This window comes from Lissotriton vulgaris, chromosome 8, assembly GCF_964263255.1.
Source record: "Lissotriton vulgaris chromosome 8, aLisVul1.2, whole genome shotgun sequence".
Lineage (NCBI taxonomy): Eukaryota > Metazoa > Chordata > Amphibia > Caudata > Salamandridae > Lissotriton > Lissotriton vulgaris.
This window is the reverse complement of record NC_141696.1, coordinates 1,310,561,028-1,310,633,116: the sequence shown is the minus strand read 5'-3', so window position 1 is coordinate 1,310,633,116 and position 72,089 is coordinate 1,310,561,028.

Sequence of the window (72,089 nt, the reverse complement as noted above, 5' to 3'; positions counted from 1 at the left end):
TTACAAAATTCTTACCTAGTATTCTTACAACCGAAATTTTAGGAAAGGTAATTGGCCTATGAAGATTGGAGCAGTTAATAAAACTTAGTTTGCTGTTCAAAATTACTTTGCGAGTGAGAGTGATCAAGATAATAAAAAACTTGTAGTTGTCATAGAGGTAGTGTAAGTGTATCACATAGTGAGTGATGTGAGTATTATAGGAAATGTTAATCATAAGTAAGCTAGAGGTGTAAATATAACTATTGTTTCATAATGTAAAAGATGTTGGAGCTTTTCTTTCAGAAACTCGGGTAAATGGAAGATTAAGAATACTATTGAGTAATTTCCAAAGAAAAGGACTTTCCATATACTATTTGGCCTCATGGAAAAGTATGTGGATCAAAAGTGAGTTAAGATATGTTTTTTCAAAATTTTACATTATTTATTGAAACGTTGTATGGGTTTTTTAACCCCTTCGCTGCGGCGGCAATTCCACCGCAGCGCTAGGGGGGAGGGGGGGCCGAGCGGCGCTCACATGCTCGTGACGGAACCGCTCCGTCACGAGCCTCAGTTGAGCTGTGCTCATGATGGAGCGGTTCCGTCATGGCCCCGCCCACTCAATGGAACGTCCAGCGCAGGCGCGGAATTCGCGCCGCGCAGGCGCGCCGAGCGGGCCATGACAGAACCGTTCCGTCATGAGCACAGCTCAACCGATGCTCGTGATGGAGCGGTTCGTCACAAGCATGGAAGGAGTTAAGCACAATCTTTTTGATTGTGGTTTTTTTTGCCCGCTGTCATATGTTGAGTAGTATTGAAGTCACTGTTTTAAGTGAAATTCAATATATTCTGAGAACAGCAAAAATAAACCATATAACATGTTGTACAAATTATTTTGTATTTTGTATTATGAAATCTATATTATTCTCCCCTTGTCTCACACTCACTCACCTTTTTCCACCCTCTATCACTCCTTTTAACTCACCCTCACTGCCCTTCTCTCACTCTCCCTCACCTCCCTTCCCTTATTCCACTTCCGTCACTTATCCTCATTCCCCATTCCTTCATTAACCTTTCCCTCTCCCCATCCACCACTTTCCAGCTGTCAGTCACTCTACTTCACTCCCCTTCCCCTTCTTTCCTTTCTTTGCTCCTTCACTAATTCCCCTTCCCTTACTCACCTTACTCCACTTCACTCACTCCTTCTTTCACTCCTTCCGTCCTCTCACATCCTCACTCCTCTTCCCTCACTCTCTCACTCTAAGCCTCGCTCTCTCCGTCCTCTCACTCTCTCACTCCTCTTCTGTCACGCTCACTCCCTATAACTCACCCACACTCCCTCACTTACCTTTCTTTGCTCCCTTACTCAGTCCTTTTCTCTCACTCTTTCCTTCACTCGCTCTAAGTCCTCACTCCCTCAGTCCCCTTGTCTTACAATCACTTGCCTTTATCCACCCTCTATCACTCCTCTTTCCTCAACCTCACTGCCCTTCTCTCACCCTCTCTCACCCCCGTTCCCTTACTCCACTTCCCTCAGTTATTCTCATTGCCCATGTTTACTCCCCTTTCCCTAACTCCCCTCCCACACTCAACTTCTTTCAGTCTCCCTTCTTCACTTCCCTTCCCCTCTCTTTCCTTCCTTCGCTCCCTCACTCATTCTTCTTCCTTTACTCACCTTACTCCAATTCTCTCACTCCTTATGTCACTCCCTTTGTCCTCTCACTTCCTCACTCCCCTTCCCTCACTCCCTCTCTCTTAACCTTACTTTCTCCGTCCCTTCACTCTCTCACTCCTCTTCTGTCTCGCTCACTCCCTATGACTTACCCATACTCCCTCACTTACCTTTCTTTTCTCTCTCACTCAGTCCCTTTCTGTCACGCTTTCCTTCACTACCTCTATGTCCTCACTCCCTCAGTCCGCTTGTCTTACACTCACTCACCTTTATCCACCCTCTATCATCCCTCCTTCCTCAACCTCACTGCCCTTCTCTCACCCTCCCTCACCCTTGTTCCCTTACTCCGGTTACCTCACTTTTCCTCATTCATCATCCTTAACTCCCCTTCCCCTTTCTCTCCTCACACACTCACCTTTTCCCAGTTCCTCTGCTTCACTCCCCTTTCCCTTCTTTCCTTCCTTTGCTCTCTCAGTCATTCCCCTTCCCTCACTCACCTTATTCCCCTTTACTCACTCCTTCTCTCACTCCCTCTGTTCTCTCATATTCTCACTCCCCTTCCCTTACTCCCTCTCTGTTACCCTCACTCCCATTGTCCCCTCACTGTCTTATGCCCCTATATTCACCCTCACTCACCTTCCATCCCTCATTGTCATGAATCCACCCACACTCACTCCTGCATCCCTGTCACTCACTTCCCTTTCTTTATTCCCCTTTCTTCCTTTAGTTTTCCTAACTCACATTCCTATAGTATCTTACTCACCTTCACTTCATTTCTCTCTCTTTCTCTTCCTCTCTGTCACTGAATGTATCCATCTGATTATCCTCTTAGTAATTTGCTCTCCCTCTATTTCTTTATCACTCTGTCTGACCTTCACCATTCCTTTGTTTTCCTTTCTGTGTCCTTCACTCCTACTTTATCTCTTACTACCCTTTTATGACTTTTAATCTCCTGCCTTGTCTCTTGTACTGTGAATATATATTGTAAATATTATAACTTACTTTTTGTTTCTCTTCCACAGATATTAAATTTAGTAAAAATATGTAATTAAGTTTTCATTACTTATAAGGTAAGTTTGACATACAAAATTTACTTTCTCATCACTCTTTTGCTTAACCTCACTACTCTTCTCTCACCCACCCACACCCCGTTCCCTTACTGCACTTCCCTCACTTATTCTCAATCCCCATGTTTACTCCCCTTTCCCTCACTCCCCTCTCACACTCACCTTCTTTCCGACCTCCTGCTTTACTTCCCTTCCTCTCTCTTCCCTTCCTTCGCTCCTTCACTCTTTTCCCTTTCCTCACTCTCCTTACTCCACTTCACTAACTCCTTCTCTCACTCCCTCTGTCCTCTTACTTCCTCACTCCCCTTCCCGCATTCTCTCTCTCTTAGCCTCATTTTCTCCGTCCTCTTAGTCTCTCACTCCGCTTTTGTCACGTGCACTCCCTATAAATCAGCCACACTCCCTCACTTATCTTTCTTTGCTCCCTCACTCAGTCCCTTTCTGTCACTCTTTCCTTCACTACCTCTATCCCCTCACTTCCTCACTCCCCTTGTCTTACCCTCACTCACTTTTATCCACCCTCTTTCATCCCTCTTTACTCTTGCTCTCTGCCGTTCTTTCACCCTCCTTCACCCCCGTTCCCTTAGTCTGGTTCCCTCACTACCCCTCATTCCCTATCTTTCTCTCCCTTTCCCTTTACTTTCATCCCCCACTCACCTTCTCTCAGTACCTAAGCTTCAGTCCTCTTACCCTCTATTCTCTTCACTCACTCATTCCCCTTCCCTCACTCACCTTACTCCATTTTAATCACTCTTTCTCTCACTCCCTCTATCCTGTCACATCCTCATTCTCCTTCCCTCACTCCCTCTCTTAGCTTTACTACCTCTGTCTCCTCACTCTCCCACTCCTCTTCCGTCACACTCACTCCTTATAACTCTCCTACACTCCCTCACTTAGCCTTCTATGCTCTGTCACTCAGTTCCCTTCTCTTACTCTTTCCTTCAGTCCCTCTGTCTCCTCACTCCCTCACTCCCCTTGTCTCACGCTCACTTGCCTTTATCCACCCTCTATCACCCCTCCTTACTCCACTTCCCTCACTACCTCTCATTCCCCATTCCTTCACTCCCTTTCCCCTCTCTTCACTCCACCACTTACCAGCTCTCAGTCACTCGACTTCAGTCCCCTTCCCCTTCTTTCTATCTTTTGCTCCCTCAGTAATTCCCCTTCCCTTACTCACCTTACTCCACTTCACTCACTCCTTCTCTCACTCTCTCTGTCCTTTCACTTCCTCACTCCCCTTCCCTCACTCCCTCTGTCTTACCCTCTCTCTCTCCATCCCCTCACTCTGTCACTCCCCCTTCACTCACCCTCACTCCCCTTGCATTCCTCACTGTCATCAACTCACCTTTACTCACTCCCCTTCTATCATTTGTTCCATGACTCACTTTCTCCTCTTCATTTAGTCATTTCATCCAAACAATTATGCAGTACACAATCATTGAAAAAAAGAACGACACAATATGTAAGGAATATAGGTATTTTTGGAGAATTGGAGGTAGTTCTGAAAAGAACTCTTTTTTTTCTTCTTTTTTTTAAGTTTTACATTTTTTTTGTACATTTTCTGAACGTTTTTATATATTTTTGGGGTTTTTATCAGAACAAAAACAAAACTAGGGAATGCAAAATTGCTCAACAGGAGCAAAAAAAGGGAAAAATTAGGGATGACGGACGCCGCGGTGATCCTTTTTCTTCCTAATAATTAATTCTATGCTTTGCTCGCCATAACTAAGCAATTCACCACAGTACTTGCACACGAATTTCAGGTCTGCAAAGTCCGGCTGCACAACAGGTATTAATCTTGCACCTTGACTTCCAGAAGGTGTTGGACCACCAGTTGAGGTACCGCCGCCATCTCTTGGGGGATTCCGTGCCAGGTCCCTGACACTCTCCCGGGCATAGTTCTGGGGGTGCCTTCTTTGTACATGTCGAATCATAGTGGAGTTGCCAAAACTGTATTTCTTTCTTGGGTCACCATGCAATAGAATTGTGAGACATATTTTGTATTCCACCTTTGGTGCATTGACTTTCTTCTCACCTTCTGGAATGGTGAAAAACTTCCAGATGAAGTGCTCCTTAATTTTTGGCTGAGGAGGGTCCTCATGTAGAAACTCATCAGAGTCACTGCTGCTTGGTGCTCTTCTAGCCATTCTTTTCAAAGAATTCAAGACCAGAAACAGGGAACGTGAAAGAGGTAGTGAAGGAAATGGGTGGGGTTTTCATTAGTTGTAAAAAAAACTGTTAACAACCAATGAAAAGTGTTATTTTAAGGTCACATGACTTGAGGCGCTTACGCTGAGCGCTCCGGAGCGCTTCCGGGGGCGCTTACATGGCACGTACGTAGGCGCTTCGGGGGGCGCGTACGCGGCGCGTCTGAATGAAGTTTTGCTAGATTTTCGGAAATGCGTTTAAAGTTAAAATAATGTTATTTAAAATCAAAAATACTACTTTTATAAGTATGCCACTAAATGTCTTGTATTATTATTTACTTTAAATACATACTTATATTTTTTTTCGCACGCGACAATAGCGCTCTCGATACGTGTACTGGTGCGTTTACGGGTGCGCAAACACTGAGCGCTCCAAGGTAAAATGATAAAAAAAACACAGGAAAAATACGTTGAAAAACTAATTTTAGAAAAATATATATTATATAAAAAAATGTATAAAAAATATAATAATTAATAGTTATAAAAAACAGCTTTTTAAAAAACTTAATAATTCACTTTAAAAATCATAGGTTACAAACTCATTATAGTAAGGAATTAGCTTTTAAAAAACTTTTGAAATTCACTGAAGAAAACATAGGTTTCACACTCGTTATAGTTAGGAATTAGCATTTAAAAAACCTTTGAAATTCACTGAAAAAACCATAGGTTTCACACCAGTTATAGTTAGCTGAACATTATACTCATACAAAACCATTGAAATTCCCACGTTATAGTTAGTTGGACTCACTATAACTCGCGTGCCCGCAATCCACAGCTGATGATGTCACATAATACATCATTCATGACATGGTCAGTGACATCACTGATGACATCACTGATGACATCTCAAATGACATCACTGCATTTATGGCATTGCGTATATGAAATGCTGTGACAATTAAAGGCCTTTTAAAGTTATAGTTGACAACATTGCTGTGACTTTGGCTGATCTGCCAAGGTGGTCTGTGATGGTAATCCTGCAAGCAATGTCTGAGTAGTCACTATTGTAACACTAATAATTTTGTTGTAGTTTGGGATGATTTGTATTGTTCATAAGTAGCTCTTATTATAGAAAAGGTCGGAGACTGGTGCTGTAGTCGTTATCCAGACAGGGTTGTGTCTCAGCATGATACAATGCCTGCTTCTGTGATTTTACTCTGTAGAAAAGTTCTCTCTTGGAAAGTGTCAGCAGCACTCTGAAGTCCTGAACTACTTAGGTATCTTTCGGGCTGGGTATGCATTTGCAGCGATAACCAAAGAGAAAATAAAATCTGTAACTTGGCTACAGAAATAACTTGCATTTATGGCATGTTTATCATCACATTGCACGTTTTAACTCCGTAAAAAATGTGTTTGCATGAACCAGTAGTATACAAAATATAAAAAAAAATTACAATAGTACATACATTAAAATAATAATAATATCAGGAAACAATCTATGAGAAAATAGGGGAAGAAAAAGGGAAAAAAAGGGGAAAGTAGGGAAAGGGGGAAAGGTGCTAAAAATTGTTAAAGTCTTAACACAACTATATTCTGGAAAGGAAAATAAAATAACACTTGGAATTGATTTCTGTAAGCATACAAGGAATTTTGAGAAATAAGAAACAACTATTATGTTAAGAAATTAAGGAAATAAAGTTTTGAACTAGGAAAGATAAGGCAACTAAGATATCAAGGAGGTTTCCGAACCTCATCTGAAACTTGGACTAATGGAGTACAATGTGAGGCAATATGAGTCAAGTACGAGAAGATAGGATCCCATAAAAGGTCTCTTTTAATGGACATTGAGAGAGGGGAAATATAACTTGTATCAAGTCTGTGATTGAAACATACGGCATTCTACCATGCTTTAAAAGTGACTTTGTCGGCCTGTTTCCAATTAGAGGTAATTAAGTGAAGAGCTATTGCCAATAATAAGTCCACTGTTTTGTAATTAGAGGGAGATTGGGGCCAGTTCGATGACAAAGATCCTAGAAAAATGTTAGAGGGAGAAAAGGGAATTTTTGTGTTAACAATTGTATTGATCTGAGTCCAAACCAATTGCCAGAAACGTTGAATAGGAGTACAATCAAATTACATGTGTTTGAGATTAGCATTGGTGCAAGGGCAGGACCAACAAAAAGGGGTAGAATTTGTAGAAAAGGAGGCTAATTTTGCGGAAGTAAATAAAACAAGTTGATAGACAAAATAAAGGGTTTGAGAAGTATTAGCAGCTCAGGTTTTATGAACTTTAAGCCATATCTTATCCCAGAAATGAATTGTCCAACATTCTGTAAGATCCTTTTCCCAAGCCAATTCAGCTTTTGTCTTGCTTCGATCAAAAGAAAGAGCTAGGGATTTGTAAAAAGATGAAGCTGAGGAAGAAGTAGAAAGTAAGGGAAATAACAAAGAGCAGCAGGAGGATGGAGAAGACAATGATGGTAATGAATGAAGGTACTGGGAAAGTGAGGGGAATAAAAGATCACATTGAGCTTTACAGGAAGATGGTAAAGCAAATTGTGCTTGAAGATCCAGAAAAGGTATAGGAATATTATTACGTGTTAGTTGTGAAATTTAAAGTAATCCCCTAGTCCTCCATGGTTTCCAGTAAACGGTACGGTTCTTAATGCATAGTAATCTATTGTGCCAAATGGGTTGTTGATCTAACGAAGAAAATGCTGATAAGTAGAGGGTAACAAGGGAGTAAGAATTTTACGAGTGCGAGAAATTATTGGAGTTTGAAAAGAAGACAGATTGTTAGTAAAAGCAAGAGATTCTTGAAAATTGAAAGGTGATATAAAGCACTTCTCTATAGTCAACCAGATTGGCGGGTATATATACTGATTGAGAGAAAGCCAATGAGAAGATTGTTTTAAAGAGAAAGCATAGTGATATTTTTTTAAGTCTGGAAACTTAAGACCGCCTGAGGATTTTTCTGCTTTCAAAGTGGATAAAGCTATTCTGGGAGATTTATTTTTCCAAAGAAATTTTGTTAAAAGAGAATCAATTTTTTTAAAGTATAGTTGAGGAATATTTACAGGGATCATGGAAAGGACGCATAAGATTAAAGGAGAAAGCATCATTTGGATACAGTCTAGTCGATCCAACTAGGAGAGAAAAAGTGGGTGCCAACAATCAATGGAGTCAGATAAATTTTTGGTTATGTGTGCAAAATTGATTTTTAGCGTTTCAGTAATATTAGAAGAGAACCATAGTCCAAGATATTTTATCTTAGAGGTGTTCCAAGAAAAACCTGTAGAAATGAAATCATGTTTGAGGCAAAGCACATCAAGAGGAAGAACTTCACACTTATCAGAATTGAGACGGTAACCGGATAGCTGGGAAAATATATCAACTTGTTTCATAAAAGCAGGAATGGATGTAGAAGGGTTAGAACAATATAAAACAATATCATCTGCATAAACAGACATTTTAACATGGGAAGAATCCAGTCGAAAACCAGTAATTTGAGCATCTTCCCTAATTTTAGTTAAAAAGGGGTTCCAATGCTATTATAAATAACAGAGGCGAAAGGGGGCATCCCTGACGCACTCCCCTTAAAAGCGGAAAGTAATCAGAAATCTTCTCATTAACAAAAATGGAAGCTTTAGGACCGGAGTACAATAGTGAAATAAGAGAAATTAATTTAGGAGGAAACCCTATCCAATGTAGCACCCGTATCATGAAATCCCAGCCAATTCTATCAAATGCCTTTTCAGTGTCCTGCGCTATAGCAGCAATAGGGTAATCAAGAGAGGACGTTTTACTGAGAATATTAAAAAAGACTATGGAATTATCGGAGGCTAGACGACCTTTAACAAAACCTGATTGCTGGGGACCAATACGATTAGGTAAAATAGGGTCAATTCGAAGGGCAAGGATTTTTGAAAAAATCCTATAATCAAGATTGACTAAGGAGATTGGACAATCATTTTTGCAGAGCGAAGGGTCCTTATTATCTTTGTGTATTAAACAGATCATAGCTTCTTGAAAGGCACCAGAAGAGGTACCAGCTGTAATAAATTAGTTGAAAAGCAATAGAAGGCGTGGGAGAAGGAGATTAGCAAAATCAGCATAAAATTCAACAGTAAACCCGTCAGGACCAGGAGCTTTCCCTCTCTTTAAAACAGAGACTGCTTGAGTGATTTCGGAAAGAGTGATATCCGTTTCTAAGGACAAAAAATCAGTATTATGAGATGGAGGTTGGTCATTTGATTTAAAGAAAGTAGAAAGGTCGGATAAAGATGTTATAGATTTGGGAGTGTATAAAGCTTTATAAAAGGAAACCAATTTGTTTAAAATATCATTATCTTTGATTAAAGAGATACCCGCAGAATTTCGTATAGACTCAATTTTGGTTCGATCACGGCGTATATTCATATAATTTGCTAATAATTTCCCCATTCTATTTTGACCTCCATAATAACGTGCACTGCTCTTTTAAAGATATGAAGAGGCAGCTTCAGTAGAAGATTTTTAAATTTGAATTTTGCATCGATAAGATTTTTAAAGAAGATTCCGAGTTTGAGTGGTAATAAGTGTATTCAAGTTGTTTGATTTCAGCAAAGAATTGGGAACTTTGGGCTTCAAAAGATTTCTTCTTTTGAGAAACAAAATTCATAATAAAGCCCCTAGCAGTAGCTTTAAAGGAGTCCCAGATCATAACAGGAGTAGAATCTGGAGTAGAGTTGACGGAAAAGAATTCGGAAGCAAAGGAGAAGAATTGGCTTGAGAATTTTGGATCAGCTAATAAGGAATTGTTGAAACACCATCTTCTCGGATGTGAAATAAAGGGTACCAAATCAAATTCAACATAAACTGGAGCATGATCCAGAATTAAAATGGATCCAAACTCGGAGTGGGAAACCTGTTGAGACAAGGATTTACTGAAAAAGAGATAATCTATTCGAATTTGTGAGTGATGGGAGGGGGATTAAAAGCTGTATTCAGGATTACAAAGTCTCCAAATATCAACTAGGGATTTACGGCTTATGGTAGAGGTAAATTGGAAATGCATCTTAGTGTTTGAAAATTTAACTGAAGAGCGTCTGTCCAGAATGGGGTCAAATATCTGGTTACAGTCGCCACCAAAAATAATATACTCATCTTCAAGCAAAAAGAGTTTCCCAGAAATATGAGTCCAAAAAACATCCACTGTAGCTGGAGCATAAACATTAAAAAGGACTAAGCGTATTTGATTTAAGAGGAGCCTAACTATTAACTAACGACCCTCTGAATCACATTCCTGATGGGAGACTGACACCTGGTATTTTTTATGACATAGAATAGAGACTCAATTTTTCTTACCTAAACCTTGGGAGGAAAAAACATTACCTATCCAACACCGCTTCAATTTAAACGCTTCAACATCAGATAAGTGTGTTTTTTTAATTAGTGCTATGTCAGACTTCAATTTAGCTAAATGGGATAATACCCGTTGCCTTTTTATACGATTATTAAATCGTTTAACATTCCATGTAACTACTCTAAAAGTAACCAATCAAAATTAATTTGAACAATTATTATGCAAACAATGAGTATACTAAAAACATTATCGAATAAGTCATACAAAGTAAAGTGAAGATATAACCAAATAACTGTAACATGAACCGTTGTTATGCAAGTAGTAAAAAAAGTAAGTTCATTACGTAAAGAGAGGTAAAGCGTAGGATGATAAAGAGAGAAATAGAAGAGAATCCAGATTGGGAAAAAGATAGAGAAAGAAGTGAAAAAACTATCACCAATTGTGAAGAGGAAAAGGGAAAAAAAGAAGAAGAGAGAAAAGAAAAGAAAGGAAAGAAGTATAGGGAGGAAGAACACACAGAACAGGAATATAAAACAAGTCAAACAACATATGATGATCAAGACAAATGTCAAAAAGACATACCACATGAAGGCAATGGAAATGGGGAAGGAGGAACAACATAGGGAAGGTAACACACCGGACGGAAGACTCCAAGAGGGCGCAGCAGAGGGAAAACCGTCTCCGGGCACTAAACGGAAAAAGTCATACAACAGAGGATCACAGGACCGCACCTGATAAAATAAAGGGAAAAACATTAGTAGGAGTTCTTATATCGCAACCAAATACATCAGGAGAAGGAGGTAGATTAAAACAATTAACAACACATAAGGGAGGAGCAAACAGGCTAATTATAAATGGGGAATGTCCATGGAATCATTTCTGCAAGAGTTCAGGAAGTGTCGACGAAGCGCAGGATCTTCATAGTTGGTCGTCTTATTATTGTAGGTTACTTTGAAGAAACAAGGATGGAAAAGTCTGTAACGTGCATTCAGGGAAAGGAGAGCATGTCTCATGTCCAAAAACTGTTTCTACGATCTGCAGTAGCTTTAGTATAATCTTGCGCAAAAAAGAGATTTGAACCATTCCGGGTACGTTTCCTCTTCTGTTTGGCTGCTTGGATAATTTTGAGCAAATGTGTGTATTCAAGAAAATAAAGGATAACACCTCTAGGCTTCGTTGACGCTGAAGAAAAGTTGGATGAACGTGAGGGTGGGCCCAAACGATGAGCCTGTTAAATATTCAACGGAGGAGAACTGGGTAAACCAAGGAGAGTTGGCAGGAATGATTGAAAGAAAGATATAGGATCAGGAGTCTCGAGACCTTCCACCAGACCGTAAATTCGTTGGTGGTTGCGTCTGTTGCCGTTCTCCAAATTTTCGACTTGTTGTTTAAGATTCTGTATTCCGTTATGAATGGCCGGAACCTGGTCCGAGATTACCTGCACTGAGGTTACCCTCCTCTCAAGATCTGCAACTTGTTGCTCAGTATGGGACCAATTATCTTCAAGACTTTGAAGGCGTGCATTTGTTTCGGCCAAGTATGGTTTAAGCGAGCGAATCTCTTCGAGCAGAAGTTCCATAGATATGGAAGAGGAGGAGTTAGTGGGGGAAGAAGGATTCACCTTAACGAGCTTTCCTGAAGTAAAAGATATTTTAGAATTAGGTTTGGAACCTGAACGCATGACGGTAGTGGAGGAGCCTTTTATCCCAGCTGAGTCGGTAGAAGTTTCATCCATGTTGTCCTGTAACACACTGAAGGGATTACTATCCTCAAGCGACATGCAGTTAGTATTCATTTGTTGCGCATTACTGCAGTTGGAGTGAGCCATTATATCAAAGAGTATGAGCAACGGAAAAAAAACTGGAGCTTATATGTCGGTCTGTGAACGGCAATCGAAAGAATTTAGAGTTATGTTCAGGAAATATAAATAGTCACCTAATATAAGCCAAGAAAAAATTCAGAGGCTGAGAAGAAGAATAAATACAATTATGTAAATCCAGTGAACATGGTATAGGAGAATGACTTGGCTCTTAACTCCATGGGGAAACTTAAAATGGCATTAAATAGAATAATTGACTATCTGAGGGATTATTTTGCTGCAGTCCATAAGTGCTTAAAACATGAGTATCAGTCCATAAGTGTATATAAAAGATGAAAAAACAGGGTATTTACTGGCATTTAGAGGAATGACGCTTCAATGCAGAGCCTCTGACAGAAATTTCAGCCAGAAGCGCAGAGAGCAGTAAATATTCATAAATGGCCACCGCGACTCGGGAGTGAGCCGCAGCCAATATCTATCGGTCAAAAAGCATCATAAATGCTCACCCCGTGCCGCGGCAAGCTTCAGAACTGGGCAGGCGAGGTTCCGCTGCTGGGGGAAGCAGTCCTGCGGACCGCACATCCACGCTGGGAGCCCGGAGGTGGCTCGTCGCTCTACGCTCTCCCGGAGCTCCCCAGAGCAGCTGCCATTCCCTCATGCTCCTAAGCCATACTACCACCCTTAATACTCTGCAGTGATTAAATGTTTAATTGCTGCAGAGTATGTAAGGGACAGGCTCTGAGTGATATGCAGTGGTTTCTAAAATTTAGAAACCACTGCATACCACTCAATATGTTTGGCTGAGCTATATTCTTAGTGCAAAATGCATCCTTGCATCCATTTTTGGACACTTGTGGGTGCATTTAGAGCTATGAAAATAGCACCAAGTGCCCACTTCACCCTGCAGCGGAATTCTGTTAAATCTTGTGGAATTTTAATGTAATTCCACGTGATTCCCCTGAATAAAACTCTGACAAATCTACCCACCCCTAGAATATATCATGTTCTCGGGCACTTGCTGAGTGTATTTACATTGCTGCATGGATGGAAAACAGAAGCCTCATGGCACCACTCTCCTACTGTTTGTCTGAACCCCAGAGATTCCGTTCAACACTTCCTGGGCAAGGTTTGCAGGTCGGGTTTGTGGTGGAAGTCAGGGTACACAGAACAAAAGGATTTATGTATTGTTTTTAGGCAGTGCATAATTAAAGAAAATAAGTGCCAGTACCCAGGATATTGCTTAGGATATAACTATAGCTCGCACTGTCAGACAGTTCATACAAATTTGGGGACTGAGTCCACTTATATCATCAGAATATGTTGGCCTATTTCCTAGCTAGCTCACAGTGCGCAATCTGAACCCCTAACCTTCCAGGGTATCAAATGGTATCTACAACCCCAGAACATGACCACTCTAATTCCCCAAGGAAATCGTGGAAACAGATCTTACCATTTCGTTGTTACTCAGGCATGCCCAAGGGAGACACAAAAATGATACAAATTGGCTTTTCAAACCCTTATTGAAACAATTGTATTCTTGTGTATGAGCTGCAGTTATTAGCAGGATAAAACAAAGCATTGTACCCATCATTACAAGAATGGTGAAAAAGAGAAACAGTTCAACCATTATAACGTTACAGTATGACTATGATTATATTTATACTCCTACATAATACTACCTACACTATTGAGAGCATAGTGGGAGTGCCTTCTACCAGATCTCTTCTACAATCTAAGATGGCCGCCAAGTAGGAGCTCTTCCCTGGAGCTCCTGGGTTGGGAATTACCAATTTGGTTGATATCCCCCTGTTAACTGTGCCATCTGCCTCGCATCCACCTCGCTTGAACCTACAGCTTACATTTACTACACCCGATGATTCTTGACCATCTATATGTGGAGTGGTGTGGCTCACTGGTTAGAGGCGGCAGACCTGGAAGCAGAGAACGGCCTGGGACCAGGGTCCAATTCCCAACGCTGCAGGGTCGTGGACCAGAGTCAACAGACTCGATAATTCTCGCCTCGGTGCCTACTCTAACCAGGGATCACACTCGGCAACTCTGGGCATTAAGCTTGCCTCATCTCTACAACGGCCCCCCACAGACGCCGGGGATGCCTGGTTTCACCTTGGAGATACCCAGAAGGGACCATCTCACAGGGAAAGCCAGGACGGGTTCCCCAGCGGTCTTCAGCGCCAGGACACCCCAAGATGGGGTAACAGTGCGCTTTACAAGTATCATCATTACATTACATTATGTACGTGGCTCACCTGCAGGGGCGATCACCTGGGATTCGATGTGCCTCACCTTGGGTGCTTCGCCGCTAGCCACCAGGATCGATCTCTACAGGATGCCCGTGCAACACCCCCTCCGCTTCCTGGTGGATCTGTGCTGTCTACACCCTGGAGCGTGCTGCTCTCCTGTGAAGCCGATCCCTGATGGGAGTGCAGCACCATCTCCGTTGCCGTCGGATCTGTGCTGTTTGTGCCCGGAGTCTTGCTGCTTTCCTGCCTTGAGTGGAGAGTCCACTGGTTTTGTCCGGTGGGGCTGCTGACCAGCGACCTGGATCCTGCTGCTCTCCTGCAGAACTGATCTCCCATGGGGTGGTTGTGCTCCGCCTCATCTCCTCCGATCACGGTTTCGCGGAGTCCGCCTTTTAATTGCGAGTGCCCCGGTTTTACAGTGAGGATATGGAGCGGGGGCCTGTGCAGGCCTGATTGCAGGTGTGTTTGTTTGGCGTAGTTGTCGATCGAGGGACCGTGCCGAGCCAATGCCGTAGGAGTTCTCGCTTCCACCTCGGCAGCCCCGGACCCCTCGGCCTCACAGGCCCGGATGATGGAGAGGCGAGGGAGATCTGCGACAGAAGGTCTACGCCGAACCGCCCCCCGGGCTTGGTACCATACCTGGGGCCTGCTTCTTGATCTGCTCTGGGTGGCGGTGGCAGACTTTGGGCCTCTCGCAGTGCGGACACTGCACCTGTAGCCCCTACTGCACTACTGCCTGAAGGTCTCTTTTGGTGCTGGCACAGCCCAAGGGTTATTTGTAGCCCTACTTTCGGCTGGAGTGTCAGCCCGCCTTTGTGCATGCAGCGCTGCTCCATTTTCATGTGTTTTTTTTCCCTTGGTCTTCACTTCCTCCACCCAACCCTGGTCCTTCCAAGCGGTAGCCCTTATTCTGTGCTTCCCCTTGAGAACGTTCATATTTTTGCACCCCTCTCGATGCGGCTGCCTAGCAGTTGTTGCTGCTCTCAGCCCTACTCCAGCTGATGGGAGCGTGTCTGCTCGATTGCGGCTGTCTCGAACTCCCGGTCTCCACTGCTGGGTTCTCTCTTTGCCCTTGGTAGGCCCTAACACCTTGTTGCTTTGTGCTTCTGGGTCCTCCCTCCCTTCTGGGTAGCGCCTGATCTCAGCATTGGACCCCTTACTTTGCCCCTGGTGTGGACGCGTTTACTCTTGGGCCTTTTGCCTCCCCTCCATTTTGTGTGCCTCACTCCCCACCTACCATCGACGTCTCTCAAGATGGGGACTCGTGTCCCTCACTGAAACCTCTTAGCTCTGGGTTTTTCCCGATTTAATCCATTCCTCCTTTTTGTTCCCTATGGTAGTAGATATTTCCAATTTGCGGACATTTCATTTGCGGACATTACATGTTTCCTAGTATGCTGTGTGGACACTCTCCATTTCGAATTTTTGATGTTCTGGTTTATGATATTTGATGTTTTTTCTGTTGCTTACTAGTATTTTGGCATGTTCTTGTTTTTCCATTACTCTATGCAGATGCTCTCCATTTCATATATCTGATGTTTTTTGTTTTTTTTGAGATTCAATGTTTTTATATTGTTGTTTTTTAGTATTTTTTCCTGACATTATCTGTTTTTTGCCATCATTCTGTGTGGTTGCCCTCCATCTCTAATCTTAGTTTGTTGACATTACCTGTTTCACATTGCTCTGTGTGGATCACCTCCATTTCGAATATTTGATGTTTTTGTCTTTTGATGTGGATGTTGTTGTCATTATTTTGGACATTACCTGTTTCCAATTACTCTATGTGGGCACTCTCCTTTCGAACTTTTTGTCTAACCTGAATTCTCCCTATACAGCGCTTTTCTAATCTTTCCTCCCTTTCCTTGACGGCCTCCTTTCTTATCTTGTTTCTTATCATGTCTTTTCCTAACACTCCTCAAAATCCCCTGGTTATGTCTTTCGCTAGACATAGCCCTAACTCATGGAGCATCCTATATCTGTCTAACATTTCAAAGAACGCAAAGAAAAATTTCAAAGTAAATTACTTAAACTTCACCCAGTAACATTAATCGTTGATACCTACCACAGACTGTCTTGTCCTATGAAATCTGACTTTATTTTCCACACAAAACTCCCTACTAAATGCAAAACCACCTTCTTCTCCACCTACCTATCACTAAATCTACCAAAATACCGTATGGAATTAAATTGTCGACCACTCCCTCCCTCTCTTTCAATGGGGAAATGGATATGTCCATATTCAGATCTGGTAACATACTTATTCAAGCACCTAAACTTCACCTTAACACTTTCGACAGCCATTTCAGGTCCATGGCCTATCTTCTCTCTCAAATGGGTCAAAATCTCTCAGCTACCCAACTGCCTTGCCCCCTCACAATTTCCCCCTCTCCCTCTGACCAGTCACACTTTCCCCTTCCTTGCCCTGCCCCCTCCTCATCCTCTGACTGGGCTACATACCTCAGTGGAAGACCTCCCTCCCCCTCTCACGCAAGTTTGTTTAACCTCTCTCCCACTCTTACTATTGATCGCTCTCCTCATATCCCAGCAATCTTTCCAGGTTCTCCCCCAAACTCTCCTCCTACTCACTTTCCTCCCCTTGGGACCCCTACTACACTCTTCTCTATGGCGAATGACCCAACGTCTAATTAAATCCCTTACAAACGACACAAGGTGGTTCATTCCTGTAACTCTCTCTCTCACTCTCCCTTCTCATCCCCTGATCATTTGACCGACTCGAAGCACGTCCTGGAGCATCTATTTCACACTTGTCTGAACCTCATCAACCATCTGCCTTCTGTGTGGACACCCTCTCCTGTCTCTGTCACCCGCCTCTCGTTGAATTTCCCTCCCCAACCAATATAAGCCCCCCCTTCTTTCCCTGCCTCATTCTTTGGGGTTCTACCCCCCAACTTTATTGCTCAGACACTGAACACATAGTACACAAACTCAATTTTATGAACACGGAATTAATGAGGCTTTAAGGGGATCTCTCAATCCTTAACTCCCGGGCTCGCCCTCACTTCTCTAACACCTTACCCTCTAGTTCTCTCAACTTTCTCCCACATGCCAGATGGCCGACCATTCCCCTTTGCAAATGAGCTCACAGGCCTGACCGCGCTGCTCACTCCCTATTCACAGCTGAACTTATTGACAAGAGCAAATCCTTCTGCCCTAAGTCTCAGGTGACGGATCACCTCCCCTACTCCAACATCCCAGTAATACTGGGCATTAACCGAGTCCCGTCTACCCCCATCTTGTCTAGATCTCCTGCACATCTCACCTCCATCCTCACCCACAATCCTGTCAAGGATAACCATGTTTGCTCCCTATCCACTGCAGACTCTCTTGACCTGAGCAAACCCTGTCACCCTTAGTCTCAGTTGATGAATCTCCTCCCCGTCTCCAACATCCCAGTAATAGTGGGCGTTAACCAAGTCCTTTCTACTCTTATTTCCCATAGACCTCCAGCCCAACTCACCTCCATCCACACCCGCAAACCTATCAAGGATAATCCGAACTCCCTTTCATGCATGCTTGTTATTTGCAGATCCACAGCATTGCATGCTACAGAAATCTCAGAAACCATCCTCAGTTAGGCTATTGGCATTGCCTTGCTCACAGAAACCTGGCTCAACGATCACTCGATGGCCCTCCTCGACCTGCTCACCCCCTCCGCTACTCCATCATTAGACAGGACAGACCGGACAGAATTGGGGGTGGCCTAGCCATAATCCATAAATCGTAGTTTCAATTTTCCCTTCTGAAGAACACTGATCACTTGGCCTTTGAATACCTTGTCGTTGAACTCACTGTCAAAGGCTCTCCTCTGATTAAATTGCATACCATCTATCATCGTTCGGGTGAGTCCCTCCCCTTTGCCAAAAATTATTTGAGCTTCTCACACACTCTTCCCTCTCTGCCTCAAAAAATCTGTTTCTAGAAAACTTTAACATCCACTGAAAAATTGCAGCTGACCCCACTGTTAGGTGCCTCTTTTATCTCCTTTAGATGAATGACCTCAAGCAAATATTTAACAAACCAACACATATCAAAGGGGGCACACTTGAAGCAATCATCTCTAGCACTGAACTGGTCTCCCTTCCCCATCGACTGGTCAGCCCACCGTCTCATTCTGTTTAACCTCTCAACCAGTGCTTTACTTCTCCCAGCAGTTATTAACAAACCCAAGATGTTGACCAGAAATCTCAGACAAGTCCCCCTTTGGGAACTCAAGTCTAAGATGCAAGCTCAACTTCAACTCCTCCCTCACTCCCAAAATGATAACAAGCTCACTGAACATTTCATTAAGGCCATTTATGATGTCCTCAAAGAAGTCGCTCCGCTTAAACTAAAACAACAAAGAACAACACAATCCAAATCTTGGTTAGATCTTAAACTCAATAATGAAAGAAGGCATCTTAGACTAGCAGAAAGAATTTGGAGACAACACCCCTCACCCTCTCATCTTGCCCTCCTTCGATCTGTAAGATCAACATATAAAAAGCACATTGTCCATGAAAAAGCTTCATTCTTCCATTGCCAATTTGATTGTGCCAAAAATCGGCACAGAGAACTCTTTAAAATTGTTAGAAAACTAAAGTCATTGGCCCCTCCGGAACCCATGGCCCCAATCGAAAGATGTGCGGAAATTGACAACTTCTTCTCTGAAAAAATGTGCTAATATTGATAAATCCTTCCCTAAAGTTTTGCCCCGCCTAGCCCCTTGATTTCTGTTGACGTCCCTCCTTTTTCTACATCGTCACTCCCTCCTAATCCTCTCACTCTCCTATCTACTCGATCTATTCCTGGAGACATCCTTTCCAACTTCCATTTGAAAAATAACACCTCCTGGTCTAATTTCAATCCTATGACTGAGTTTGAAGTCTTTAATATTATCGCTAAATTAAAGCCTACCTCGCACATAAAAGACCCCCTCCTCTCTAAACTAGTTCATAACCTTAACCACATCATTGCCCCCTGTTGGACTAAAATCATTAACACTGGGTGCATCCCCGTCTCCCTCCAACTCGGACAAATCACTGCCATTCTTAAAAACTTTAATGCTGACCCTAACAATCCAAACAACCTTCGTCCCATCTCCAACCTCCCACTTTTAGCTAAATCCTTGGAGAAATGTGCTTTACTTCAACTCGACAACCACATAGGCGAATACAACCTACATAACTCCTTTCAATCTGATTTCAGGAAAGGCTGAAACCACAATGCTGAACATTGCTGATGACATTCATCTCTCCCTAGATAATGGTGAGGCTTGCCTTCTTATACTCCTTGATCTCTCAGCAGAATTCGATACAGTCAATCACTCATCCTTACTGGAATCTCTCAAAGTCTGCGCTGGCCAGAATGGAACAGTCCTTAACTGGTTAACTTCCTACCTCCAGCACCGAACTCAACAAATAAAAATCAACTCCTGTCTATCAAATCCTACCCCTTTCTCCCTGGATGTCCCCCAGGGCTCAATTCTCTCCCCATCTCTCTTCAACCTCTTTATGGAACCCCTTACTATCATTTTGAAACAAGCCGGGATCAACTACCACCTTTATGCAGGTGACACTCAACTCTACTGCGAAATCAAAGCTCATTCTGATGTACTTGATCTAAACAACACTCTGAGCAAGATTCAATCCTGGTTTATCTCCAACCATCTTGAACTGAACCCTAACAAAACGGAAATTATTTTTTTCTCACCAAAAGCAGTTGTCTCCCCTTCCAAGGCTGGATCTCTGACCTCAACGCCCTCAACTGTCCACTCACCCTATCTAACTCGCCCAAATCCCTTGGTTTCATTCTTGATACAAATCTGGCACTGAAGGCCCATATAAATAACACTGCCAAAGGAGCATTATTCACTGTTAGACACCTCAAGAAAATCAAACCCTTCATCCCTCAAGACGACTTCAAATGGGAGATCCAATCGCTCATCCTCTCCAAACTTGACTATGGAAACATTATTCTTACTGAAACCCTTAAGTCCACCTGGCCCCCCTTAAAGCAGTGCTCAACTTGGGTATTAGGCTCCTTACCGACTACAAACGTTATGACCACATCTCGCCTGCCCTCAAATCACTTAGTTGGCTCCCGATTAAATGAATATGCATTTATAAGACTGCCTGCATCACCCACAAAGCAGTTCACTCTCAATCTCTGATTTACTTAATGAACAAACTCAAAAAAGCGGGCTGTTCCAGACTGATGAGAAGCTCCAAAGGCTCTACTACTCGTTCCCCCGTTACTAAAAAAGAAATCCACCCAGACCCGCACCTTCTCAGGTAATGCTCCGAGCATATGCAATGCCCTCCCGAGGGACCTGCACTGCAACCCCTCCTACCTTGGCTTTAAAAGAGACCTTAAATGTCATCTCCTCAGCAAATACTGTAGTCTTCAATCCTCTCTGATCCTGCATTCCTTTTATCTCCTGTATTGGTTAGCACTATGCTTACCTGTTTGTCCTCTTGTTTCCCCCTTTACTGTCCTGGCCATCGCTCTCCCTGGTCTCTCTTGTTACCCTTTCCTCTCTAACATTTGGGGTGGTTGCTGCTTGTTGACACTCTCCCCTGTGCTTTGCCCATTTGTATAGAGCCCTCATCACCTACCCTCTGCCCACTACCACTACAATTTTTTTCTCCTGGGTTGTATTTATTATGTGACCCGAATCATTTACCTCCATCTTATCTTTGAAATGCATTAATCCTGTTACCTCTCACTTTTCTGCCTTCTTTATGGTGAGATTTGGCTTGTACCCTTAATTATTTTTGTCCAGAACTGTTGTTTCCTGTATATTCTGCCTGCACCTGCTCCTGTAAAGCGATCTGATACCTCTGGGTCTAGACAGCTCTATATAAAACCTTACAAATAAATAAATAAAGTAAAATAAAAATCTCTTGGGAGAACCCAACCCCCCATACATGTGTATGATGTATCAGGAACCCCTTCTGGTATCGAGCAGGCTACCATCCTTAGCAGGAAAAAAAGGATAGCATCAGCAGAGCTACATCTTAGTCACAAAGATCCAGGATTATCCACAGAAGTACTGTTTTGCTTACTTTGGTTTAGCTGTGGTTTATATAATAAAAGCATTGTTCCAATCGCACAGTGTCAGAGGTACAGCTCTGATGTGATTGTTTGCCTTATGACTCAGAGATGTCTCCAACCAGACAACCAAATGCAAGGGCATCACTTTCAGTGTTCTTTAGCCTTGGACATGGTGTAGGAAATACATGATGAAATCCTTACTAAGAAATGTGCTGCAAGCAGAATAATTTCCAAGGGGCATATGTAGGTAGGCGTTGCGATTCGCAAACGCCAAAATTCGCAGAATTCCGGCGTTTGCGAATCGCAAACGGTGCTTTGGTATGTAGGTGCATATTAGCAAAATAAGGAATCGCAAACATTGTGATTCCTTATTTTGCTCAAGCATTTAAGGAATCACAATTTTGCGATTCCTTAAATGCTATGTAGGAGTGAATTTTAAAATGCGATTGTGGCTTAAGGAATCGCAAAATACCACCTACTCCAAGTAGATGATATTTTGCGATTTCCTTTCAAAATGCATTTTTTTTTTAAATTGAAAGTGCCATGTGGCGCACAGACATGCCCTTAGGGCATGTCTGTGCGCCACATGTACTTCGAGGCACATTCCAGGGGTGCAACAGGTGTCCTTTGGACACCCTGGCAGTCTTGGAATTGCGATTCTCAAATTGCGATTTTCTCATAGAAAATCGCAATTTGAGAATGTATCCCCATTCATTCCTATGGGCCTCTTAGCCCATAGGAATGAGTGGAACACTCATTCCTTAATTGCGATTCGCAATTTGCTAATCACAATTAAGGAATGTTAGAGATTCGCAAAATAATTGCGAATTATTACTTACATTCCATTTTGCTATTCTCAAATAGCGATTCCTTACAAATCGCTATTTGGGAATCGCAAAATGGAAATTACCTACATATGCCCCTAAGTATGTTATTGTGTAAGGCATGTGAAAGTCACCATTTAGAAAAGATGTCAAGTGTAGCAAAACATGTAACTAAAATGGAGACTTGCACGCGGACCCTGTTGAACCTAACAACAGCACCACTCACTGCCTCTGGGAATGCTACAAAATTCAGGATCTGGATGTACAACTATTTTGTCAGTGCATATTGAACTTGTAAGAACACCAACGTTTTTGCCCCAATCACCTTCATTTTGTGGCATATTCTGGTTGTTACTATCTCTGAAAGTGCCCTGGCCTCTCATAAATAGCCACAGGGCCAGTGCTCTGTAATGTAAAGGCATATGGTAATTGGTATAAATCCAATTGGCCAAGACAAACTACCTGTAAGTCTCTAGTATATGGTAGGGCATGTAGGTTTAGGGACCCCAGTGGTCTTAATGCACTTAAATGTGCACTGCTATGGTGTCTGGTGTTGTTGCAACTGGATGTTTTCTGGACTGTGCAGGAGCATTGTGGAAAATTGAGTCCTAGCCCCCAAATGCCAATTCAGAGTCTCAGAACCCTTAGACTGAGCTAGTGGACACTTATTTCCCCAAAGGAACCAAGAAACTACAAGATCTGCAAAGAAAGATACTTTCTGTATTGTTTTAAAGAAAAGCTCCTGGAAGAGACCAGCTCGGCATCGAGAGTCAAGCTGCCAATATCTACTCACGAATTGGTCTGAATGCACTGATTTGTCCCAATGAAAGCTCCGGAATAAGACCCTGTGGTGATTCACATGTAAGTGCTCTTTATACCATATACCCATTGCCGGGACTTGCCACATATAGGTCAGACTCCTACAACGGGCAGGTGGCATTTTTCCATCTGTGTCATGCATATGTGTGCATTCAACACATATGTAGTTGAAATGTATACACAGGCATCGATATATGTGGAAAACCATTATCCACCTCGGCAGGACAGTGACAGCCACAAGGCATGCCCCATCGTCAACTTGTTATATGATGAACGGTAGACCGCCAGTGCTGCAGTCTTGGAGTGGTGTCTGCAGTGGTCCTTTAGCGGTCAGACCCCCAAACTTGTAATAAGGCCTTTAGTCCGAAGGTAAACTTTTGACCAGGACCGAGCACTCAGTCTATACGACCCAGGCTCCATCACGCCCGGCCTAAACCTTTGCCTTTGTCCCAGTCCGAAGCGATGAGATAGCTGTGAGTGGCACTTTAGCTTTTTGGTGCTGCAATGCACAATGTTTTATTTGATCTTTAAAAAAATCATATCTCTGGTTCCCTATATCAGATGTTGTTTCATATTGGTGTCTTTTTAAAGATAAAAATATTTTCTATTTTTATAAACTGGTGTTGGATTGTAAGTGTTGTTTCTTTTACTTATTCACTGTTTTGTTGATATTGAATGCTTTACACATGTCTATCTCCTATGTTAAGACTGTCTGCTTGTTTGCCTAGCTACCAAGTGTTGCATGAGGATTAATGTATTGATACTTGATTGTACCTATTTATGATTGTAGTATCTATCATTAGAAGCTAAAGGTGAATACCTCCACCTACTTATAATCTACTTTCCTACAGAATTGCTAAACCGATGTTCTCTGCTGAATATGGGCCGACAGCACCATCATGTGGTGGACTGCTGTTAGAAATTGGGTTTCTGGTTGGCTGAGTATGCATCCTGTCCAAGCAGGAACCACAATCCTTGTGAGGGTATATGTAGTACACACTAAATGTTTAAGTGTGCTCACCCTCTGGTAGCTTGGAATACAGCAGTCAGGTTAAACTAAAGAGTCACTGTGTAAAGTATTTGTGCACACACACACACACACATTAACACAATAAAAACCACATAAAGTACTCCACATCAGTTTAGAAAAATAGCCAATATTTATCAGTGTAAAACAAGACCAAAACAACAACAATCCAACATACAGAAGTCAAGATATGAATTTTGCAAGATGAAATCAAAATGCAGTTCTTAGAAGTCAATAGCTCTAACTGGGGATATCTGGTCACGCTTGACCGGGACAAATCCAAGCGTTCAGACTGACCGTGATGGAGTGTGGACAAAGACACAGTAGTCAAGCAGATCCGCTGACAGTGCCGTAGATGCGTTGGAAATTGAACACAATGCGTGGCACAGAGGAAGTGAGGCATCGGGATGCAGGTGATACATTGGTTCCTGAAGTCGGTGCAAGGTCTTTGAAGCTTTAACACCCGGGGACGATTCGGTGCACAGACGAGGTGATGTGTTGTTTGCTGGTGCAAGGCCTCAGTTGCTGAAGGCGAAGCAGGGTCGTCAGTGATGCGTCTATGTCAAGAGCGCACTGCCTTGATTCTATGACATCAATGTCGAATTGCTGGGCTGAAGTCGCTGTGTTGGTTTGAAGCCACGTATGGACGAGACTACACCGGAGTCGGAACGGGGTTCACAGACTTCAGTGAGGCTGTGTTCAAAACTCACTCCACACCACTTGGAGTCAAGCTAGCCGGGCCGATGAGAGGTGTTACCTCGAAATCGGTCGGGTCCTCGGATGCTTGATTCCGTTCTGGGAAGGACATGGCTTTTGTAGTTCGGACTGGACTGTTCCCATGGGGCACAGGGTCAGAGCTGATTTGCATATCGCCATTGTCTAACCCAGGGTGGTGTGGAGTGCAAAAAAACGATGGATTTGGGCCCAGATCTTCGGACTGGGGTGAATGTGTGACATTGATCCACATTCGGTCCATCACCTGTTGTGTTTGCAATTGCCGCCATAAGTGCGCTGGGGATGCCCAGACGTGGATCCCAGGCACTCCACACCACTTGGAGTCAAGCTAGCCGGGCTGATGAGAGGTGTTACCTCGAAACCGGTCCGGTCCTCGGATGCTTGATTCCGTTCTGGGAAGGACATGGCTTTTGTAGTTCGGACTGGACTGTTCCCATGGGGCACAGGGTCAGAGCTGATTTGCATATCGCCATTGTCTAACCCAGGGTGGTGTGGAGTGCAAAAAAACGATGAATTTGGGCCCAGATCTTCGGACTGGGGTGAGTATGTGACATTGATCCACATTCGGTCCATCACTGGTTGTGTTTGCAATTGCCGCCATAAGTGCGCTGAGGATGCCCAGACGTGGGTCCCAGGCACTCCACACCACTTGGAGTCAAGCTAGCCGGGCTGATGAGAGGTGTTACCTCGAAACCGGTCCGGTCCTCGGATGCTTGATTCCGTTCTGGGAAGGACATGGCTTTTGTAGTTCGGACTGGACTGTTCCCATGGGGCACAGGGTCAGAGCTGATTTGCATATCGCCATTGTCTAACCCAGGGTGGTGTGGAGTGCAAAAAAACGATGGATTTGGGCCCAGATCTTCGGACTGGGGTGAATATGTGACATTGATCCACATTCGGTCCATCACCTGTTGTGTTTGCAATTGCCGCCATAAGTGCGCTGGGGATGCCCAGACGTGGGTCCCAGGCACTCCACACCACTTGGAGTCAAGCTAGCCGGGCCGATGAGAGGTGTTACCTCGAAACCGGTCGGGTCCTCAGATGCTTGATTCCGTTCTGGGAAGGACATGGCTTTTGTAGTTCGGACTGGACTGTTCCCATGGGGCACAGGGTCAGAGCTGATTTGCATATCGCCATTGTCTAACCCAGGGTGGTGTGGAGTGCAAAAAAACGATGGATTTGGGCCCAGATCTTCGGACTGGGGTGAATGTGTGACATTGATCCACATTCGGTCCATCACCTGTTGTGTTTGCAATTGCCGCCATAAGTGCGCTGGGGATGCCCAGACGTGGATCCCAGGCACTCCACACCACTTGGAGTCAAGCTAGCCGGGCTGATGAGAGGTGTTACCTCGAAACCGGTCCGGTCCTCGGATGCTTCATTCCGTTCTGGGAAGGACATGGCTTTTGTAGTTCGGACTGGACTGTTCCCATGGGGCACAGGGTCAGAGCTGATTTGCATATCGCCATTGTCTAACCCAGGGTGGTGTGGAGTGCAAAAAAACGATGAATTTGGGCCCAGATCTTCGGACTGGGGTGAATATGTGACATTGATCCACATTCGGTCCATCACCTGTTGTGTTTGCAATTGCCGCCATAAGTGCGCTGGGGATGCCCAGACGTGGGTCCCAGGCACTCCACACCACTTGGAGTCAAGCTAGCCGGGCTGATGAGATTTGTTACCTCGAAACCGGTCCGGTCCTCGGATGCTTGATTCCGTTCTGGGAAGGACATGGCTTTTGTAGTTCGGACTGGACTGTTCCCATGGGGCACAGGGTCAGAGCTGATTTGCATATCGCCATTGTCTAACCCAGGGTGGTGTGGAGTGCAAAAAAACGATGGATTTGGGCCCAGATCTTCGGACTGGGGTGAATATGTGACATTGATCCACATTTGGTCCATCACCTGTTGTGTTTGCAATTGCCGCCATAAGTGCGCTGGGGATGCCCAGACGTGGGTCCCAGGCACTCCACGCCACTTGGAGTCAAGCTAGCCGGGCTGATGAGAGGTGTTACCTCGAAACCGGTCCGGTCCTCGGATGCTTGATTCCGTTCTGGGAAGGACATGGCTTTTGTAGTTCGGACTGGACTGTTCCCAAGGGGCACAGGGTCAGAGCTGATTTGCATATCGCCATTGTCTAACCCAGGGTGGTGTGGAGTGCAAAAAAACGATGGATTTGGGCCCAGATCTTCGGACTGGGGTGAATGTGTGACATTGATCCACATTCGGTCCATCACCTGTTGTGTTTGCAATTGCCGCCATAAGTGCGCTGGGGATGCCCAGACGTGGGACCCAGGCACTCCACACCACTTGGAGTCAAGCTAGCCGGGCTGATGAGAGGTGTTACCTCAAAACCGGTCCGGTCCTCGGATGCTTGATTCCGTTCTGGGAAGGACATGGCTTTTGTAGTTCGGACTGGACTGTTCACATGGGGCACAGGGTCAGAGCTGATTTGCATATCGCCATTGTCTAACCCAGGGTGGTGTGGAGTGCAAAAAAACGATGGATTTGGGTCCAGATCTTCGGACTGGGGTGAATGTGTGACATTGATCCACATTCGGTCCATCACCTGTTGTGTTTGCAAGTGTTCAAAACTCAAGCAGTGACGGTACTTTGGAAGTGCTGCATCAAAGTCGGGCACCGTTGTAAGTTGAGGTCAATACGTCACTCACTCGGCGAGTGGGGATTACGGCATCGATGCAGCCAGTGACAATGCATCGATTCCGCTGCAATCGAAGGTTCCGAAATGACGCTTTGGAGATGATGTGTTGGTTTCTTGGCTGCAGCACCAAAATTCATTTCCAAGGGCCCGGGTTGGATTTGGCACCACTTGGCAGAGTAGGATTCACAGCAGAGGAGCCTAGGTGCTGGTAGCAAGATGCAGGTGAAGTCTTTGTTGTCTCTGAGACTTCAGCAATAGGAGGCAAGGCCAAACAATCCTTGGAGAACCTTTTGAAGCAGGATGTAGTGAGTAAAGTCCAGTCCTCTCTCTCCCAGGTGAAAAGCAGCAGGCCAACACAGTAAATCAAGCATCAAAGTGGCAGTCCCTCCTGGTAGCACATCAGCTCTTCTTCCTGGTCCTCAGACCAGAAGTGTTCTGAGTAAATGATGACAGGGGTCCAGTAATTATACCCATTATGGCCTTTGAAGTAGGGTGACTTCAAAGAAAGGTGTTTGTAGTACACACGACCCTGCTCTTCCTTGCCCTGGCTCCAGGCACACAACAAGGGGGTATGCAGCTATTTGTGTGAGAAGAAAGCAAAGCCCTATTCGGGTGTGTCAGCTCCTCCCACCACTCTAACTCAGGATTGCAAATCAGCCTGGTGATGGGCCATCAGGCTATGCAGGATACACCTCAGCTTTCTTTGCGTGTGACTGTCTAGAATGAATTCACAAGGCCCAGCTGTCATCCAACCCAGATGTGCATTCTACGGACAGACAGAGGCACAAAATGGTTAAAGTAAGAAAATGCTGCCTTTCTGAAAGTGGCATTTTCAGACCTGCAATTTAAAAACCAACTTCACTGAAAGATGTGTTTTTAAATTATGAGCCTAGAGACACCGAACTCCAGTTTTCTATTTGCTCCCAATTCGAAGATACACTTGTAAAAAACTACAAGTCAGCTACAATGCTAGCCTATGGGAGGAATAGGCCATGCTGTAGTGAAAAATGAATTAAGCAGTTTTTCACTACCAGGACATGTAAATAAGCACACTGCACCCTGCTCATGGGGCTACCTAAGGCCTCCCTTTGGGGTGACTTATATATAGTAAAAGGGAAGGTTTGGACCTGGCAAGTAGGTAAACTTGCCAGGTCAAAATGGCAGTTTAAAACTGCACCCGACTGGCCCTGCAGTTGGAGACCTGAGACAGGTTTGAAAGGCTAACATTGTGAGTGGAACAATCAGTGCTGCAGGCCCACTAGTAGCATTTCATTTACCGGCCCAGGGCGCATGTAGTGCACTGTACTAGGGACTTATCAGTAAATCAAATATGCCAATCATGAAGAAACCAAACGCCTTTACATTTGAGACACAGAGCACATGCACTTTGGCACTGATTAGCAATGGTAAAGTGCCCAGAGTCCTAAAACCAGCAAATACGGATTTGAGCCCAGTCAAAAACAGGAGGTCGGAAGCAAAAACATAGGGGAAACCTCGCCAAAAGATGCCAGGTCTAACAACTGTCATGAGAAAAGTACTGGTGTTAAAAATTAAGTGCCTGTGCCAAGCCCTGGCAAACACTGTCACAAATCGAGCATTGCTTTTAGGTTCTGATTACTAGTGCCTCCTGGGTCTGGTGGCTTAGTGGACCAATGCACTACTGTAGGGACCTGTGTTCAACCTCATGGTCACAGGTTCAAATTCTGGCAGGCACAGTCAGCCTTTTATTCTTCTGAGGGCAATACAATGAGTACTTATAGGTAGATGGTGGAGGTTTGTACTCCTAAATCCTGGAATGATTTGAGGAAGGTAAAATCCTTAGTCATAAAATTTCTTCATTATGTTACTAGCAGCCCGCCCCGGCGTTGCCCGGGGCAGAAGGGGGCTGGGGGCAGCATTGCAGCAGGAGATGCGCAGCAGAGCGGCCGGGAGCAGCAGAGCATACTTACAGTGTTTCCTTGCTCCGGTTTTGTTGGTCCTGGCCGCTTCTGCCCACGCTCATGTCCGCTGTTCCCCCGACGTCCCGACTTTGAGGAAAAGGATTCCGAGCACTCATGGCCCCCGCCTCGCCGCTCCTCACCGCTTGTCCACCGCTCGCCGCTCCTCCCCGCCTGTCCGCAGCTCCTCCTCGCGCTCATGTCCGCCGCTCTTCCTCTTGCTCCTGAACGCCGCTCCTCCCCGCGCTCCCGATGTCATCACGCACGTCGCGGCCGGCGCTTTTTGCAAGGGACTACTTTTTTTTATTCTTACATTTTTTAAAGAACGTATATTTTTTTTTTTTATATAGCCTATGTCCTTCTGCTTGCCCTGAGGTTTTCAAAGATGTCTTTGGTGTTTGGATTTGTGGTGTACTTTTCGAGTTTACCTGGCTCAAAGGACACAGTTCTCTCTTTATAATAGTAGTATAGATTTTTTTTCTTGTGTTACACCTTGTAACCTTATACAAAGCAACAGAAAGACATCCGACATGTATTTTGGCCGGTGGCCAGTTGTCAGAGGGCTTTCTCAAGGCAAGAATCCAAAGAATTATGCGTGTGCAATGCAATAACAATGTAAAAGACGCAATCGAATGGAGTGAATATTATAACATAATAAAGAAACTTTATGAATAAGGATTTTACCTTCCTCAAATCATTCCAGGATTTAGGGGTACAAACATCCACCATCTACCTATAATTACCTCTTTCCAATGGCTTATGGGTGTAGCCGTTTGTGAGGCATATACCAACATTATATTGGGTCATTTCAAGGATAGCCTGCACCCCAGCGTTAACAACACCCTGGTCTTCCTACAAAAAAATGAGTACCACTGAGTTGTGTAACAAGAAACATTTGTTACTCAGGACCAAGATATCCTTCTGGGTGAATGTGGGCTTTACAAATACACGTTATATAAATTGTGGTCTATGCACAGGGATCACAATTATAGGTGGTGTGATATTTATGTCACCCACTAGTTATTGGGTGTAATTAAGTTTGTACCACTATTTAATTTTGGCAGGTCAATTTTTTCCTGTAGCTATTTGACTCCTCTCTGTCCTTTTTAAGAAAAACCTACTTTATGTCTTGTATCATGAAGCTGTGAGTGATAAGGAAGCATCTGAACACAGATCTGCTGACAGCAGTACCCGAATGGTCACTGTGTTCCATTCGATTTTTAGCTATGTGCAGGGCTAGAATGGAGGCGGAACCAGTCGGATCCCTATTCTGACAGCTATTATTCAGCTGGACCGGGGATCCGTCTGGCCCTATGAAATATGCTGAATTGATCCAGGTGTACGTTTCCAACACTGGGACACAATTCAGCAGTGGCCGCACGTTGTCTGTTTTCTATTCACAGCAGCCACAGGTCTTTTTAATTTTCTCTTCCAGCTTGGTCCCAAAACAAAGGGCAAATTTAATGGGTCATCAGCATTCCTCGAATATAATCCTATCTGGGAGCTACCCGCAGCATCATGCCTAGATGTCAATGCAATGAGGGAGCAAAGGCACACAGCTTGCTATCACTTTATAAGCACCTAAGACAAACTATGATTTGGGGCAGGTTTTTGACTCTGTGCATCCCCTATTTGTAAGAGATATGGATGCACTGTAAGAATTTCAGATGTACGAGTATTTACACGAATAACAGTTTAAAAAGCACTTGTCATTTTATTTATTTATTACATTTGTAGTGCTACAGTTATCCCACTGTAGGATGGCAGCGCGCTCTACAGGCTGCTATGAGTTCACTTGTTATATGATAAAATTCATAGAGCTATGTAAAAAGCAATGGGGCATATGTATCAAGCCCTTTTCCCGTTCGCAAATGGTCCGATACTTAGAATCGGCCCGTTTGCGAACGGGAAAAGTCTTTTTGGGATGTATCATCCCAAACGTGGCATCGCAAATTAGAGAATTGCAAAATTTGCGATTCCCTATTTTGCAAGTGCATTTAAGGAATAGCAAATAGCGATTCCTTAAATGCAATGTATGAAGCACAGAAAAAGTGCGATTTGCCCTTAAGAAATTGCAAATTACCTCCAACCTCAAGTTGGTGGTAATTTGTGATTTCTTTGAAAAATGCACTTTTTCGCATTTTTCAAAGTGCCATGTGTCGCACATACATGCCCTTAGGGCATGTATGTGTACCACATGTGTATGCATACATATTTCAGGGATGCAACAGGGTGTCCTTTTGACATCCTGGTACCCTTGAAATTACAGTCTCAATTTGCAATTCTCTAATTGCGAATCACAAATTGAGAATGTCTTCCAATTAATTCCTATGGGCTTCCTAGCCCATAGGAATGAAGGGAAAGGTATTCCTTAATTGCAATTCGCAATTAAGGAATATTAAGGAATCACAATTATTATTGCGATTCCTACATACATAGCATTTTGCGATTCCTTAATAGCAATTCACTAAAAATCTCTATTATGGAATCACAAAAGGGCTTGTTCATACAAATGCCCCTAAGTCTCCAGCAGGACCTGCTGGGTGGGAAGCAGAGGAAAACTTAAAACCCAGGAGATTATGAAAACAGAACAAATACTGCAGAGGAATTGAGGTTCACTAAGGAGAACAAATCAAATAGATTTTAGGAACAGCACTGCAGTTCTCCTGGTATTTGATTGTGGCGCACAGGGACTGTGATGGGAAGAAAAAGTGATCCGTACAGAGTATAGAAACATGAAATGATTTCTGTTAGTACATGATCTTTGATGAAATCCTCTGGGACTTGGAGCAGCAAACATCGACCATTTGTTTTCTATATGTACACAGGTGCAGTGAAGGCTTACATTTTCAGATGAGCACTCAAATCCCTTTATAGTTGCAGACAGGAAAGATACTCCTGTGAATGCTGAGCGACTTTGATGCATTGGGTTCTTTGATGAGCTGCCCCTTAGCCTGCCAGTAAGAACACTTGTTTTTAGCCAATATATTTGAAAGGTTATGCTGCAAAATGCACCATGTGGCTCGATTTTTAACAAGGGTCTTTTGGAGGGTGCCCTTGTAACCTTCTTTGGAATTGGTTGCTTAGAGACTTGCAGCTCATATTTTTTAGGCAAGGTGAAATGCCCTTGCGATTTACACTGCCAACACAGCACTGCCCTCAAGAAGATCCAGTTATTGTAGAATCCTAGCTCTGGTATTGCATATTTTATTTTGTGGTTCTGACTTATGCGCTTTTTATGGTTTAAAATGTTTCCTTTCAAATTTGTGCCATAGCATATCATTTTTAACCTAACTTCCAGCGCTACAAGCTACATGCCCGTAGTGCTTTCATGGTGGTGTGTTTCGTTCGTACAGTTGATGCAGCAGCTTTTGTCAATTTTGCTTACATGAGCTTAGCTGTCTTCTCTATCTTAATGTGAGAAATGTGATCTGTTTGTTAAATGAGTGTCTGTTGTGATCTGTTTTTGATATATCCTTCTATACTATACTATACTATACTATACTATACTATACTATACTATACTATACTATACTATACTATACTATACTATACTATACTATACTATACTATACTATACTATTCGCATTCATAGACCCGTAGGTATCCCAACGCTGGATTGTGCAACAATGGGCATTCAGCATACTCTGTCGGGGGGTTAATTTTCGAAGAGCCATGTTTTAAGAAGTTTATGTAAGGATATTTAATTTCCCACTTTGCAAAGGGTCTGGGAAAGAGAGTTACAGAGTTTGGCTACATTGAAACCAAAGTAACATCCTCCACTTCTTGACCTTTTGATGGAAGACATGTGAGCCCTATGTGCGTTAGAAGATCTGAGGGCTATATGAGGAGTATGGAGGAAAATGAGCTGCCCGTAGATTGGAGGGCCCTGGGTTCAGAGGGCTCTGATGTGTGATGCAAAGAGCCTTGAATTTGATCCTTAGTGTCATCGGGACTCAGTGGAAATTGGCCATGGCTTGTCAGACTGAGCTGTGTCTGGGCATGTTGAGCAGGATGCGTGCTGCAGTGTTCTGCAAAACTTGCAGCTTGTTAGTCACTGTTTTGGGTGTACACAAGTAGGGGTAATTTCCATAGTCCAGGTGGGAGAGGATCAAGACCTGGACCACCAGCCTCATGGATAGCGGGCGGAGCAGGGGTATGATTTTTCATAACATTCTAAGGATTCTATAGCAGTAGGCTGAGAGTTTAGTTGTGTGGGTTTCCATGGTTAGAGATTTGTCTAGCCATACCCCCAAACTTGTAATAACCGCTTTGGGGGCAGGGAGCGAGCCTAAGCACTCAGGCTAGCCCAGTGAATGATAGGGGTTTGAGCTGTTCCCTAGGATCAGGAGTACAGTCTTTTTTCCGTTGAGCCTGAGGCATGAATTGCCCATCCAAAAGCTACGATCTCCAGGCATGGTCCCAGACTGGGGGCTGCGGGATCCTGGTCTGGAGAAAGCGAGACGATCAGTTGGGTGTCATCCACTTAGGGTACTGTGGAGATCCTGAATGGTGTTGCAATGTCAGCGAGGGGCATATAAAGTTAAAGAGCGTGGAGCTCAAAGAAGAGCCCTAGAGGACTCCACAGCGCAGGGGTAAAACATTTGACGAGCAGGACCTGTCAGACACCCAGAGGGACCTGCCCTTCAGGAAAGAGCTGAGCCAATCCAAGGCCTTTCCTGACACGGCAGCCAAGTGAATACTTTTGAACAGGATTTTGTGGCTAACGGTGTCGTAAGTCATGCTTTTTGGTGATTCCAGCTACTGAAATTTTTAACTTTTTGCAGAAGCTCTTGAGCTGGTTGTTGGTGTAGCTTTCTAGTTTCTCTTCCTCTCAATCACAGTCAACAGATGCAATGGACGCTGCCTTTTCTATTCTGACTGAACCAGGCATGATTTTTTTTAAAAATTGAGATTTTGGCACAAACAAGTGTCAGAAGTGTGTGGCTGCGTTATGGTCTGCACTCACTAAGTAGTGTTCACCAATCACTGTACATGAGTCACAAATGCAAATTCGGAATCCTTTCCGCTTGACTTCCAATGTTAGAATTGGGGGTCTCTGGTTGGCACCGGTAGGTACTTGTGACAAGCAGGGACCCTCTCCTCTAGTCAGAGCAAGGGAATTACCCTCTTAAAATAACCCCTGCTCACCCTCTAGGCGGTGTGGCGCGAGCAGTCAAGGCTAGATCAGAGGGGATGTAAGTTAAGCATTTGTGACCAAATACCAGTTGTAACCCAGTGACAACACTACAAATGGACACCACACAAGGTTTTATATCAAAAATAAGTATACTTTATATAGAATTATCACAAGACCAATAAACAACAAAAAGAATCGACAGTACTTTAAAATTTCAAGAGTTCTGGTTAAAAAGGTGTAAATCAAAATTCTGTGCGAGTCGGTAGCCTTGTCCGGCTACGGCGTGCTGAAAGAACACAGAGTCTAACAAATCCAGTGGACCGTGGCAGTCCGAGCCCACTCAAATGTCGACAGACTCAAACACAGTACCTTTTCCTTGAGGCGGCCGGCACGGGTGTGCGAGCCGGTTCCGGTGTTCGTCGAGGTGTAGAAAAAGAAAGCGTTGCAGGTCACGTCGCGGTGCAGGCTACGGCTCGTTGAGGGCGTCAGTGAGCTCAGAGCTTGCATTGTTCAGGGCGGACGTTGCTCGTTGCGGTGCTTCCAGCTTTCCGGTGCGGCATTTGAGCCGGAGTTCCGGAGCTAGCGTCGGTCATTCCGGACAGTGGTGCGAGTCGGGCGGTGCATCGCAAAGTGTGCGCGGCGGTGCCCAACTCCGGTGCGGTGACAGGACTCAAAGTCAGCAGCAGTGACCGCGTCGGTCAGACCAGTTCGATTCAGTGTAGCGAGGCGTTGCATGTTGGCTGTCCTTCCAGTCGCGGTGCAGTCAGTCAGTAAGTCAATACCACTTTATTCGATTAATAAAAATCATAAAAGTATACTATAAAATACATCCATGATTACAGTTTTATAAAACTCCTATATACAAAACAGGCTATGGCTCGTTCAGGGCGTGATGACGGAGTCGGTGAGCGCAGAGCTTGCACTGTTCGAGGCGGACGTTGCTCAGTGCGGTGCCAACAGGACACCGGCCGGTCGTGAGAGTCGGTCACAGCTCCCTGCCTCAGTAGCCACTCGAATAGTAGCAATTCACAAAGGCTGGTGAAGTCCTGGGACGTCGGTTAGGGGGCAAGCTCTCTTCCAAGCCCTTGGAGATCTTTTTTAGCACAAGTTGAAAAGCAAAGGTAAAATCCACAAAGTCCTTTCTCCTCTCTAGGCAGCCAGACAACCACTGCAGGCCAAACCCCCAAGCAGCACTTCAGCTTGGGAATAGTCTCTCCTCAGTTTCTTCAGGTTCCTTCTCCTCAGCAGAGGTTTCTTCTTGTCAGTTCCAGGAGTGATCTTATTTCATGGGATCAGGGTCCCAATACTTATACCCCAAAATTCTTTGTTCTCTGAGGGGAGAGGGGCCTGTGCCCAGTTCAAGCCAGTTCTGAAGCACTCTGTTTACTAGACTTCTCCTTCCCTTTCACAGCACAGGGCAGGCACTTAAGACGCCCCACAGGAGGTGGAGCCAGCATTGTGGAAGGCAAGTACAGTCCAGGAGCACTTTGTTGACAGTCTTCCTTCTCTTCCTTCAGTGAGCAGGGCATAGACATCAGACGCACCACAGGGTGTGGAGCCAGCACTGCGGGGGGCAGGCACAGTCCTATTCAGGTCCCGGGTGCAACTCCTCCCTCCCATCTGGTTGCAGATCTCCCTATTCACCACCGGGCTGCCCCAGCCTGTCTCCTGGAATTCCCCAGTCCTGTCACACACAAACCCAGACAAGGAATACACAACCTAGCAGAGGCGGGCTCAAATGGTTAGGCATACCTACTTTCTAAAAGTGGTATTGGAAAACACAGATTATTAAAATAAACTTTACTAAAAGATGTATTTTATTATTCTGAGTCCAGGCATACTAAACTCGAAATTCTACCATGTTCTCTGAGTCTGCTAGGATTATAAACATGTAACAATAGAGCAGCCCATTCTAGCCTATGGAGAACAGGTAGCCTTGCAATAGTGAAAAACTAAAATGGCCGTAATTCACTATTAGAACATGCCACACACATCAGGGGCTTGTCCTACCTTATACTTACAATGCACCCTGCCCTTGGGCCTACCATAGGGGTGACTAATATGAAGAAAAGGGAAGGTTTAGGGACTGGCAAGTGGGTGCACTTGCCCAGTCAGCATGACAGTACCAGACTGTATGCAGGCTCTGCAATGGCAGACCTTAGACACGTTTTACTAGGCCGCTTCTGTGGGTGGCACAACTAGTGCTGCAAGCCCACTAGCAGCATTTGGATTTACACGCCCTGGGCACACTCAGTGCACTGTACTAGGGTCTGACAAGTAAACCAAATATCCAATCATGGAACCACTAATCAATACATCAATTTATAGTAGGGAGCACTTGCACTGTGGCACTGGACAGCAGTGGCACAGTGCCCAAAGCATCTAACACCAGAAAAACACATGGGGCAACAGCTAAAATGGAAGGGAGACCCACGCCAATGGTGCCAGGTCTAACAGGGTGTCCTACCGCCTCTTAAAAGGTGAGGTAAATGTCAGATTTTTGTTCATGGAAATATTTAGCCAAGTCGTTGCACCTTGAGTTTGATGGCGCTCGGGGGGTTCATTTGGAGTGGCCATAAAAGTGATTTTGTGATTTTAAACTTCTCTCGAGGGGAGTTGGCTGCTCCTTTTATTCTGGTTTCGTAGTAGGTAGCCTGGGCAGTTTTAATTTCTAGGTGGTAACCCCTCACTATATTGCGGTATTTGGCTTTATTCAGTACACAGTAGTCCTTCCTCAGTCTATTTGTATTTTTTTGCCCTTTTTCTTTAGGAGTCAAAAGTGGGGGGTGTTGCCAGGGGGCGGATTTGTTTATAGTTTTAGCGGTGGGGGTCTTTGTGGGAATGGCTAGATCTAAGGAGCGGGTGATCCACTGCGTCATCTTTGAGCCAGCTTAATTTGGGACAGATCCCAATTCAGGGTTGGGCATACTAAGGGCAAGTGTCCATTCTTCATGGCTTAGCAGTGACCATCTGCGGTCTTTCCAAGTGAGTGGTTTGGAAGGTGCGGGAGGGCATGGGTTAGGGGGGACCATCAGGATCAAGAGGTGATTGGACCAGATGATGGGTAGGGGGTCTAAGCCAGATAAAAGTGGATTATTAGTAAAGATGGGGTCGAGCAGGTGGCTCTTTTCATGCCTGGGGCCCCTTACTTTTTGGGTAAATTGGATAGTGCTTAGGTCTTGTAGGGTCCTAGAGGCTTGGGAATCTGCAGGCCCTCAAGGTTTAAGTTGAGATCTCCTAATACCATGAACATGGAATCTTGACTGCCAGGCTGTCAATTGCGTTCGGTAGGGTCCGGATGAACTGTCCAGGTGGGTGGTAAATGAGAGCACCGGAGAAAGTGATACTTAGGGACCTGTTAATGGCAAAGGCTAAACCTTCGCAATCTAGGATAAGTAAGGATTCAACCAAGCAAGGTAGCGATTACTGTAAAATGATTGCAAGCCCCCTCCCTTCCTGCCCTCTCTGTCTGTCCAGGAAATGTAGTAGTCAGGAAGTAGGGCCTGAATGATGTTCGGTCCTGATTCCTCATGGAGCCTTTTTTTATTTGTGTGGATGATTTGCAACCCTCATAAATTGGAATGGTTTTTTTTCCAGTGTCCCAAATTGATCATATTTTAGTCTCTAAGGGCCAGATGTATCAAGCCTATTTGCATTCACAGATAGAGCGAATCACTAAAATGGCCTGTTTGCAAATGCTAAATAGGCTCTTGTGATGTATGAAAAGCATTTGTGGTGTAATTTTAGGGATTTACAATATTTTCGAATCTCTAAAATGGCGACTCCATGAAGGGAATCACTAAACAAATGTATAAAACATTAGCAAATTGTCAATAGTTCCAAATCAACATTTTGCACGTGCAATTTACCACCAACTCAAATTAGATGAAACCTATATTAATAGCCCCAGAGTGCATCTGCATTTTCCGTAATGTCTGCTCTCTACGTCATGGCGAGGAGGATGAGGATCCTGGCAGGTTTGCAGAAAAAGAGCAGGAGACAGAAGCCCATTTTTAGAAATCACATTACCATGTTTGATCAGACAGAGGGGCAAATCTTTGAGAAGCACAGATTAAATACTGCACTTGTTTTAGATTTAATCTCTGAACTACAGAGACACTCTCGCAGGACCAATTCAATTCCCACCCATGTGCAGGTGTTATGTTCCTTGCTCTCTGCATTTCTTAGCCTTAGGAAGCTACCAGGGTGTGATAGCTGCAGCATGAGTGGTTTCCCAAAGTGTGCTTTCACATGTTTTTCATGCGTTTCCGGATGCAATGCTCATGAAAATTAATGTTTACATGAAATTTCCAAACACAGCACAGGAATTGCAGCTTACCAAATTAAAGTTTTATCAGCTAGTACAATTCCCATATGTCATTGGCTGCATTGATGGGACAAATGTATCAATCTGTCCTCCATCAGGGAATGAATACATCTTTAAATTCAAGTGGTATAGAATGCCTCTTATATGATTACTTGATATAGCGGCTAGATTTCCCCGAAGTACACATGAATCTTTCATATTTCGCCATAGTGAAATTTGCACATGGCTCCTCTGTGGGGAACTTTGTGAAGGATATTTACTAGGTAAATATTCATAAATCTGTTTAGTATATGGTAGAGATGTAGATTCAAATTGTCACTATATTATTTTTTAATTTGTCATTGTAGGAGACAGTACATATGCTTTGTGGTCGTTTATTTTAACACACTATTTGAACCCTGCTTCTGCAAATGAACATCGATAAAATGTTGCACATAAAACAAGAAATGTGATAGAGAGGACTTTTGGGCTGCTGAAAAGTAGCTTTAGATGTCTTTACAAGAGCAGTGGAGCACTACTATACAGACCATAAACCTGCTGAATTACAATGATTACATAATCTATTTGTTTTCAGGGTATCCCAACGAAACAGATGCCAGAAAAACCTCTATAGTTCTTATCAGTAACACACCTTAGATGAAGTTTCAGATATTCCACAAAGGAACCAATAATTCTCACCTGAGATGCCTGGGAATCGATCTACCAGTGAAGTATCCACTAGCCAGCCTCGCGCTCGCCACCGTCCCACGGACCCGCAGAGCCACCACCGGAGGAAGATCCTTCTCCTACCTTGCGGCAAAGACTTGGAACACCCTGCCCACCCACCTGCGACTCACCCAGGACCATCTCCCCTTCAGGAAGCACCTCAAGACCTGGCTTTTCGAGCAGTAGCCCCCCCCCCCCTTCCCAGCGCCTTGAGACCCTAACGGGTGAGTAGCGCGCTCTATAAATGTTATTGATTGATATGAGCTCATAAAGTAGCTCTAAATGGGAGCAATGATTTCCAGAGATCCGATTAGGATTCTCTGAACAGGAGCGAATTAATCCTCTCTCCTTCTGCGCTGGAGCAGTCAGAAGAAAGCCCTTTATGAGCTCATAGTGTATCACTACAGGCTGGAACAGCTAGCTTTTCTATTGAACTTATTTTGTCAATGTCTCCAGTTGTTGCTTCCAAATTATTAGAACTTTTTAATTCCTTTATTTCTGACTCCAATTATAGTGTCTCTTTTTTGGACTTCAAGGGCTCTATTACGAGTCTGGCGGTCAACGGACCGCCAGACTCATGGGGGCACAGCAGTGGCGGTCTCCCGACTGCCCTATTACAATTAGGGAAGTCGGACCGTCATTGCCCGGCTGCAGCCACCCAGAAACCAACATTCACTGGCAGTTTTGCGGTGGTCTAAAGGCCCCAATATGCTTGCCATGACCACAAAGGTCCCGCCAAGCATATTACGAGTTTCCTCTCCGCCGGTGGTGTCATGAAGGTTGTACCTCCGCCGCTTGGGGATGCATGCAGAGGGGCACAACATGTGCACCCTTGTGTGCATGCATCCCAGTTTCTGCACAGCATAGAGTTAACAGTCCATGCCGTGCAGGAACTGTTTTGGTGTTCCCATTGCGGTGCCCATTTTCAGGGCACCGCCGTGGGAACGTCAAAAAGAAGTCTACCAGACAGGAGGAAACTCCTAATCTGGCAGGCGGCCCAACCACAGCTTGGGCAGTGCGGTGGCGGGGCAGACCTGGCAACGCAGCGCCAAAGTCAGGCCCCACGTGAGCATCTAATTGTGCTATTGGGCGGTAAATGTTAAGATGGGCCTTGGAAGTCCTTGGGAACCCACATGGTCTAGTTTTCTCTGTATTTCATTTGTCTCGAATCAGAAACATGATCTTGTCTTTATTCATGTGTTCCTCAAGTGTAGAGCCTCTTGTGTGTTGCCTTGATAGGTTGAATTTATGAGTTATCGTTTTTATTGTGTGCCAAATACAATAAAATGACTTTCCTCCCCAAAAAATTGATTGCCTATGTAAATCACCTGGGTCTTAAAAACACACAACCACTCAAAAAATACACTATCAGATATGGACAATTTCAGCAAACCTGACCAAAGCAACAACCACAAAACAGCACAAATCTCACAAAATTATCACCTGCAAAGCCAAGAGGTAGTCACAGCTAAAAGCCCTCATAATGGTGGACTGCCCAGTGGTGGCGGTGCATACCTTAGAGTTCAGGGGCATGGCCCCAATCATATGTTTGCCCCCTGCCCTGGCGTGCAACCAAATGTGAGCAAAACAAGTAAGCAACATCTTCAAGTGTTGCACTAAATCTGCGTGAGGCTGTCAGCCCTCAGCCGGCCCCAAAGACTGTGCGGGCAGGCATGAGGGGGTGATACTGAAGTTGCTTGCTTGACAGACACAGTGAGTGGCACACTAAGTCACACATACACACTCGTCTGTCTTAAGTGCACGTGTAGGGCTGATCGGCTAACTTTGTCTGGCCAGCCTGACATGCGCACTAGAGGTGCCTCTACCTACCCATTACTAAGCCAGGGGTGACTCAAAGCTGCATCCCCGATCTCAGAATGAGTGGTGGGGCCGCCTGCATGAGCAAATCCTGGTGCTGCCCTAACACCAGGAACAGCGCCAGGGCTGGCTTAAAGAGTGAGGTCATGGCCACCAGGGGCCTGTGTGATGCATCTCTCTCTCTCTCTCTCTCTCTCTCTCTCTCTCTCTCTCTCTCTCTCTCTCCCTCCTAGTTCAGCACTGCACGAGGAGAGAAGTTTTGGCAGGCTGCAGCAGTGGCATGGCAGCGCTTCTTGGCTGCTAATGATTCTTATAACACTATAACACTATGGAGATTCATTTTCTCTGCTGTGTTGTCCACCCAGGGATAAATTTCCAACACAACAGTGTGCACCGGCTGCTGCAATGAATGCATTTACTTCCATGTGGTCCACATTTGTTCCGTGGTGAATGAGTGCCCGGAGTATAGGATCTATCTTGTGCACAGGGTCAACATTAGGAACCCAGGGAAATCTCTGTGTTCACAGTTTTCGCTTTATGACTTGCTTCTGACCCCTCATGAGATGTCTGGGGTATAACAACACACTCAAATCAAATCAAATCAGGGACATTTGTATAGCGCACACATTTATTTATTTTATTATTTATTTTTTCAATTTGCAGGGCGCAACAGCTACCCAAAAAGGGTTTCCCGGCGCCTAGACACAGCTAGTATTGAGGGCGGAAAAAGGGGGAAATGGCCGTTGAGTGTTATTGTTCAAACAGCCAGGTCTTAACAAGCCTTCTGAACCTGAAGTAATTTTCTTCCTTCCGGATACAGGGGGGGAGCGTGTTCCAAAGGGAGGGTCCCAGATGGGCAAAGGATCTGCCACCTGTTCTCGCCCGTTTAAATCTCGGTACGCAGAAACAGGCTGCCGTCTGCGACCAAAGGTTTCTCTTGGGAGTATAGAGGTAGGCGAGGGTTTGAAGATATTTGGGCGCTGTACCTGCTTTAATTCTGAACATATAGTTCAGGGCTTTAAAGCGGATTCTGTTTTCGATCCTGAGCCAGTGAAGATTCCGACGATGGTTTGAGACTCCGGAGTTCTTGGGAATATACCAGAGTAGCCGAACCGCTGCGTTTTGCACCACCTGCAGTCGGCCGATTACAGATTTGTTTGCGCCCAAGTACAGAATGTTGCCGTAGTCAAGCCTTGATGCAATGAGGGCATTGACTACGGTCTTTTGCGTTGACACAGGCAGCATCCAGAGGATCTTCCTCAACCATTTAACTATGGTGAGGCATAGGCCGGTTACTTTACTGGCCTGTTTGTTCATGGATAAGGAATTATCCAGAATAAAGCCCAAGTTTCGAGCATGGGTCACCGGAGTAGGAAAGGCGCCCATCTGGTCAGGCCAGTGTATGGGATTCCAGAGATCTTGATCCTTTCCCAGCACCAGTATTTCCGTCTTGTCGCCGTTTAGTTTTAACTGGTTTTTTGTCATCCAGTTCAGGATTTTTAAGAGTCCTTCTTTGAGTAACGAAGGGGAGTGAGGACAAGATTCGGATAGGGAGAAGATGATTTGGGAGTCGTCGGCGTAGTTCATAAGAGTAAGACCCGATTGTTCAACAATGTCGGCCAGGGGTTTGAGATATATATTGAAGAACAGCGGGCTTAGAATAGACCCCTGGGGCACTCCGTGCGATGCAGGCAGGGTGTCCGAAACGGCTCGTGAAGATGCGATCTGGAAAGTTCGGCTTGTCAGGAAGGACCGGATCCAATCCAGTGCCTTTCCTCGTACACCATTTTTATACAGCTCTTTGATGAGAGTTTCATGGGAGATGGTGTCGAACGCCGCGCTCAGGTCCTATAGCACGAGCGCGACCGTCTGACCTTGGTCAAGTAGCTTTCTGATGTGTTCAGTGACTCCAAGCAGAGCGGTTTCTGTAGAGAAGCCCGCCCTGAAACCAGATTGCGATGGATGTAGTAGAGAATTTTCTTCTGCGAAAGTGGCTAAAGCAGAATGTACGTGTCTCTCCAGACATTTAGAAAAAGCCGGGAGCAGGGATATGGGTCTGTAATTGGCCAGTATTTCCGGGTTTGCAGTCGGTTTTTTCAGAAGGGGCGTAACCATGGCATGTTTCCATAAGGCTGGAACAGTGGCAAGATCAAGGGATAAGTTCAGAAGATTTGCAATGATCTCTAATGAGTGTTCATCCAGTTTTTTAATGATTTTGATAGGGATGGGGTCCCTGGGGGAGCCGGATTTGATGGTTTTAAGAATTACTTTCAGTTTGTCTACTGAAAGAGCAGGCCAGGATTCCAGTAAGTTTTCACCAAGGAGAGTAGGTGTTGAGTCAGAGGGAGAGGATGGTTCTGTATTTTTTGCCTTGATATCAAAGATGATTTTATCAATTTTCTCAGTAAAAAAGCATGCTAACGCCTGACATTGTTGCGTGTTTAATGGGGGTGCAGCAGCTGTAGTGTGTGCACCAGCCAATTCTTTAACTTTATTGAAAATGGTTTTTGGCATATTTGTTGCTTCCACGAAAGTTTTTGAGACAAAAGCAGCTCTTGCTTTTGCACAGGCCATGTGATAAAGATTCCTGGCTTCCTGGTAGCTTCTTTTTGCATCAGGGGCGTAGTTTTTACGCCATTTGCGCTCTAGTGCTTTGCATTTGGATTTTTCAATCTTTAGACTATCATTGTACCATGGAGCCGGAGGGCGATGTCTACTCCCTTTGGTGCGAGTAGAGGGCAGACATTTGTTAGCTGCATCGCTAAGCCAGTTTTGTGCTTCGGTTGCTAGCCAATCCATGTTGGAGCTATGGCTTGGTGGGTTTTGTTGTAGTGCCGAGTTTAGCAGTTCTAGGTCCACTAGCTTCCAGTTTCTTCTGTATGAGCCGTCAGCATCATGTTGCAAGCTGGGGCAGGGTGGAAAAGTAATGCTGAATTTAATAAGATGGTGGTCAGACCAGCCAGTGGGCAAGGTGGCAATACAACTTAGTTCTCTGATGTTGGATATTATAGGGTCCAACAAATGGCCCGCTATGTGAGTAGGGCTAGAGTTTATCAGGGACAAATTTAAGGCCTTTAGGTCTTCCAGTAGGTTAAAGCACGAGGAGATGGTGGGGTCCTCTAGGTGCAGGTTTAAGTCACCCAACAGGGAAAAGTTGCTTAAAGTCATGTAGTAAGGGGTGATGAGATTGGCAAGTTTGGATACCCATTGAGAGGGATTGCCTGGCGGTCGATAGATCAGAAGGCCTGACATTGTGAAATTTGGGTTCAAGGAGATTTTGAAAAGACCCGCTTCACAGTCTGGGATAGCTACAGGTTCCAGGGTGCATTTTAGTTCTCTATTAAAGATGATGGCTATCCCACCCCCTACCTGTTTGTCCCTGTCTATTCTGACAATGGCGTAGTTGTCGGGGAGGGCGGTAGCAACATCCGGCCCGGCGCTGTCGTGCAACCAGGTCTCGGTTAAGAAAAGGGCACTGGGACCTTTTTCGGCTAGGAGGTTGAAGATATCATGTTTATGTTTGGGCAATGATCGGCAATTTGTACTGTAAAATACGTAAGTTAGAGGTTCGGTTTTACGCAGTAATTTGCTTTTCCTATGTCTCCTGGAGGAGTCAGGGTGGGGTTGACAAATTGTGGTGGACAGATTACAGTCCGAGCAAGCGCATGTTCCGACTTTGTGGAGGTTAAATATAGAGCACCTCGGATTGGGGGTAGGGCGCAGCGCTTTCAATTCAGATGACGATCTTACCAGCCTTGGGGATGTAAGGGGGGTGGGAGCCTCTGCCTCGTGCCCCGTCCTGGCACGGACGGGCACAGACGGGCTAGTCTTTGGCGTGTCTTCGGCGTGCTGATGGTGTGCCCGCTGCGCTCGACCGCTGCGCTTTCGAGGAGTGAGCATGGTAAAGAGGACGAGAAGTGGGCGTGGCTACATGGGAGGGGCGTGGCCCAGAGTCACGTGGGTGGTGATGTTCAGGAGGGAACTTGATCTTCCCACTGAAACGCTCGAGAAGTGCAACAAGGAAAACACAGTTTAACAGTTTTAAAATCACAGGAAACAGTGTGCGCGAATACAATTTTTAAAATTCAGTTGAGGAGCGAAACACCCCGGCTTCCGCCTCAGGGTAGCAGGTCAACAACCGGCTGCAAACTCAGCGCGGTGTTATATACTTCCGGGAGTGGGCGTGGCTACATGGGAGGGGCGTGGCCCAGAGTCACGTGGGTGGTGACGTTCAGGAGGGAACTTGATCTTCCCACTGAAGCGCTCGAGAAGTGCAACAAGGAAAACACAGTTTAACAGTTTTAAAATCACAGGAAACAGTGTGCGCGAATACAATTTTTAAAATTCAGTTGAGGAGCGAAACACCCCGGCTTCCGCCTCAGGGTAGCAGGTCAACAACCGGCTGCAAACTCAGCGCGGTGTTATATACTTCCGGGAATGGGCGTGGCTACATGGGAGGGGCGTGGCCCAGAGTCACGTGGGTGGTGACGTTCAGGAGGGAACTTGATCTTCCCACTGAAGCGCTCGAGAAGTGCAACAAGGAAAACACAGTTTAACAGTTTTAAAATCACAGGAAACAGTGTGCGCGAATACAATTTTTAAAATTTAGTTGAGGAGCGAAACACCCCGGCTTCCGCCTCAGGGTAGCAGGTCAACAACCAGCTGCAAACTCAGCGCAGTGTTATATACTTCCGGGAGTGGGCGTGGCTACATGGGAGGGGCGTGGCCCAGAGTCACGTGGGTGGTGACGTTCAGGAGGGAACTTGATCTTCCCACTGAAGCGCTCGAGAAGTGCAACAAGGAAACCACAGTTTAACAGTTTTAAAATCAAAGGAAACAGTGTGCGCGAATACAATTTTTAAAATTCAGTTGAGGAGCGAAACACCCCGGCTTCCGCCTCAGGGTAGCAGGTCAACACATCACTCGGAAGTCTCATGACGCTTGGAGAACAGGGGTACAGACATGATCACAGGGTGCACAGGGGTCTCCAAGGATGCTGCCCAGTTGCTGTTAGGAACTTTGAAGGGCAGAGCACGAGTTACCTGAGGCTTAAGCACCATGTGCCTCTTATGATGGTCGGCCTTGCTCCCTACGCTCACTCGCCATAGGGCACACATCCCAAACTAGTACGCCTCACCTCTTTCAAATGTCACCAGCCGCCACTACCACCAGGTACCCACCGGCATTAAGAAGTATTTCCTAATGTTAAGCTGAGAAGAGGTTCTCAGTTAGGATCTTTGGGCCCGATCTAGGTAAATGGCATTTACCGATTCGTAAATACCGAATTTTACCGATTCGGTATTTACAAATCAGTAAATGCTATGTAGGTATTTTTACCGATTTTGTTACCGAATCTGTAACATTCGGTAATTACCGAATCGGTATTTACAGATTCAGTAATTGCCATTGATTCCTATGGGCCTTGAGGCCCATAGGAACCAATGTCAATTACCGAATCGGTAAATACTGATTCAGTAAAATTACCGAATTTACAAGGGGGACAGGGTGTCACTTTGACACCCTGTTGCACCCCTGTTTCAGGCTTGTGTGCCATGTGACACACATACATGCCCTCAGGGCATGTATGTGTGCCACATGGCACAGGTGTACATGCACAGATGTACATGTACACAGGAATTCGTTATTTACCATGCAATAGTATTACATGGTAAATAACGAATTCTTAGGGGCCTGTGGCACTGTTTCCAGTGCCACCTACATATAGATTTACCGAATCGGTAAATTTACCGATTCGGTATTTACAAATCGGGAAATGCTATGTAGGTATTTTTACCGATTTTGTTACCGAATCTGTAACATTCGGTAATTACCGAATCGGTATTTACCGATTCGGTAATTGCCATTGATTCCTATGAGCCTTGAGGCCCATAGGAACCAATGTCAATTACCGAATCGGTAAATACCGATTCGGTAAAATTACCGAATTTACAAGGGGGACAGGGTGTCACTTTGACACCCTGTTGCACCCATTTCAGGCTTGTGTGCCATGTGTGTGTGACACATGGCACAGGTGTACATGCACAGATGTGCATGTACACAGGAATTCGTTATTTACCATGCAATAGTATTACATGGTAAATAATGAATTCTTAGGGGCCTGTGGCACTGTTTCCAGTGCCACCTACATATAGATTTACCGAATCGGTAAATTTACCGATTCTGTATTTTACAGAATCGGTAAATTTACCGAATCTGTAAATTTACCGATTCTGTAAAATATAGGCCCCCACATCTCAATCACCAAATACAGGTCAGTAACGGCCGAAATCGGCTGTTACCGACCGGTATTTGGTGACCTACATTTGGCCCCAAGTATTTAATTCCTCTCACAAATAGTTTTTTACATCTCATCACACTGGACGTGCATAACCAACAGTAGGTACTGCTGTCAACCGGCACTGCACTATAACATGTCCAGCACAACATCTAATAGGCGAGTAGCATGTCGTGGTGATTTAAGAGAAGTATGTATCAAATAACAAACAAAATGTGGTTGAGCTTAAATCTACATGTTTAACTTTCTGCTAAACGGAGAGAAACACTAAGCAAAGCATTACTATTTTAATAAGACCCCACGAAAAAAATAGGGACATTTTTTAGGGCGCATTCTATTCCAGTTAGTGAACTGGAGGAGGTATTAATGCAACCTTCCCTCCGATCTGATCTGCCCGTGAAGTGGGGTCTAGCCGATAAATGACAACATTCCCACCACAAAGACTACAGTGGGTTCACTTAGTACAAGACATTAGTATTATTATTAAATTTGTAGGGTGCACAGCTACCCCCAAGGGGTTTCCCGGTGCCGAGCAGGTAGAGAGGGAGAAAGAAGAAAGTGATAAAACTAGAGTTAGAAGTTAGAACAGCCAGGGTTTTAAACCCTTGCAGAAGGCACTTAGAGAGGTTTCATCTTACAATTAGGCTGGTAAAGAATTCCATAGGGTCGGTCCTAAGTATGAGAAACACCTGCCTCTCATACGAGTAAGTCTGATTTTCGGAACAACAAACCTGGTCTGTTGGGCGGAGCACAGGGGGCGGAAGGGGTGGTATCGCTGAACCAGATCCTGAAAATATTTCGGGGCCACACCTATTTTAATTTTAAACATATAGCACAAAGATTTAAATTTCAACTGCTTTGACACCGCCAGCCAGTGTAGACAGAGGAGAACTTGATGATAAAGAAGTCTTGCTGCTGCATTTTGCACCAACTGAAGCCTCTGGATCGACGCTTTGTCGGTTCCCAGGTATGGAACATTACTGTGATCCAGTCTTGAATTACCCAGGCCATGGATTACAGTTCTCTGTGTTGAGACAGGAGTCAGCCATAGAACCTTCTTTAGCCATTTCAAGACTGTAAAAAAGGCGGGCAACACCTTGGCTATAGACATCAGTGTTTACGAACATTTTCTTAAGACAGGGAGGCAGAAAACATGCAAAGCAGACTCACAAAAGGCACAACACTAAATGGAAAGCATGCAATAAATTCCAAATCTGATAAAAATTCAATCTAAAGAAAAGTTGAAGCGCCCTCCTGATTCCCTGACATTTTCTGCCACTATGGATAATTAAACAATGCTAGGCAACACCATCTACAAACACATGAGGTTACAATGTGGTTATTACCTTTAGAAACGCAAGCAGCTTGTGATTCTGGAACCCAGGAGACAGGTGTGCTCATCCAAAAATGACGTCGACTACCAGAAACCAAAGAGCAGCTTGCAGGAAGAGGTAGAAATGCAAGAGACAGACACTTCACTTTCCAAGGACGCCATCTATGGAAAGTGGATGCAGCCAACAATCAGCAGTCTCAAGGTTAGATGGAAGGCAAACGAGGACCTGGAGAATATTTTTTCTATGGTAGTTGTAGGTAAACCACATGAGTTAGAAAGACATGGTAAGATGGTGCATGTAGTGTAGGACAACTTAGTGGCATTCGGTTCTATTTAATATGTGTGGCGAATGACCGCCATTTATGTGCCATTCAAACCAGCCAGCCATTGAGCTCAATCGGCCATTTGTGGTGCACAGGGATCCACAACACTTACTTCTTCTACATAAGTGCATGGTATTGTGCGAGTGTTGTGATGTCAAGAGCAGTGGTGATAGTAGGGTACCCATTTCAACATTTGGAGTATGGACAGCAAAGAAATTAGATTAGGTATGATTACATTCTTTGAGAGACACTCATTAATTACTCAACTAATTCCACCAAAGGTTGCTCTGGTTGAGCATCAGATGTACCTCGAGCTACTGAAGTTGGGAATGTGACAGGGCCCTGTCTGTGCCTCCATCCTTGTTTGCACATTTCCTGAAACAACTTCCATGTGGTAGTATTATTAAAAATGCTCTGGGGGCACTAGGGGCTTATCTGTTCACTTTTTGTGCCTGTGGGGTAATATGCTATTACAGTATGGGCAGCAGAGACCTGCATTGTCCCTTCTTTGAAACAGATCACAAAAGTGCACATTTTGCACTGATACAATCTTAAGAGTGCATCCCTTGTGCGTATGGGGGCTTGGCACCATGCAAATGAGTAAACAGTAAAGAGGCCATCAGAAGGTGCACTGAAAATGTGCCACATAGATATGGCACCAGTCAGTGGAACCCCCGATGTTGTCCCAGGAGGGATGGTAAGAGGACCTATGGATCCTCAGACATACCCTTGCAGGCAGTAGTCACTTGCTTCACATATCTGTAGGGAAATCTCTACCTCCCTTTCAAATTCAGGCTCTGGCAGAGCTTGCATAGTGAAGGTGGACAGTTGGCATCAAACAACCAGTCTGCCTTTGACTAAAGCATTGGCCCCATCACAGTCGCAAGTTCATGGATGCACTGGGGACAGTGAATTCTTCATTACAAGATACACTGACCCGGTTTGGGCCAGGAGCAACCAGTTAAAGGTGTGTTGTGTGGCAGGCCATAGAAACTGTGCTTATCTGTAATAGGGGGAAGTTGTTTTTTCATCCAATCAAGGGCATATATCCCTATAATGAATTAATATGCTGATCCCTAAATTGTTCTTTGTAGATGATGCTGTCGCATTTTTTTTTAACTATAAATACATGAGACACCCTTTCAGTGGCCTTAAAGGGCTTGTAAAACAAGTAGTTCATTACTAAAACATAAAAAATAAAGAGCATGGGCTACATAAAATACCCAAAGGGGAATTTTTCCACATGTAATGGTCCCCTTGGAGGTAGTTTCCTGTTTGGCTATATTGTTGTTAGGTTTCGTCCAGTTGGTCAGCAAAATGAGCAGATACATTTGGATAGGGAATCTGTGGATCAATTGCCAATGTTCATACATAGAACTAACTAGGTTATCTCAAATAAATCGGAGGTGTACTATGCAAAGATAGTCACAGTGGCTACAAACGTGGAAGACATAGATCTGTGCACATCAGCAGAAAAGCCCTCTAGATTATCTTTTTTTTAATTTAAGACCACTGGATTTATGACCTTTGCTGTGGCTGAAGGCATGCAAGAAAGGCTTCAACCAAGTAAACTCTGGTAAAATGGCGCTTCTGTATACACCTAGTGCCACCCTCTTATGGAGGTTATTCAGAAGATCTGTATCATGGGGCAGGACTCTAAGTAGCTTTGCTGAAGCAACTGAAAGTGTTGGCTGCTAGGAACAGGTTACCATTGCACTAGATAGGCATACGTGGACACTAGGGTCTAGTTAGCCATAGGTGTGAGTTAGGGAAGATGGCATATATGATATATGTTTATGTAGTGACAATATGGTGCTGTTGTCCAGGGGCTTGTATCAGAACTTTTAAAGCTTTTCTACCAAGTGTGCCCAGGGTTTTCCCATGGCAACCTTCTTGTGGAATGAAGAACAGGGAATTGTGCGGAGTAGAAAAGTATTGTGGATCAGTATCCTTTGTGGGAAATGCAACGCATCTTGATGATTACCCTCTGTTCTAGAGGCAGCCAAAGCAAAGCTGAAAAGGCAGGAATAGTATTGAGGCTCAGTTTTCATGGCAATATTGAGGTGTGACAGTACCAGTGAGTGGACAAGATCCACATTGTGGTAAAGGCTTATCGTTGATGTGATTTTGCTAAGCATAAAAGGGTGGAGGCATGTGCTCCTCATCACAGTATTCACTTGCGGGGTAAACCATAGTATAGGGTCAACGATGACCCCAAAGTTTCTAACTTTGAGAGCAGGGGGTAGGTGGATCGACCCACATAGATGACCCTACTGGAAAGGTAATTGTGTTGGATTTAGTATAGAACAGTAACATTTCCTTTTTTAAGGTACCAACTCTCTAGGCTTGATATGGCATCATGAATTGGTCACTAATGTCATTAATACAACCTACATATTAATTTAAGAGCCAATGTAATTGTTGTGTATGATCCTGAAGGAATAGCTTACTTCTTGCTAGCCATAGCCCCATTATAACCATGCCATCCTTGAGGCAACGGAGTAGAATGTTGAGGTCAACAATTTAATAAGCGACTCAGAGCTCTAATAGTCTGATGGCTGACGTTTAGTTCCCATTATAGGGTCCCAATAGCTCCTCACATAGGTCAATGAGCGGATTGTGTGCCTTTAATTGGTTTAAAACAAATTTGTGTGTATCAAGCAGCAGTGGCTCATGCAGGTAAGAGCGGTGAGGCCGGGTTGGGGGAGGGATTCGACAGACGACCACGAGGGAAAATGAAATAAATAATTAACTTTTCCTCGTCGTTGTCTGTCGAAATACCACCCAACCCAGCCCCACAGTTCTTACCTGTATAGGGCGCTGTTGGTATCACGGATGGTTCGTCACTGTGCTGTTGTCATGGATTGCAACCTAAATTTGTGATATCTTTGCCTCAATTTGTAAACGTGAGCTGAGAGAATTGTTGGACAGATCATTTGTGTCCACAGTGGACTTTTTTAGGAACAGGGTGATTAGAGCTTTTTTATCTGTTCATGAACACCACCATGACGAATTGAGGAATGAGCAATGTCTACTAGAACCAGAGCCACAGTGGTAATTTATAGTACAGTCTATTCACTCACCGTCAGATGTATCAAGGTTTTGCATTTCCCTTGCACCATGCAAGGGATTACTAGGCGATGCAAAACATACCCTGCCTATAACACAGGCACCCTGCACCACAACGCAAGGGTGCCTGCGTTGGCACTAGGCAGCCAAAAGTCCAGGGAAGGGACAGATATGTGTGGTATCATGGTAAATAGAGCGCATTGCTGCACTTTCATGGAGCGCGCGAAGATGGCTTGCTGCATTGCGCTGCGTGAAAAAATTATAAATCTGGCCCTGAATAAGTAATTTGTCTTAATATGTGGTCAGTGTGAAAGCCACTAACGGGCTGTGGATGCAATCGCAAATCAACTAGCACTTAGAAACAGAATCACATAATCTACAAAACAATCCAGTTGTATTGTTTCCTTAATAAATATTTTCTTGCTATAAAGCTTTTACTGGTCAAAGAAATTAAAATATTCTAAAAAAAATGTAAACACTGAAATTCTAGGGAGATTCATATGTAACCATTCACCATCTGTTCTAGTATACATTGTGTGGGGAGCTCATTTTGTGCATGCAAATTTTTTTTTAAAACAGTCTGCGCATTTGAAAATTGGGGGTCCATGAGCAGTGTTTGTTCTCACAAGTCTCCCCAACACTAATTGTACACTACGTGTGGGGGTAGGGCTGCAGTAAAGAAGCTCTCTGTACACTCCTGATTCACAACTGAAGGCTTCATATATGAAATGTGTTGCATCGCTGGTCGAAAACAGCGATGCAACACTTTTCATTGCGCCCTCCTTGCGACACCTTGGATGCGCTGTATTTACACTGCAGCGCTCCATGTCTCAAGGATTGACCAGCTACGACAGGAATAATGACATATCTGGAGGCACAGTAATGACGCATTGCTGCAGTGTGTCGCAAAACAGACACAACTCCAGCAATGTGTTATTACACATGGGCGAGTTCCATGTAAAAAGGCCTGCATCACCCCTTACACCTGCTGCAAGCAGGCGTAAGATTTGACGCAGTGAACTCGTAGAAGTGGCAACGTGAAATCTCATAGTTTTCACTGCAACACTTCTACAAGCCTTTTTTATGGGGGAAAGTCCACCCTGCAGACATTATACCTGATACAGGTATAATGTAGTGCAGGGGTATACAAAGTGACGCATCTGCTAAGGTGCATCACTTTTTAAATGGGGTGCAATCTGGCTCAGTGTTTTTGCCGCCGCAGAGTCACTGAAAAGTGACGCTACGATGGAGTAAGAGTCTCATAAATGAGGCCCTGAGTGTGGCGCAATATGTGCTGGTGCACATCTCCACCTATGGTAGCCATGTTTTGACACATGCATAATGCATCAAAGTGAACAGACGTCCCATGCAAGACCCCTCAAACATCACGGGCTCCACTGGTCATGTACGCTATTGGCAGTGAACTATAAAATTACTTCTACTCATATTTTTTTAGGATAGAAATTAAATTAACTGAACTGGTATTGCAAGATGAGTGAGGAACCCGTCCACCCATGTGATCACCAGTGGCGGCTATCCTGACCCAGGGTGGTGTGGTGGAGGGCACAAAAGAAAGTAAAAATTAAAATTCACCTACCTTCGCAACACAGCATCCTCCTCCCTTGGTTGTCTTCCAGGAAGTTCCCGGTGCAGGAACCTGCACTATCCAATCATGACGCTGCTTTCACAGCATGAAAGCAGCACCAGTATTGAATAAAGCAGGCTCTCCGACCATCCTAAAAAGGACAGGAGGCCTGGGCTTTCTCTAACCTAGCTGTCGAAGACAGCTAGGTTAGAGAACTTTAAAATGCGCATATGTGGCTGGCCAGCCCAAGATGGCCGGCCAAAGAGACATGTGCATTTTAAAGCGCACAGCTGTCGGCTGCTGCCACCAGACAGCGATGTCCCCGTACCGTCCTGACACTTAGTTCAGGACGGGTTGCTGATAAATAAAAAGGTAATAAATAAACTAGATTATCGTTTTCTTTTTCAGCTCTGGATCTTGTGGGGCGAGGCTACGCTATGCACAGATGGAGGAGCCGTCCCTGGATCACGGGATCCAACGGATATTGGGGCAGTATGTGTGCAACCGCTGCTGTAGTATGGAAAGAGAAACCAAAGGAAATGATGGATGGAGCGTTGACAATACAAGCACTCACCCCTAGTCAACTGATCTGGGTTTAATCCATCACCGTTCTTTAGCCCACTCTGCCACCCCAGTTCAGACATGGCCATATGCAAATCAGTCTGACCCTGTGCCTCATGGGAACAGTCCAGCCCGAACTGCCAAGCCATGCCTTCCCTGGACCGGAAACAAGCTACTGAGGACCGGTTTCTGGCATTTCAGCCGTCTTCAGCCCGGCTTGCTTGAATCCAGTGGCAAAGTGAACAAGGGACTCACGTCTGAGCATACCCTGCCTGTACCGTAGTATGGAAAGAGTGCATGGTGAGAAATCGTTTGGCGCCTCCAAAGAAAAATCAGATAGCTACTATCAAGAGGCATCGTGTCCCTCAGAAATTTTCCTGGGATGGGGGAGGTCAGACTGAAGGGGCAGTATGGCACCCAGTAAATAACAGGTGCAATTAAAAAAAAATTGAAAACTCTAAAACTGTCTAAAAACACAGATAAGAAGAGATTCAGTATGTAATAATGGGCTAGATGTAGGTAAATATCATTTACCAATTCTAAAATACCGAATTTTACCTATTCGGTATTTTATAATGGGTAAATGGTATGTAGCTAATGATTTGGTAAATTTGACCGAATTGGTAAAATTCGGTAATACCAATTTGGTATTCCCCATTCATTCCTATGGGCCTCCAGGCCTATAGGAATGAATGAGAATTACTGATTCGGTAAATACCGAATCGGTAATAAGGGGTAGATTTACAAGGGTGGCAGGGTGTCACATTGACACCCTGTTGCACCCCTGAATAGTGCATGGCTGCCACATGGCACTGTTAAAAAAGCACAAAATTGCTTTTTTAATGGTTTTCATTATTTACCACCAACTTGTATTTGGTGGTAAATAACGAATCCTTAAATGTGAAAAGCACTCACTTGAGTGCTTCCTACATTAAGGATTCGGTGATTTACCGAATCTGTATGTTAAGAATTCGGTAATTTACCGATTCCTTAAGTTGCCGATTCGGTAAAATACAGAATTCTACAATCATGCTACCTACATTCTAAATGCCAAATACCAATCGTTACCGAATTGGGCGACCTACATCTGGCCCAATATGTGGAAAGTAGGTAATAGGGGCCGACTACTAAATCAAATCTACCTCTGGAGCCGGATGGATTCTTCCATCGACACTGTGTCAGAAAGCACAGTAGAGATTGGCTCCTGAGGGAAAATCACAGCACAAGCTCTGCACTTAAAAACCAAAGCCACAACAACATCGTAGATGTGAGGGTATGTTTCCCTTATGTGGCCTATTACATGATCCCTACGGCGCTAACCAACGCATGGAAAAAAGTCAAACGAAAGCCCGCTCAATAATTCCTATTCATCTCTACCAGAAGCCCCAGAAACACACCTTACCAATAAATAGTAAATACTGTATACTGCATTAACATTTCATGTCATCTCTGAATAGTTACATCTCAGAGAGGACAGCTTTTCCCTTGATATACCTCCCGGCCTCCACAGATTTTCTGCTACAGGTAAGTTCAAGAGAAGCTGAGCACAGCCGTGAAGTGCCCCGGAAGAGCATAGGAACTGATGGTGCCTTCCACACAGAGGGGGTCAGTTCATTGCGTATGCTCAGTCCTGACGTACATAGACTCTCCAAAAATCAATCCCACATATTTGATACAACACTGACATACCTCCTCACCCCCAAAGCATTACATCTTAAAGTTTAGACGTTTATTTATAGCTTTATAAAATGCACTAGATACATTAATAATTTATGTAAAAGACAGAAATTTCATCCACCTGAAGGCATACTTTGATCTGACTCTACCACTGATGGAATCAGAATCCATGCGAAGGACCTTATCCTAACTCATCGTATAAACATGAGGAACAGAGGAAAGTAACTTTATAATGAGAAGGCAGAAGGTAGCAGAGTCAGTTTACCCTTAAGGACACCATTGTGTATTGAACAACACCGACGGTGCCTTGAGGAGGTTAGAGGAGTGGGTGGTTTACATGCGCCCCCTCTGCAAATGTCTACAAACCAATGCAATATGCTTTGATATTATTTGACAAATCACTTCACCAATTGAAATAGAATAGCGGAATTGCGGCCAAGAATAATTGACGTCATAACATATAGGTGTAACAAGAATGGCCTCTTGGTATCCCAGAGAAAAGCCAAAGCGAGTCAAATATCAGGTGTTTTGACAGCAAGCAGGTCGCATGGTTAGATCAACTTAGATCACCGTTAGCATTTGTAGTCATATGTTCATTCACTCAGCCCAGTTTGCCCATCTCCAACACGTGTGCAGCTGCCCTGAAATTATTAGTGGCATAAATTGGTCCCCTTTGTGTGCGTACGTTGGGACACACAGATTGTGCACTAGCTATAGCAGAAATCTGCATTTTGAAGTTGTCTACTTCGCAAAAAAAGAAGAAAACTATATTTGAAAAGATTATTCATGTTGAGAAAAATAAAATGAGTTGACACCGGTTTAATAATTTATATCATTAAGATACATATCAATGTGTTGTTTTTCCTTTTCTTCTCTTTTACATTGTTTTTCTTGTGGATATGATTAACATATGTGTTATTACCTTTTGTGAATTTCGTGTGCAAATTTTAACTTTGTGATTTAACTGGCATATATTAATACAATCTAACTTTTGGTCTCTCTGTTTTGTTACTAATTGTTACTCTCATGAGTATTTTATTGAGATGTGGTTACAATAAGCATATTAAGGTTCGTTTTTAGCAAAAGTTGTACTTCTTTTTGCATTGATAATATTCTATAAAATACTAAAGAATTATACAAAAATAACCTGCGATTGCACGTTATTTTATATTAAGAAAGACTTCTGGAAGAAACATTTTTTAAGACTGCTTTATTATGCAAACATCTAAAGTTGATAAATGTAGTCACTGGATAAAACACATATCAGTTCCTATGATCAGTAACGTCAGTAACTATTTTACACTCACGTTTTGGAAATGATTTCATATAAGGTCGAAAGGGCCTCTCCCTAGACACACTTGTATTTCTGATAGCTTTCTATGGCTGCATCATCAGAAAAGGGGAAATGCTGAGCATCGTCAGGGACCCCCACTGTCCATTAAGTAAACCCAACACCACCTCCTGTTCAGTATTTCACAATTAAATGAGTAAAAAATTAAAAAAGGATGATAAAATACTGTTGATAAATGTATGTTTTACTTCCAAGGGTAGTTTTGAACTTGTGAAGACACACACTATAGACGTGTTGCAAATGTATTGGAGGCTGCATGGATTTACACGTGCAGCGGGCAATGTTTGTGGTAATATCAAAGAAATCAACTGTAAAAACTCACCACCAAGACCCTAAAACAGGCCCAAAAACAGGCAAATAAACAACCGACCCACCGACCTGTCAGAGCAGCACTTTGGGTACTGCCAGATTGACCTATGGGCAAATCTGGCCCTGGTTCTGCATTAAGTCCACAGGTAATCCACCAGGGTGGGATATTCTAGACATGAAGTAGGGCCCAGCAAAGCCCCCTGGCGCTCGAATTTTGCCTCCATACAAAACCCCAATCAGAATCTGGGCACAAAGCCCAGATCAGGAACAAACATGAGTTTGCACCAGAAACTGGATTACAACCCTAGTGCAGACTGTGCACCCCAATGATTTTACTCCTGTGATTTTATTTGGGAAAATCTGGCAAAAAGCAAGCAGGAAAATAGGACTAACAAGCATTGAAAATGCAATAGGTTTCGCTTTCATTAAGTTAAAGCCATTTGCTTTGCTAATGGTATTGTATAGCAAATCAAATGACTTAAACTTAATGAAAGGTGAGACCTATTGCATTTGTAATGCTTGTTATTTTCTTTCTGGCCATCAGTGTTTTGGTACAGTAGTCAATACTTTTGCCATTTTCCTAGAGTATAATTTTACATTAAACAAAGAAAAAGAAACAAAATAATAAAGAATGGGGGGGGCGTGGCTTGGCGGGCGAAGATGGCGGTCGCAGCCTTGTAGAGCTCCCGCCGGCCCGGACTTAATTCGATCATTTATCCTGGCGCCCGAGCCCGCTGTTGATACCCAGTGGTTGGCATCGATCTGGCGCAGTCTCCTGTCTACTTTGGTGTGTCGATCCTGCATTTCTTCCCTTCCTGTGATCGGAGAGAGGCGACGGCGACGTGCGGCCTGGTGACCGGCCGGAGACTGGGGTCCTCGAGTTTCACGACGCCTGGTGACGGTTGCGGTCTGGCGGGTGTGGGTGGCATCCACTGCGCCGCCCTTGGCTCAACTTTACAGCTGCGATCGCCTGGAGATCAAGACGGCGCCACTAGCTCCTACTCTTCGGGAGGACGGCTCTTCCCCTGTGTGACCAGAGAGAGGCGACGACACTGCGAGGCCTCGTGACAGGCTGGGGTCCTTGAGATCCGAGGCGGCCGGTGACGGACTGGCGGACGGTGGTGGCATCCGCTACACCGCTCCTGGCCCGGCCCGCTGGCTGCGGCTGCCCACGGATCACGGAGCCGCAGCTTATTTCTGTACTTTGGACGGCCGCTCGTGGCGACGAGTGTGGGTGAGGCCTGTCCCACCTGGGTGAAGCCGGGACCTCGATTTTCGCGACACCGGATCTGTGCCGACCGGCCCGCCTTCTCCTTTGAGACCTCATTGCTGCCGTCCCATCCAAGACTTGCGACAGTGCCCGACGGTTCCGGGGTGGTGTCCGCCCTGCCCGGCGTGTGCCATGACCAGAGATAGAGGAGGTGGCCCGCCTAAACATGGCCCCATCGACAAATTCACCGGGCCGAGTGGCGGCTCTGGGGCGGCCGGTGGCAGCGGTGGCCCTGGACCGGACAATGCAGCTATACTGGCGGCCATCACCCAGTCCCGGGACATGCTTGATGCCAAAATTGGGGCGGTCGGGGCGGATGTCACGCTCCTGCGCCAGGACCTCCGCAACGCGGTGGAGCGGATCACCGGGGCTGAGACCCGCATCACAGCGACGAGGCTGACATTGGCGCCCTAAAGAAACGATTAGCGGAGGTGGAGGGCGTTCAAAAGACACTGGCAGCCCGCGTGGAGGTTGCCGAAGGGCGCGCGCGGAGGAACAACCTCCGCTTCATCGGCTTTCCGGAGCGGTGCGAGAAGGACGGCATGGAGCGGTTCTTGACCCAGTGGCTAGAGAGCTGGCTCCCCAAAGGGGCACTGTCTACGTGCTTCGTGATCGAGAGGGCCCACAGGGCTCTGACCCAGCGGCCGCCGGAGGGTGAGCGCCCACGGCCTGTCATCGCCCGGCTGCTAAATTACCATGACCGGGATGTTATCCTGCGGGAGGCGAGGAACAAGGGCTCGCTCGCCTTCGAGAATCATACTATCATGATTTTCCCGGACTACACGAAGATGGTGCAGCAGCAGAGACAATCCTTCATGGACGCTAAGGCTAAGCTGAGGGGCCTCAAGCTCCAATACTCTCTCCTGTATCCAGCCCGCCTGCGGGTGGTGTATCAGTCCCGGACCCATTTCTTCGATTCACCGGAAGAGGTGTTCCGCTGGACCGACGAAGCGGTGCGACTCAGGCCGCACGCCCAGCCGGGGCTGGACCCGGGCAGGTCCCAGGGATCGTCGCCGGAGCGGACGGATCGCCCGAACAGGAAGGGCCGCCATCGGAGGTCTCGCTCCAAGAAGAGGTCGGCCTCCACCAGTGCATCGCAGTCGGGTGGTGCCAGGGACTCAGAGCACTCCGATGCGGGCAGCTGAACATTGCCGGGACTAGACTCTTTTTGCTGAACACTGAATTGCCCTACTTTGGCTGGTGAGACTGTTCTATTCTGTCTTTTGTATGCCGGTCGGTTCCCATGTGAGGACTCCAGTTGTTTTTCATGGGGACGTAGTGGGACTCGGGGGGTACCGTTTGTGGGCCTCAGACCCTCACGGATGTGAGTGTTGTTGGGGGGGTGGTGTGTGTGTCATGGTTGGGTTGTTGGGATCCCTTGGTATGGCGGGCCCTGGGTCCTCTGTTTTGGACCCGGGTCTCTCCATGCCGCGACAGATACTTCAAAGTTCTCTGAGGTATTGGGGTGGTGGGTGTGGGGTGTGGGGGGGGTTCTTGTGTTGCAAATGTTGGGGGGGTTCTGGGTTGGGGGGGGTTGCTGAGTGTATGGGCTTGGGGGGTGGGACCACACGTGTCTGAGGCTTTGATTTTTGTTGATTCGTGGGTTGCGCCAGGGTGGGATGGGGGGCCGGATTCTGGACTCTGTGATGATAATGGCTGATCCTGTGACTATGTCTCCTCAAAAGACCCTGCGGGTTGTGACATGGAATGTGAGGGGTATCCTAGATAAGATCAAGCGTGGGGCTGTGCTGCGATGGGGGAAGAGGGAGATGGTGGATGTGCTCCTGCTCCAGGAGACTCACATGCTGGGTTCTAAGGCCCTTAGCCTCCAGAGGTTTGGATATCAACAGGTTTATCATGCTGGCTTTACGAGGGGGTCGCGGGGGGTGGCCATACTGGTACACCGTAGGGTGGCTTATGTCCATGAGAAACAATGGATTGATCCTCAGGGCCGGTTTGTCTTTATCAAGGGCCTGCTGGGTTCCGAGCCAGTGGTCTTTGGTAGTGTGTACGCCCCTCCCCCCCTGCAGTGGGCCTTGTCCGAGCGGCTGTTTGCGCTGTGGGACGAGATTCCAGAGGTTCTGACCATGGTGGGGGGCGACTGGAACGAGGTCATGGATGTGGGCCTGGATCGCCAGAGACGAGCTCCTGTTGTGTCTGACCCCCCCCCCCGCGGCTGCTCCCACCAGATTGTGTGCGACTGTGAGTGGTCTGGGCTGGATTGATGTATGGCGGCATTTTCACCCTGCGGTGCGTGCATTCACGTATATGTCGGCGGTGCATGGGTCCTTCTCGAGACTAGATTATATGTTTGTGCCGGGTGCCTGCCTGAGTCGCGTCAGGGATGCCGCGATACTCCCCAGAGGCCTCTCGGATCATTCCCCTGTCCTGGCTACCGTGACCCTCCCCTCTAAACGACAACCTTTTCGCTGGCGTATGTCCTCCTGGCAGCTGCAGCGGCCGGAGTATGTGAACCATTTACGCGAGGCGATTGACCACTTCTGGTGCGAGAATTTGGTGGGGGATGTCGATGCACTGGTTGTGTGGGAGGCGCTGAAGCCTACGCTCCGGGGCGTTGATATAGCTTGGTGTGTGGCAGCTCGGCGAAAACATCGGGAGGCCATTGTGACTGCCGCGGCCCGCGTGGAGGAGCTGGAGCAGCGTGGTCGGCTCGGGGGTGATGAGGGCGTCGTGAGACAGCTCCTGCAGGCCCAACAGATGTATGCCTCGGTCCTGTACGAGGAGGCCCGACAGGCGTGGCTCGCCACGCGCAGCAGAGTATACCAGTGGGGCGACAAGTCCTGCACCATGTTGCATAGGCTGTGCCAAGCGACTTTCCAGCCCCTTGTGCTGCCTGGTCTCACGGCGGACGACGGCTCGGTCATGACCGACCCAGGTTTGCTGGCGGCTAGCTTTGCCCGCTACTACGAGGCACAATACGCTCCTCGTGATCCTTTGATGGTGGACGAGATTGCCTCATACCTGGACAACCTGCTCCCGCAGGCAGTCCCCGACGAGACCAGAACCGCCTTGGAGGCCCCGCTTACATCTGAGGAACTCGGGGAGGCCCTTGGCCAATTAAACACTGGCAAGGCGCCCGGCCCGAGCGGTTATCCTAGTGAATTTTACAAAAAGTTCCACGTCCAGCTGGGACCCCACTTTCGCAGCGCCCTGGAGGCGGCGCGGGCTCGGGGCGAGTTGCCACCAGACTGGCGTCACGCCGAGATAGTGGTATTGTTGAAGCCGGGCAGGGCGCCGGACCGGCACGACTCTTACAGGCCGATCTCCCTTCTCAACATCGAGGCCAAGATCTTGGCGAAGGCCCTAGCGAACCGCCTCTTGCCTCACATTGCTGACCTGGTCCACCCGGACCAGGCCGGATTCATGCCGCGCAGGGCCACCCGGCATAATATCCGGCGGGCGCAGGCGGCGGTTGACGCCATGGGTGCTAGGGATGAACAGGCAGCACTCCTTCTTGCGGACATGGACCGAGCCTTTGATTCGGTGAGTTGGGCATATTTGTTCACCTTGTTAGCCCGCCTCAATCTAGGGCCTGTCTTCCTGTCGTATATTCGTCTCCTCTACACTAATGTTACGGCTTCGGTCCGCGTGGCCGGCGTGGTCTCTGGGCGCTTTCGCATCGGTCGTGGTACACGACAGGGTTGCCCGCTATCCCCCTACCTATTCGCCCTCGCCATGGAGCCCCTGGCGTCGCGGATACGAACGGATGCCCAATTACGTGGCTTTGTCTGGAACGATGACCTGGCGGATAGGATTGCACTGTATGCAGATGACGTCCTTCTATTCCTTACTGATCTGCGGCGCTCGGGTCCCCGGGTTTTGGAGATCATGCGGGGGTTTGGCGAGGTCTCGGGGCTCCACCTTAATCTGAACAAATCGACCCTGTGGATTTTGGGTGGCGGAGTGGTTGCCGACCCATGGGCCGCCGAATTGCGTGTGGCGACAGATGGCCTGAAATATCTAGGCGTCTTTCTCTCGGACTCGCGGGCCGTGGCCTGGACACGCAGTGTCTTGCCGGTGTGGGAACGGGTCCAGACAGATGTTAAAACTTGGTCCAGAATGCCCCTCACAATCTTTGGGAGGTCGGCCATCTTTAAGATGGTGGCACTGCCGAGGCTTCTATACCAACTCCAAAACTTCCCACACCCCATTGGCGTGGAGTTGTTCCGCCAGGTTAATTCTGTGCTGGGCCGCTTCCTGTGGGATGGTGGTGCAGCCAGGGTGGCCTTGAAGACGTGCTTTCTATCCACATACTGTGGTGGTTTGGCCACCTCCGACCTCCTCTCCTACTACCAAGCGTCTCACCTGCTTGTCCTCAATGAATGGTGGTATGGCGATAGGGGTGATCCGGCCTATGCCCTGGAACGACTGCTTATGGGAGATCGCACGCTTCACACTATTCTCTATTCGGCTCGCATACGCCGTGGATTGCCGTCGGTCACCAAGGTGGTATTTGCGGTGTGGCGGCAATCCCTGCGCCGCATGGGTTGGTGGGGCAAATTAACAGCTGAAACGCCGCTGTGGCACAATGGCCTGCTTCCGGAACTGGCGGCCCTGGAGGGGTTTGAGGGCTGGGAGGCTATTGGAGTTACACAACTGGGCCAGGTCATGTCCGGTACCACCCTCAAGTCCTTCGAGGAACTCCGCGCGGAGTTCCAGATGCCTCAGTCCCAGTTCTTCCGCTACCTCCAGCTGCGGCATGCCCTCGCCCCGAGCATTGCCGGCCTCGACTCCCTGCCGGAGTTCAGCCCGATTGAGGCAAAAGTGTTTATGGGAGACTTGGGAGACAAGAAAGTCTCTAGAATTTATCAGACACTTGTTATCCACTGCTCCTCCACTCTCCGCTCCCTTCGGGAGGCGTGGGAGGTGGACGTGGGCGCCCTTGATGAGGACGATTGGAGGGAGGCGCTGGAATCCCCGCGCGGCACCGCTGTTGCGGTTCGGCTCCGCCTGATACAATTCAAATACTTGCACCGTGCCTATTATACATGTGAGCGTCTGTGGAAGGCTGGCTTGATTGCGTCACCGGAATGCCTGCGCTGTGGGGAAGTGCCTGGCTCCCTGATGCATACGGTGTGGTCGTGTGGTCGCCTGACTGGATTCTGGAGGGGTGTGTGAAGTTGCCTGGCTGAGGTCCTGGGTTGGGATCTTCCTCGTACCCACCGGCTGGGCCTGCTGCATATCATGGAAGGGGTTGGGGGCAACATATATAAGCGTCACCTGTTGCTCCTGGGGCTGGTTGTGGCCAAACGAGACCTGGCTCGGGCATGGAAATCTGTGAGGGCCCCCCCCCTATCTGCATGGAAGGCTGGGCTAGATTATTTCATGGGCCTGGAACAGCCGGTCTTCGAGGCGCGGGGCTGCCCACGCAAACATTTCAAGATCTGGAAGCGGTGGGCCGACTACCGTGGCCTGTCCTTGGACCCCCCGGCGGAACAGGAGGAGGACATTTGATCACGGTGACACTTCTGGCCTCAAGCGGCAAAGCCCTGGTTGCGCTCTACCTGCTTATTCATTGTGCATTTCCTTTTGTGTTGCTCTTTTGTACACGTGTGGTGGGGGGGGGGTTTTGGGTACGGGGGGGTGTAGTTGGGGGTTAGAGTAGGCTGCTAGGGCATCTCTAAAACTGAGCTTCATTGGCATTTGCTTCATCCATTACTGTCTATGTCATCATTGCATTGATACTGTTGTGGTGATCTTGGTGTGTGGAGATACCACATTCTTGATACTCCTATGCTCAATAAAATTGGTTTTGAAAAAAAATAATAAAGAATGGATTGTTTGGTCCCCTTTCCGCAGGGGTGCAGACACGAAACAATGTACTTGGATGCTGTGCACAGTAATTGCCATTAGCTGAGATTAATTCAAGCATCCACCGCATCACTGTTTGTACTTTTTTCTCACATCATGTTTTGGGGGACATTTGTTCCTTCAAACCTATTGTGTCAGGCAGCCAATGAATATTATTTGACACTAATACATGACAGCTTCTGCATGGATCGTTATGTTTCGGGCACTGACAGACCCTGCATCATGTTAGTATGAAAGACACTACAATGTTGAAATAGTTTCAATGTTTTCCTTCATAACTGGCTGTAATATGCCCTGTGTGACGGCAACACATCCATGACTGGTTTTGGTTCTACGCCCAGCGCTGCTGATCCAAAGAGGCTGCAGAGGAGCCTGCCAGCACCGCAACAGGTTAATTTCAGGCAACAGGGATCACTGTAGGGTGACATGAACAACGTGTGCTTTTAAAACAAACACGTGTGGTTCCTTGCTCTCAGACTCTGGAAGTGGGCGTGGATTCCGAAGACGTTCGCACAGGAGGAGCTCAGCTCACGTCACGCAAATGTATTTTAGATTCGGTACAAAACTATAACATATTTCAGTTCACTTATACCAATGCAAACAACAATAAGTAAATGTAAGCTACCCAAAGCTTACAGCCGTCCTAGCAACGCGCTGATGAGAAACAGTATATTTCCAGCATATGACAGTGTTAAATCCCTTATGGCGTTTTGTTCTTCAGTAGAAAGTCAGCCAGACAATTTTAAAACTAATTGCAATAAACTATCCAAAATAACTACCAATTACCGGCTCTTATCCTGTTGTATGGCGTTTTAGATTCCAAATGGATTTTCCATATTCATGCACTTCTATAGGTACAATTCATGTTGCCCTTATATAGGCATAGAAATCAAGCCCTTATTTAGGCAAACCCATGCAACCCAAATACAGGCATGGCTACTTCCATCCGTTCACCAAACGTCACAACGATTTCTTGGAAAACCAGCTTAAGCCTTTAGGGACTTCCCCTTGCTTGAATATTGATTTCTCGAAGAACTCAGTTACTTTACAATGAACAACTATTCCCTAGGGGTTCATTCATGATGTTCATATGCCCGACTTTACATCAAACATGGCATTCCTAAACAGCTTCAAGGTATAAATATACCTTCACTTGCTATGGCAAAGCACGGTGGTTCAGAGCAGTTTGACAACCTACTTACCCAACGCAGTTCGCTACAGCAAGTGCCGAAGGAAACCGACTCTCCAGCTGACACACTGATCAGGAAGCTGCCCTCCTCTGCTGAGAAATCCAGCTCCAGTGTTTCTGACTCCCCTTGTGGGGTGTTGGGATATCGAGTCCTGAGACAGAGATACCAGACCTCCTTCATTCTACGGTATGGAGCTGATTAGAACCTAGAGAAACCTTTGGTAGAATCTTGGCAAAACTAAACCTATGCTAAAGACCATACTTACTTCTTCCCTCATACTAGACTTAGGTTAGGTACATTGGGGTAGGCGTATTTTAGAAGCACCAGTTTAGTATTTTAGCCTATGTTATTTATGTATGTATTTTTTTATGGCTTAGAAACCATACAATGCTCTCACAGTATTATTTCATATTACTGTTTACGCTGTATGCATTATACTTTGCATTCGGTCTAACGGTTGTAGCAGTTTACCTCTCTTGCATGAGAAAGAAGACTTTTCAATAAATCCTTTTATTGAATACACCTGTCTCTCTATTTTTCTGCAACTCTGTAGAAACGAAGCATGCACGATTGACTGAGTGAAATACTTATCTATTGTTACCACGACTCTGAAGATAGTTATTCCAGTCCTAGGGAAACAAAGTTGTCATGTTTATGCGGTTGTCAGAAACTATCCCTTCTTGTGAATTCGAGAAAGTTTCTAGTGACCTCTGAGCTAGCTGGCACTCACAATTAAGATTAGTATATGCGATAGAAACCTACTGACCTAAGTCCCACGTCATATCTATTGGATATATTATTCCAATGCGCAGAGCCTATTGGGAATATAGGAACTACACTACAATCCCTCCTAATGTGCTTTTATTGTCCTTTGCGTGGTGATCTGATACCTTGCGACACAACCATCTACGATAATATTGCACTTATGTTTAATTCATTTATGTACACAGTCTACTTCCAGTTAATAAAGTCACATCCCGAAATACTAAACCTGTGTTGCACTTCTAGGAGCTAGATAGAGTTGTGCAAATATGTGAAAACATGTCACAAAAGTATCAGTCGGACAGATACTGGTGCATGAAAGGGAAAGGTCGTACAGGAACACGCATACATAATGATGATTTATTTTGAGAGGAAGAAGGGAGGTCTTGCAATGCTAAAACTGACTAGCTATATACCACGAGGACTTTGAAGTTACATGGGACCGAAGCTATGCTGTGTATTTCACAGTTGAACATCAATTCTTTTCACAGTATTTCACACTGAACTGTGATGTAAGGCAATACACAATAAATAATTTAAGAGAAGTCGAACCTGCATGCCCCTACCTTCCACATCCCCTCCTTGTGGTTAGGCACGGTCCTGCCTCGCCCTCAGCATGTGGCCGCAAATTCCCGGAGAGCCGCCGAGACACGTGCCGCTCTTGGCTCCTGTCTGACTCAGAGGAAGTCGAATTGCGCTGCATAGCATACTTGGGAGGAGGAGGAGGAGGAGGAAGGGGTGGGTGGCGTGTTGGTGAAGGAGGAGGGCAGGGTGGGCGGTGCGTGGGTGGGAGGAGAGGGAAAGGGGTGGGTGATGCGTGTGGGTGGGGGACTCTGGAATGAAGAGTATTAGTCAGTGCGCTGCAGGAGAAAGGGGCAGCATGCAGGCACAACTGTACATGATCTGGGAGGTGAAACAAGCTGTCGCCAGTTTGAAAAATATAGTGCGTCCGTCTTATGCCGCGAGAAAAGCATCCAGTCCTCACGTGCACATCTTCTGTCCGTCCGCATGCACATCTGGAATCCGTATTGATTCCAAATGGCCCTTGCATGGCGAGACCAGCCCTTGCGCGCTGCTAATGCCAGGCGAGACCTAAAAAGGAGTATGTGCACATCAGAACTGGAGGTAACCACATGCAATTTGTGTGTTATTCCCAGTTCCAAGGACTGAAACTTAGAATCGAGAACAAGTTATGCACACTGTAAATACAGAACTCCATACAATTGGAATTTAACAGGTGTATATTCTCCACGCAAACGATCCTCATAGTCATAGCCTTGGCCTGAAAATGCTGTTCCAAGAAACTAGGAAAGCAGGAAGTGTTGGGAGGCAGTCCGCGATCGAGTACAGTTATTGTTTCAGTTTAAAAATACTATTATGTTTTCACTTTTTTATGTCTGGTTTTAGCAAAGAACTTTTGATTACAGTAAAATTATATATCTAATATACCTACTTTTGGGGGCTTTCAGACAGTCCTCTTTGTTCATTGGTGTTGTTGTGTCTTTCACAATTTAAATTAGCCCATTTCAGCATACAACATGGAACAATGGGTCAACCCACTTCCGTTGTTTGCTAACTTCACAGTGAGTGGCCTTATTATTCCATTTTACAAAGTGCACATCTACAGACAAATTAGTTCCTGTCAGTGCCAGAGACAACTATGGCAATGTGTGCTTTTTAAGACAAAAAATATTTATACTTTGTTCCCATTTTTCTGCTATATTTTGAAGAGTGCCGACAGTTCCCACAAAAATATGTTATAAAAACCAAGACAAAGAAGCAACAGATGACAAAGTCAACACCCGACTGATTTGCTTTGCCAATGCTTGTTACATTTTCAATCAAATAAAAGATCTTAGCATTACATTATTAGTCTAGGGATGCATAAATATTTTCATAAATATTCTTTGCTTGTTGAAAAAAAAGGAAAGAAATTTTTTTTCAAACCTTTGCTACATGCTTATTCTACTTTCTGTGAATGAAAGCAGCTTAGTTGACGTTAGTCTTTTTCATTATGTACCTTTTTCTTTCCACCTTCTCTGATGATCAGCTTCAGCCACTTTTCCCTTTGCTTCTGATAATCTGGACCAGTGGCATAGCTAGAGCTTCTGGTGCCCGGGGCTATCCCTCAGATTGCCGCTGATGGCCGGGGAAAAGGACGGCGAGCAGCGGGGGTGGACTGGCGGGGTTTAAGTTACAACTCCACTCTCTACTTCACGGTAGGTCTCCTAGCAGCCCATCTACTCTTGTGCCTCACACTCAGGGGGTTAATATCTTTGCTATGAAATATGTATTTACTGCATCAAAAGAAAGCAGTGAGGAAACTGAAAGCCAGGTGCAAGTAAACATTTCACACACAAAGCACTGTTCTCATTCCTGGCTGAGGGTCCCCAGCAAGAAAACAATGGGGGGGGGTGCAGGGGGTGATAACAGCCTCATCCATTACAAGTGATGTTAATAGTGGAAACTCTCAGTTAAATCTGGGATGCAAGGGCATCAATGTAATGCATTCCGGTATTTACAGTTGGAAAAATACAATATTCCTATCTTGGGTCTAGTTCGCGCTATATAAACCCCTCCCCCCCCCCAAAAAAAGATCCAGCAGAGGACTGTCACCTCAGGGTTTGATAGAGTTTAGTTGTAGGAGGGCCCAGTGCGGTTAGAGTAGTGGTAGGATAGGGAGAGCGTGCATGCTTCTGCATGCCAACACTGCAAAGAACAGTCAGCAGAACAAAAACATTTATGGCAGTGTTATTTTTTTTTTTTGCCGGGCTAGAGTTTTTAAGTGAAAGCCAGGATTGTCTTTGCATTATACCCAATATCGGAAATACAATCATTTTATGAAGTTGCTTACATAAAACTGCTAACAACATATTTTTCTAACAAATTATGAACTTTGTATTGGTGTTCATACTGGTGTTTTTTTTTATTTCGCACTACAGATTTCATATTTATTCTGCGTATTATCAATCATAATATTTTTGGAAAAGGAGCAAGCAACTAATGATTTATTATTTTAGGAAGAAGGATAAAGATGTGGCCATGTATTATGAGAAATAAACTACACTCTGCCATAAGAATGCTGCAGATCACATGAGAGTTCTATGACTTCATAGCGCAATCAGCTCTCAACCTTCTCCTTCTATACGGACTTGGGAACTCCTTGGTGACTTGCAGTTGCAGACATACAAGAAGGCAATCCTGGGACCCCGTGGGGGTAATATCACCAATATTCTCAACAAACGAGAGTTAAAGTGGATGCTTTTCTTTGACTCCATCCAGAATGGCCTTAACGAAAATGACAGCTCTTTCTCTCAATTAGCGACTCTGCCTTAATGTACTTACTCTCAACCCCAGCTATATCTTGACTTCTCTTAATTGATCACTAGGAAGTATGGTTATGTTGGTCAATTCTGCTTTATTCTGTTTCAAGATGGCCTTTACCATCATATTAAAGGTGCGCCATATGATGATTATACCAATAATCTTTATTTATATGTATATGTGTTTCCCAACAGGTATGCGTTAAGACGTCTTATGACCCTCGCCATACATGTGATCATTTATAATCACAATGAACTTGGTGGTTAATCCATATTATGACAATAAGTCGTCTTTGATCAATCATAATTTGGACCATTTGTTGTGGTTTTTACCATCTTGTGATAGGTACACCACATTGTTCATTTATTGTACATTATCATATAAATCGATGCAATGATCTATGTTTTTCATGAATTTGCATAACTAGTAAATTTGATTGGGTCTACCTCTACCCTAAATACCACAATAGACCACTATTTGGAATTATCAATATGATCCTTTCTCTTTCATGACCATTATGCATTTTGGCATTAAAACTAAACTTTTTTAATTGGCTGTGTCCCCGACCAACTATCCTATGGCTCCCAGCAATGCCTTTAGTCATTTTGCTGTATCTACACGGACCTCCAGTGGTCACGTGGTTTGGTTGTCTTGGTTACCCCTTCAACAGGAACCAACCGACCGCCATTGCTGTATGCGAGCCGACGAGCAAACAGATTGACTCTGCCTCCGGTAAGCTTTATGACGGTAATACATGTTCGATACTCTAGCGACCACTCCATGGGGTTACAGAACTTTATCCCGTTATTTCTCCGCAGATGGTCGGATTTTACCGTCTTTGATCACGCCACACACGAGTCGAGGCAAGTAAAGACACAGTCTGCTCTTAGGTAAGCCCTATGTCTGTAAACCATGCGTTACACGCTAGTGACGACCCCTGGGTTGGATTCATTAAATCCCGTCTTTTCTCTGCAGACGTTTCATCCCGACGTCGTGTGCATTTTGCTTCAACCTTGAACGCCCATCACATCCTTATTTTGTGAGTTAATGGTTCCTTTCCTACCTATCGCTTATTAAATCTTCCATCCTTAAAAATATTTCTGTAATTAATGATATGTCGGTTTTCTTATTCTCAGACCCGAGGGCCATCTTACATCGTCATATCATGTAAGTGCTTATTCTATCAGTCACTAATAACAGATGCATTTGGTTGTAAGGGTCCATACCCATCAATATTTTCTTAATTTTAGGACCTAATTACTCTTCTTATGAAAGAATTCTCCATTCCATCTCCCGACTTGGAGACGAGCAACCTTTGGTATGCCTTGTCCACCATAGTGTGCTCAAGTGATTGTTTTTAATTCTGACTCAATGCACCTTGTCCAATTAAATTAAATTAATTATCAATGTTTATTAAATAGGTTGCCTGCCCCGCCCCCGTCCTGATGAAGACCCCGAAGCAAGGGTACAACTAATTCCTGCGATTATGAGAGGGTCGAAACGTCGACAACTTTTTTATGTTTATCAGCTTCACCCCATCATTTAATCATTCAATGTGTTATGTGGAGTATGATCTATATCTAATGATGTATTGAACCTACGGTCATTTGTCTGTTTATGTTGGAAATTGACATATAGAACAGTCAGGCCATTTGGTTGTTTTTTATTGTCACTATCCCATACCCACACTACCTGCACTATACCACTTCCCTTACCTCCTGGGGCACTATACATCTTGTGATTGTTCATCTAAATTCATGATAAGTAACGTATACCTACATTGTGAATAAATAACAGTGTAGGTTAATCAAGTGCTTCTTTATTCATTGATATTGATTGGTTTGAATTTATTGTTGTTTGCTGGGACCCCTTTCTC